Raw genomic sequence first — 72,089 nt, forward strand, 5'->3', positions numbered from 1 at the left:
CGCTCTTGCACCATAGGACGTAATGGCCTACATTTTTTGAGAGCCTCATTTCCCCCGCCTCTCTAGGCTAATCCAACTTGCTTTTACAGTACTTTTGTGTTACAGTGTCCACATGTACCCTGGCGTATCCTTGTGTTATCGGACTACCATTGAGGAGGGTCTCTTCCACCCATTACTTAGCCAGACCCCTAGCCACCATGGTGGGGAACACCCAAGACTGGCATGACAAGCTTGAATGGTGTGCTTTCTGTGATGTCGTCCACAGGGTGACAGATTGAGGCTCCTCTTAGAAGCTCCATGGATGTGCAGCTGCTCTGGGGACCACTAGGGCTCGGCACCAAAGCATTATCTATGATGGCTAACAGCTCATGCATTGCTTGCTCCCTGGCTTGCTGCATAGCTGCTTCTATCTTCGTGTCTATCATCTGTCTCTCCTCCGCAAGTTCTTCTTTTAGCATGGCCATCAATTCTGAAATATTTTCTTTTCTTCGTTTCTTGTAAGTGTCGGCGTTTTGTTTGAATCCGACCTTCCAAGGCCTCAAATCCTTGCCGCATGTGCAACCATTGTGCTCCTTATTTCCTAGTGCCAATGTTAGCTCGTCGTTCTCCCTGTTTGCCTGGAAAGAGCCCTAGGAACAATGGGCGTGGGCATCTCTAATCTTCTACGTGACTTCCAGTTCTCATTCACTTTTGAAGCATAAGGTTCTATCAGGCACAAGAGTCACCCCTCTCCCATACAGGTAGTTCTTCACTTGTGGAACCAACTCAGCCATCACAGGTGTGACACCGCTTTTAGTTATGTCTTCTTCCATCTTCTTCCACTGGTCAAGTTTCCTAACATCCCCGCGTGAGCCGGTTCTGTGGGGGTATATGTTCTTCTGGGAGTTAGTCTTGTTTTCTTCACTTATCTTTTTTGCTTCCTCTGAATCCCTATACTCCACAAAATCATTCCAAAAATCTTTCACTATCGAATAATCATCCCAGTCCTACGTTCGACCCTTCACGTGATAATCTCTGTACAATTTATCCTTAAAATTCTTAAAAATTCTGCCCATTATGACTAGGGCCTGATGCTTCTCTATGGCCATCCTTCAGGGTACTCGAACTTTTGCATCAACATGCCCCACATAAAATCCTTGATGGTATCAGAAACCACCCACTTGTCACCTTGTTTGCCTCTCCAAGTTCTGTAAGTGATTGCGATGTGGTCTCTTACGAGACACCTGCATGTTGTCTTGAATGGCCCGAGTACGTGTAGAGGTTTTATGGGCTCCCCAGCTAAATCGACCTCGGTGATGCCAAACCAGCCTTCAGGCATCTTGCTAGGACCTCGGCCACACCTTGGTCCTTCGGATGACTGACCATCCGGCGTAGAATCATCGGTCGGACCCTCCGGAGCAGCATCAGTGGTCAAAATCTCTGGAGCATCATCATCAGGTTGATTAAGGTTGAGGTATGCACCTAGGCTTCCCTCCTGAGCATCAGCCATGACTAGATCCTGGTGAAAGGAGGGGCCTTGTATCGGAGAGCACATCCGTGGGTGGTGACTTGATTTTGTACGAGCCATTCCTACATAAAAATTCCATCTATTCAAAATTCTTGCAACATCGACAGTAGCTTAAATGCTTAAATGCGTCAAGTAGACATTTCAGCATACTACTAGGATGACCAAATAAATCACATTGGTTGCGCTAGTAGAATTTAAGGAAACAAAGAATAAAGTGCACAAAACAATGAAGCTATATGATTTGAGAACATTACTTCCTTGTAGTGAAATTGTATGCCTTATGTTCTAAATTATATACCTATGAGTTAGTTCAGTCATCTATTGCCAAAGCATATGCATCAGTTAATGCCGGTTGCTAATTTCTTTTTAAATAATTACAAACTTTTTTTTTTGTACATCTGCCAATACAGATGTTATCTGGACATATATGCAAGTACATGTTGTAACTAGCAGGCGCTCCGTGCATTGCCGCGGGAGCGATGAACATCAATTGTTGGCATGTATAATACAGTCAAATACAGTCATCCATTTCTCAATATCAAGGATATATCTTACAAAATTGGGAATAATATGAACCTCCACACCAACACATCATAATGTAGCAAAAAAAATATTTGGCCTTTACCGGAGAATCCTATATGAACTTCAACAGCACATACATATCATAAAACAATGAGTCAGCTTGTCTATAACACCATCGCCAACAACCTCAAAGGTTGCCATAAGGGGAACAAAAACTCCATAGCCTGTACCACCCAGAAGGCTCGCAACAATAGCAAGTACTGGCAATAGGAGCAGTGGTAATGGCAACAATATTCCGATAAGGATCTTCAACAATTAAAAAAAAAACCCTTAGAAATGACGTCATCATGCATACCAGAAATGTTTAATTCAAAACTCCACTATTTTCACATTTGGTTTATCAGAATATTCATCTTCTGCAAGAATTTATGCAAATTTGCCAATGCAAAAGAAGTTACCATACTTGAGCATGCATACCAGAAATGTTTAATTCATACTCCACTATTTTCACATTTGGTTTATCAGAATATTCATCTTTTGCAAGAATTTATGCAAATTTGCCAATGCAAAAGAAGTTACCGTACTTGAGCACACAGTAGTATGTCCAGATGAAATGTGCAGGCCATAGACCAATAATAACAGCAGTGTTTCCAAAGAAAACAATGGCAACCGCAACTGGGCCAATTAGGACTGCTGCAGAAGGAGAGTAATTTAGTAGCATCAATTGAAAAAAACATCATGGTTAAATTCATCTAAATTTATTGCATTGGTGCTATTACACATTGCTTGCATTCGATTCTGCTAATTTTTGCAACATAATTAGCCTTACAAACATCATCAGAACAACATAATTAGCCTTACAAACAACATAATCACCCAAGATAGCATAAAACTACATAATACTTGTTCAATATTTCCAATGCAAGAAGTGAGACAGTAAACCCTACAGTTTTAATCAAGCAACACATCGAACCCTTCGTTCAAATTACTCATCAAATTCACTCGGCAACCACCAGTACTCATCGCTATCATTGCTTGTCGTCAAACTCTCAGAACTGTTGTAGTCATAAGGAACAACATCGTTCAGCTCCACGCTAGAATGTGCATCATCACTCTCAAGGTGGCCAACATCTTGACGGTCCAGCAACTCAGCCGATTGAATGGCCAAGTTCTGAAGGTTGCTCACTACCTCCTCAAGTTAGAGTACAAGTCGGTTCGCATCTATGGAGCACTTGCATGAACATGGATCGAAGGTTTCGTTAGCTATCTTTCTTAGGTCTACAACTATATCATCGATCTTTTCTATGGTCCATGCCGATCCATCATTCATTGTTCTACAATCATCCAAAAGAAGAATAAATTTTGTGCACAACCACTTTTCACATCTAACATGATGTACAGAACCCATGCTACATTAATTACCATCAGCTATGCAAATAAGTATCCAATGTCATGTGTCAATAGCAAAATATGTACAGAGATTACTTCAGGCTAAAGTGAGATCCATTTCACTTATTAGGATAATGTATAGTACTAAAGTAGTATAAGAATATTGCGACTGATAAGATGTCGACGAAATCCACTACCATCACCTAAGGTTCACTTGTTGACTGCAGTTTCCAACATATATTCAAGTACCTAAAGTATCATAACCAAACACTTCTGCAACTAAACAAGATAGGAGAAAACTTGCATTGCTTACAAAAACAAGTGTACATGAACTAGTTGGTAACCCCTTTTTTACTTACGAATTATGGCCCAACAGAATCAAAGTCACGACCCACAATATTGACAAGCATCAGTCATCCTGCAGCACTAAGTTTGGTAGTACTCTACAGCTTCTCATTGCGATGAAACATGATAAAACACACATACGCTTAAGGAATTGCTCTTCAACACTCCCAGTGAACTACACACGAATTCCAGACTCTGACAGATTACACCAATTTAACTAATAGCTACTTTGATAGAACCATATTTCATAATCTTGTTAGCTCAGAACAGATGAAGCCGATACCTTCAAAGTAATTTCCACAGGTCAACGAAAAACATAGTAGGGAGGAAATTCACTCCGTACAATGACCAAACCAATCTCAACCTCTCACACTGACACGAACTCAAACATCGAAAGCTAACAATTTCAGTAGATTCAGGAAGACGAAGCCACTACCCTGGCCAACACGATCTCCCATGACCGTCCAGCAAAAACACACGCGAGAACAAATCTGCACATCAGATGCATTGACACGCAGAAATACTACAGATCAGCAACTGCGAAGCTACCTTGGGTCGGCGTTGACGGGGAGGCGGTGTCGGCGATGAGGACGGGCACGACGGGGACAAGGCGTCAGCTCCAGGGACAGGGACAACGGGGAGGTGGTGTCGACTCTGGGGATGGGGATGACTGGAAAGCGTCCACAACGACAGGGAGGCGGCGTCGGCGATGAGGACGGGCATGGTGGGGAGGCGACAACAGCTCCTGGGACGGGAACAGCAGGGAGGGAGCGTCGGCTCTGGAGACAGGCACGGTAGGGAGGTGGCGTCAGCGACGGGGACGGCAGGAAGCGACGGAGATGGAGGCGGGGAGGCGATGTCGACTATGGGGACGCCGGGGAGCCGGCGTTGGTGATGGGGATGGGAGCGGCTTGGCTCCAGGAACGGTGGTGTATGGGAGATAGCGGGAATCAGGGCACATGCATAGAAGGAATAGAGAGGCTACGGCTAAGTCCGGCTTATATAGGGATAAACTATCAATACCGGTTTTATACCATAGCCGACACTGATAGTAGAAGTATCAGTGCTGGTTTGTTGATCCAACCGGCACTGATAATTGGAATATCAGTGCCGGTTGTAAAACTAGACAGCACTGACAGTAGAAGTATCAGTGCCGGTTCCTGCATACAACCGGCACTAATAATTATTTATCCCCTTGAATTACAATAAATATTTTTTAGCTGATACAAATTACAGTTTTCAGCTCCTTACTTTAATAGTCAAAGCATACACTTTGAATATTTAGATACAATATTTAATTTTCTTTCTAACGATGTTTGAGGCAGTCGTTGACTGTAGATTGATTTCGAGTGAAAAAACACAAAACATCAACTTGTTTGATCAAAGCCCCAACATCGGCCTCACTTTTTTACATGCCCCTGGTACAAATTAAAGCGAATCCTAAATTAACTATTACATCAAAGCTTCTTTCATTTAATTATTATAGTTTTGTTATGATCACAGCGTATGTATGTAGGTTCCTTAGTGTCATCAATGAGAGGTAGGTTGACATTCTCTCCGAAAGGAGGCAGGTCGTCAAATTGATTATATTCTTCCTCATCGACGACATCCTCAACACCACAATCTTTCTTTTTCCTTGTAGAACCATATGGCGTTCCTCCCTGTTAACTGGGTCCGTGTCCTTTACATAGAAGACTTGAGTAACATCTTTGGCAAGCACGAATGGTTGTTCTCTGTATCTGACGAGTTTGAGGTTGATAGTAGTCATACTGTACTTGTCGATATTCACTCCACCTGAGAGACTGACCCATTGGCACCGGAACATCGGGACCTTCAACTGTTCTCCATATTGAAGCTCTCAAATCTCCACTATGAATCCATAGTAGGTCTCCATGTTGCCACCGTGGTCGTACGCATCAATACGGACACCGCTATTTTGGTTAGTGCTCTTGTTGTCTTGTGCTCTCATATAAAATGTATAGATGTTAATATCTTATGCTTTGTATGTATGAATCATAGTTGACGGCCCATTAGCCAGCATTTCCAACAGTGCATCATCTGTATCTTTATCCATCATATGTCTATATAACCAATTTCTGAAATTATCTCTGTGCGCTCTTGCAATCCAATCGTCTGACTTTGTTGGATTTGTGGACCGTAGCATTTGCACGTGCTTATTGACATACGGTCTACTACAGTTGCTTGTTGCAAAACTGCAAAATGTGCTTAGGTGAATGAAACATAATCGTTGGAATAGACTGTATTATGACCTGCCGTCCCTTTCCCCTTAAGCCTTCCCTCATGGCAAGATACAGGCTTACCAATTGCTTTCAGATACATGTAGTTGACAGCGAACTCAATGACCACCTCCGTTCGCCAGCCTTGGGCCATGCAACCTTCCAGTCGACCTTAATTACGAACATATTTCTTTAGAACTAACATGAACCTTTCAAAAGGATACATCTGATGCAAAAACACAAGGCCACAGTACTTTATCTCATGCACGATGTGAACAATGAGATGGGGTGTTATGTCAAAAAATGATGGAGTGAAAATACTCTCAAGCTGGCATATAGTATGGACCACGTCTTCCTACAGCTCTGTTAATTTGCTCGGATCAATGACCTTCTGTGAAATTGCGTTGAAAAATGAACACAAATTTATGGTTGCGTCTCAGACCTTATCCAACAGAATACCTCTAATTGCAACAGCAAGCAACTGTATCATCGTCATGTGACAATCATGGGACTTCATGCCAACTAACTTTAAAGTTTTCATGTTCACTAATCTCTTTAAGTTGGAGGAGTAACCGGTCGGAACTTTGGTTCCATGCAAGCAACTGCACAGGCTCATCTCCTCTTCCTTGCTCAAGATGTAGCAAGCCGTGTGAAGTTCGTTTGACCCGTTGCCTAGGATTTTAGGATGCAGAATTTTCCTTAACTTCAAATCTTCCAGGTCCAATCGTGCATTGAGTGTATCTTTTGGTTTGCCAAGTATGTCCAATAAGGTACCAATCAAGCTGTCAAACACATTCTTCTCCACATCGATTGTGTGTCGGATCATCAAGTGCTTCCAATAAAGTAGGTTCCAAAAAACTGATCTCTTCTTAAACATAGGAGCGAGTTCTCCAGCTGGGAATTTTGTACTACCTTTCCCCATTCCAAGGATAACTCTAAGATTCTTTACCATCTTATATACATGCTCCCCAGTGTGAACCTTCAGAGCTCAACAAGTCTCCACTATCCCATCAAAAGCTCTTTTATTCTTGCGGTACGGGTGATCCAGGCACAGAAACCTACAATGACCTATGTAGACCATTTTCTTACAGTTGTTTAGCCATATCCCCCGTGTTTTATCCAACCACCATACACATCCATTGTAGCCTTTTAAAGTCTTTCCCAATATGTTAGCATGAGCAGGCTAATCTTGGATCATTACGAATAGCATTGCGTATAGGTTAAAATGCTCGCGTTTGTATTCATCCCACACAACGTACGCCATCTGTCCAAAGTACAAGGAGATCTTCGAGCAATGGTTGGAGATACACATCGATGTCGTTGCCAGGATGATTTGGGCCACTGATCAACAAAGGCATCATAAGGAATGTCCACTTCATACACAACCAAGATGGAAGGTTGTAGATACAGAGAGTCATGGGCCAACTGTTATGACTATTGCTCATATTGCTGAAAGGATTCATCCCATCTGTACTCAACCTAAACCTTATATTCCTCACTTCAACTTTGAATTTCTTGTATTTTGTATCGAAGTTCCTCCATTACATTCCATCAGCAGGGTGTCTAAGCATTATGTCTTTCTTGCGCCCTTCGGCGTGCCATCGCATCAACTCGGCATTCGCTTTACTGGCAAACAATCGTTTCAGATGGGAGATTATAGGGAAATACCAAACCATCTTAGCGAGGGGTCTTTCATCCTTACTCTTCTCATCTACATCATTGCTATCGATATCATCAACGTTGCACTTGTACCGTGATGCACCGCAAACGTGACACGCTTCCAAGTCTACATCCCTGTTGTGAAACAACATGCAGTCGTTTTGACATGCATGTATTTTCTCTACTTCCAACCCCAATAGAGAGATAATCTGCTTGGCGTGGTACGTGTTTTTAGGCAACTCGTTGCCCTTTGGATAATCATAACAACTCATTGAAGCCCTTATCAGACAAACCATTGCTAGACTTCATTTGTTGTGCTCTTCCTTACAGCCTGGGAACACTGATGTTTTAATGTCCTCCATCATGCGTTGGAACTTTTCTTGTTGCCTATCACTGGTGAAGTCTCCCTCCGCATTGCGCAACATTTCGTGAAGACCATCATCATCGTTGCTGACAAAAAAGTATCTTCGAACTGTGACATATCGGTATCTTCGTCCGCCGTCATATTGTTGCCTCTGTCTTCCTCGACTGTAGGCTTCTCTTCATGCACAACCTCCTCATGTTCATCGTGCACGGTCCAGCGGATATAGCCAGGCTTGAAAGCCATGCGAAGCAAGTGTGCACGGATCTGCTCTATGCCCAAGAACTGCTTGTCATTCTTGCAATCAACGCACAGATAGCATATATAGTGATCATCACTCTTGTTTTTTGGTTTTTGTACACCGCGGTAGCCCTCAAAAAAGCATCCATGCCATGAAAGAACTCTTGGCTGCGATGATCAGACTTATACATCCATGTTCGGTCCATCTACAAATTTATGATTATCATTAAGTTCTAGCAATCAATAAAAAACCAATGAAATGATAACCATGCAATATTTCAAAATGCACATCTAATTTATTGAATTACCTCGCATCTTCATTGCTCCATGTTTGATGGCCCATCACCTTCCAGCATTTGTTCTGGGTCAGAGGACCCACCTTCTAAATATTGCCGCATCTTGCTTGCGACTAGCGGGTGGATTTGCCATCCCTACAGCACAATATTCATATTCAATATGTTGATCTTATTAGAGGTGATTTTAATCTTTTTTTTTTCCTAATTCACAATATTCATATTCAATATGTCAAAGCACACATGCTCTAAGACACATGCAGCTGAGAGCATGAGAGACTTCGAGTTCAAAGGTTGGAAAACAAAACAATATTAATCCTCTCTTTTTGAAAAAAAAAAATATTAATCCTCATTATTGAGGCAATGAAGTTAAGCCAAGTCGGACCTAAATCGAATCACCACAATAGACTTTCATTGTACCTACTTAAAGAAGTTTACAAGGTAACCTAAATTTGCATAAACTGAAAAGGAATGTGGCGGAATTTCTGACAAAAATGAGCAAAGTTACTAAAGCTTGTTCTATTCCTTCTTCCAGCCATCTTTCACAAAGTCACAAATAAGTAGCTCAACACTTGTATCTCTTCCACACAAATTCCTCCACACAGATGGTGCTTTCAAGGCATAGATTTCCAAGATCAGATGGGCTGCAGCCTACCTCTTCTCCATCTCCTTGCCAACCTTGCCAGCCCATCCATTCATTAATGCTAGCCGAGCTCGCTGACAATGACAGTGTCACCGTTCAGTGGGTGTTAGCGACAGAGCATCAGCGCAACCATGTGGGTCCGTTGGAAGCACACGTGGCCGATGATGATAACCGGAGCATGGTCGGCGGTGTGCAATGTGGCACAGCAGCGCACAACGCCAAGGGTGGCCGCGCCAGCTTCGGGTCGAGGAGAAAAAGAGGCACACGAAAGAAAGAGGATGACCCCATGAAGCTCACCGTGTGCTCAGTTGGCGCGAAGAGACGACGGTGAGGCGGCTCGACGAAGAGGGGCGCAAAAGGTTAGCGCGAAGAGCTCCAGGAAGAGTTGGCGCGAAGAGCTTAGGGAAGAGGAAGATGCCTTTAATAGATAATCGACTTATTAGTGCCGGCTCATAATATGAATCGACATTGATACTAATTATCAGTGCCGGCTCATAGTTATCAGCCAGCACTGAAGTATCAGTGCCAGTTTGTTCCAAGAGTCGGCATTGATACTGAGTATCAGTGCCGGTTCAACCCGGCTCAATCGTTGATTGAGCATGAGAAGTTTTGAACCGGCACTGATACTTCATCAGTGCCAGTTCTATCATAAGCAGCACTGATGGGGCAACATGGAAGAATAATTCTGTTGTAGTGATCCATCATCTACAACAAGAGTGACATCAAGAAGATGACTCTAAGTCAAGTAATTGGCAAGGTCACCACCCATGAAATGACAATGAACATAGGGGTGGGAGCTTCTTCCTCATCCGACGTCAAGAATCTTGCCCTCACAAGCAAGCAAACTCCATGTCCACATATGAAGGAGAAGATGAGGAGGCAAGAGCAAGAGTCAAGTTCAAGTGATGTAGATGATAGAGATGTGTAACACCCAGTTTTAAAGGAACAAAACCGAGCACAATACATGTACGCTAGGATCAAGTTTCCATACATGTGCTACATCATCAATGTATCATCACAGTGCTATTATTACAATGTTATTACACATATTACAAAAGGGACCCAAGGGTCTGAAGAAAACACAGCGGAACAAAAAGAAATCTTCAGTGCCAGTGAAACTTCCATCAGCCACAGGCGTCGACCGGGGACACACCAGCCTAGAACAGCAACTCTAGGTCTAAGTCATCCTCTTCGAAGGTAGCAGCTTCATTGATAGCTTTTGATCAGCAAAGGGGATGCAAAAGAGGGACAACGGGTGTGAGTACAAAAATGTACTCTGCAGGTGTAGGGAAAACATGATATGGGGCTCAAGTCAAAGAAAGGATAGTCACATGTTAATTGCAATAAGCAACTATGACTTCAATAACAGGCAACCTATTCACTAGGTATGAATACTCAACTGAAACAAAAGGATTGACTCATCGGATTCCATTCGACTACCAAGACTCACCAGGTAATTCCATTACCCAGGTACCCAATCAACGATACCAAACCCTGATCCCATCTAATCCTAAAGAAGTCCAAGTTCGCTCTTGTCCATTAGCATGGCTGATCAACCAGATAGGTACTCTACAGAGTCTGCACAACTTTCCTCACGAATTGTGATTCCCATGTTGCCTCACACTTCCGGGTTCCGGGGTCTGGAGTCGGGGTCTCACTACAAGGCCTTTACAAAGCTCCCACCAACTTGTAGGCAACCACTGAGGTTTCACCGCTAACAGACGATTACATCGCTGCAAAAGCCCCCTCTTGTGCCACTTAACCGTCCAACGGTGCCCACAAAGTTAGAGGGGTGGCTAATTAGTTGGCCAGGCCATACCCATATAGGTCTCGTGGTTGTGCGGATTCACTTGGTTACATGTTCAAAAACCGGTCCTTAGGACCCCACACAGGAACAATCGCACACGTGCTCTAAAGCACCTCCTCAAAACAATCATCATGTAGGATCCCTATACCATGTTGCTACAAGATTACCATTACCCAATTTCTTGTTGCACAGTTCATTAGTCAATATTAATATCTCCCAAACTTATGATTGCACTAGCAAAATCTACCCATTTTACCCCATGATCCACCAACAGCGACAAGGAAATGTCATACAAAACTAGTAAACCCTAAACTGGGATTCCATTTAGACAAGCATGCAATTGAAGGATAAAATTACACATGAAATCCTAAAACAGCGGCAAAATGTTTAAGAACACTTGCCTTCAATGGAGGGTTGGTCAAAGTCCTCGAAAGCTTGCTCTTGAAGATTCCCAAACTACGCACCTCCTGAACGACATACCAAAAAAGCACACAAAAGAAACCTCTAAGTACAATACACCAAACAGAACTAAATTTAGATAAAACCCCTATAAAAATATTTTACACGTCGCTACGAACATTTGAGCGCAAAAATCACCTAAATCAGAGCTACGAGCAAAAAAATATTGAGCCTTTGAAGTTCTAGGGGCTTTTCTATAAATTTTACTTGATTTCTGAGAATAAACTAAATTGATTTTATACTGAAAACTCTATTTATGACATCATAAATCAAAACAAAATTATTTTTATATTGAAAAACTCATGGAATAGGTTTATGGGCCCATGGACCACTGCCTGGAGGCCGGTCCATGGGTCCATGATGGACCGAGCCGAAGGGCTATGCGCCACTCTGATCTGGGCTGTCCATCCGAGATCGGTAGTCGGGGTTCAAAGGGAGCTCGGACCGGCTGTGCGAAAACAGGGAGGCGTCGGCCAACAGCAGCGGATCACCGGCGCACCACCGGAGATGCACGAAATCATGCTACCAACCACGGAATGCGATGGGAAGCGGCACAAAAGAGAGAAGAGGCGGAGGGGAAGCTCACAGTGGGCTTCACGACGGCAGAGGAGGTCCGAAGGTGGCCGGCAAGGGAGAGGGGCGGCCGGTGGGCTTGGAGCTCGATGTGGGCGGCATTCCGGTGATAGAGAGAAGTCATGGAGCGGCGGGAAGCTTCACTGGCGACTCTATGACAACAGAGAAGCAAGCATTGAGGTTAAAAGGGGCTCGGCCATGGAGAATTATTGCGCGGTGGAGCTCTCACTACACACGAATAAGAAGCAGGCGCCGAGGTCGATTTCTGAACGAAAAGAGAAAACAGGGGAAAAGGTGTGGAACGTTGCAAGGAAGAAGATGGCCGGCTTATATACTCGAGAGAGGGAGAGGATCGGATGGATTTAAGGGGATTTGGCCGGTGGCCTAAATGGAATAAACACGGTGGTTTCCATCGATGAGGGGGGAAATGAAGGGGAAATGGTTGGGCACTTGATTTGAGAGGCGAGGATCATGGCCACGAGATTTAATGGCAATTTAAGGCATGGGGCGACTCGGATTTCAAACGACGCATGGAATTTGGGTGCGTTTCGGCCAGCGACATGAGGTGTAAGAAGGGGAGTCGCGGCTCGGGCGGGGCAGCTCGGGTTGGGCCACTCGGCTTGGGTGGGACCCACATGGCGGCGAGGCAAGGCGGGGAGGGGAGCGGCTCAGGGCTGAGGTAGGCTGACTCTGCCTAGCGGGCCGGTACGGGGGAGAAAGAGGGCAGCCTGCTCGGGGGTGTGGCCCGGCGCAGGGAGAAAAGGGACAGCCCGCTGGGGAGGAAGAAGTGGGCCGGGAAGGAGATTCGGCCCAAGAACATTTTCCAATTTCAAAATTGCTTTTCTTTTTAGGTTTTGAAAATTTTCAAAAGGAGTTTTAAACGAGCGACTTCTAGCGAATTTTTGCAAACTTTTTTCCACACATAAAAACCTATTGCAACTATGATGGCATGAATGCATCAAACTTAGAAATTAATTTCTCTCTATTGAACAAAATTGCAACTCCTATTTAAATTCTAGCAAAATTTTAAATTATCTCAAAATTTTGAAATTTTTGGTGTTATAAACCTACCCCCTTAGGCTGAATCTCGCCCTCGAGATTAGGAAGAATCGGAGAAGAGATGGGGAAATTCTGCTTTCAGATCATCTTCTATTTCCTAGGTTGCTTCCTCTTCTGAATGATGCTTCCACTGCACCTTGTACATTCGAACTCGCCTATTCTGGGTAACCCGTTCTGATATGTCAAAAACCTTGACAGGATATTCAGAGTCCGAGAGATCTTCTCGCACATCCAATTCTTCTACTGGTAGTTGCTCTTCGGGAACTCTCAGACACTTTTTCAGCCGTGACACACGGAAAACATCGTGTACTCCTCAGAGTTGAGGTGGTAACTCAAGCTGGTAAGCTACTTCTCCTCATCTTCTCAATACTTGTACGGACCAATAAACCAAGGTGAAAGCTTTACTATGACATTGAATCTATGTAAACCTATGATCGGTGATACCTTGAGATACACGAAGACTCCTACTTCAAATGTCAATTCTCGACGTCCATTATCTGCATAACTCTTTTGCCTTGATTGGGCAGTCTTCAGATTATCTCTGATCTCTTGCACTTGTCTTTCTGCTTCTCTCAGAACTTCTCGACCGAAAACTTGGCTTTCCCCGTCTAGTTCCAGAACAATGGGGTTCTACACATTCTTCCATATAAGGCTTCAAAAGGAGATATCTTGAGGCTAGCTTGATAACTATTATTATACGAGAATTCCGCATACGACAGATTCTTGTTCCAACTATTACCATTCCTTAATGCACATGCTCTCAACATGTCTTCAAGGATTTGATTTACTCTTTATGTCTGTCCATCAGTTTGCGGGTGATATGCTAAGGTAAAATTCAACCTTGTATCCATAGATTGATGTAGGCGTTGCCAAAACCGTGAGGTAAACTGACTACCACAATCAGATATAATTATCTTGGGTACTCCATGCAGACACACAATCTTGGACATATATAACTCAGCAAGTTTCAGACCTCGATAGGATTCTTTGACTGGAATGAAGTGAGCTACTTTTGTCAATGATCAACTATGACCCGTATGGAATCATATCCTGACTGAGTTCGAGGTAGACCCACTATGAAGTCCATACTGATTTCTTCCCACTTCCATTCAGGTACTTTCAATGGCCATAGCAGACCTGCTGGTCTCTGTTGTTTGGCTTTGACTCGCTAACAGATATCACACAAAGCCACATACTCTGCTAATGCATGTTTCATTCCGTACCACCAATACTGATCTTTATGATCCTGATACATCTTGATACTCCTAGGTGAATGAAATATGATAAATCATGAGTTTCTTTTAAAATTGTATCCCGAATGGATTTTATGTCCGGAACACATATCATGTGCTTGTACCACAATATACCTTGCTCATCTTCAGTGAAATCTAGGGCTTTGCCAACTTTGATGAGCTACTTGATTTCCAAGATCTTTTCATCCTCAAGCTAATCCTTCCTTATATCTTGTTTGAGTGTTGAGTCAATTTCCATTGCAACTATCTTTGTGTTACACACCATTCCCAGATTCAACTTCTCGAACTCCTTGCATAGCTCAGGACTCACTTCTTGAAGAGTTATAGCGTTCACATGAAATTTTCTGCTCAAGGTATCAGCCACTACATTTGCCTTCCTTAGTTGATTCCCAAGTTGTAATCCTTGATGAGCTCTAACCACCTGCGTTGTTAGAGATTAAGATCCGGTTGAGTGAAGATATACTTCAAGCTCTTATGATCTAAATAGATCTCACATCTTTGACCTATCAGATAATGTCTCCAGATCTTGAGGGCATGGACACCGCAGCTAGCTTCAAGTCATGCGTCAGGTAATTCTCTTCATGCTTCCTTAACTGCCTAGAGGCGTATGCTACAACATGACCCTCGTGCATGAACACACAACCCAAACCATGACGAGATGCATCACAATACATAGAAAATGGCTTCTGAGTATCTAGCATGATCAAAACTGGAGCTGAGGTCAACCTTTTCTTTAACTCAGTAAAACTAACTTCTCGAGCGGCCATCCACTTGAAATCTGCTCTTTTCTCTAGCAGTTCTATCATTGGCTTTGCTATCTTGGAGAAACCTTCTATAAACCAACGATAGTATCCTGCTAGACCCAAGAAACTGCGGATCTTCGAAACATTCTGTGGTGGTTTCCAGTTCAAAACATCCTTTACTTTGGATGGCTCTATAGACACACCTCTTGCTAAAATAATGTGACCAAGAAAGGGAACTTCCTTCAACCAAAACTCATATTTGCTTAGTTTTGCATACATTTGATTTTCTCTGAGCTTCTGCAATATCATTCTTAGATGTTCCTCGTGCTCTTCCTCACCCTTGGAGTACACCAGGATGTCGTCAATAAATACCACGAAAAACTTGTCCAAGTACTCCATGAAGACTTTGTTCATCAAATACATGAAATAAGCTGGGGCATTGGTCAACCCAAATGACATTACTGTGTACTCATATAGACCATACCGAGTAATGAATGTTGTCTTTGGAATATCCGAGGCGTGAATCTTCAGTTGATGATACCCAGACCAAAGGTCGACCTTGGAGAACACACATGCTCCTTTCAACTGATCAAACAGATCTTCAATGCGGGGTAGAACAGAACACACATGCTCCTTTCAACTGATCAAACAGATCTTCAATGCGGGGTAGAGGATACTTGTTCTTCATTATTACTTCATTCAGAGCTCAATAATCTATACACATCCTTTGGGTTCCATCCTTCCTCGGTACGAAGATTACTGGGGCTCCCTAGGGCAAAGAACTAGGGCGGATAAACACTTTGTCTAGTAACTCTTGGATTTGCTCCTTGAGCTCAGCCAACTGATTGGCATCCATTCTATATGGCCTCTTGTATATAGGAGCTGTTCTAGGTACTAATTCAATGATGAACTCAATTTCACAATTAGGTGGCATACCTGGCAAATCCTCCGGGAAGACATCTGGAAATTCACCGACCACTCTGCTATCTTCCAATGCATTGGCCTTGTTGAGACTGGCATTGATAGTTGACTCTGTCGTGGCTTGGAATTCCACCCTGGTTTCATCTGTGTGTGTCAATTGTACTGACTTTGTGGCTCATCCAATGACTCCATTGTACTTGGTCAACCAGTCCATTCCTAGGATGATATCAATTCCCTTGGGTTCCAGAATGATGAGGTTGGCAAGAAAGTCTACCCCTTTATGCATATACTTATTTTAAGGCATACATGCCTTAATTCCATTTCTCCTCCAGGACAACTAACTAGCACCCAATTTTTCATTATTGCCCTTGGCAATTTCTATGCATTCATGAACTGAGATGATATGAAAGAATGAGTAGCACCAAAATCAAACAATAATGTAGCAGGATGAGAGTTGGCAAAAAACATACCCAGTACTACATCAGGACCATCCTGGGCATTCTCCACTACAACATGGTTAACGCAACCATGCATCACATTCTACCGAGGCTACTGCTGCTGATTGTTGCCCTGGGCCTATGCTTGGCCCTATTGCTTCTTGGGACACTTGTTGGCAAGGTGCCCAACATTGCCACAACTGAAACACAGCCTAATGTTGCTCGATCCTTGACTGGTGCGATTTTGCTGCTGGGGCTCGTTGTTGTTCAGTCGCTGCTACTGGTAGTTGTAGCGAGACTGCTGCTGTTGCTACGGCGCTGGCGGCTTGTACGACCCTGCAACCTGATTAGGCATCTTCTATGGTGGCCTCTGTTGCTGATTCTGCCCTCCATGGTGGAACATAGGATCGGTGGCAGGAGGGACGAAACGGGGACGGGTGTTGCTACCAGAAGACTGACCCTGCAGACTGCGCTTATGATCTTCTCCTAGGTTCTGACATTTTCTTCTCCATGATGAACGCTCTGTCCACCAGCTTCTAGAAACTAGGATACTCGTTGGCTCAGAGGGCATACTGTAAGCCAGCGTTGAGACCCTTCAAGAAGCAATCTTGTTTCATTTCATCAGTATCCACATCATTGTGGGCGTAGCGGGAGAGCTGGGTGAACTTGGTTAGGTATTCCCTTACTGACATGGGTCCTTGCTTTAGACTGAGGAACTCCCTCCTCTTCAACTTCACTTCATCGAAGGGGACATGGTGTGCACGGAAGTTTTTCTGGAACTCTGCCCAAGTGACTTCCTAGGGATCCTCATGAGCGGCAGTGTAAGCTGTCCACCACTCTTGAGCTGGTCTGATGAGTTGATGGGATGCGAAGAGAACTTTCTCCTTTCCATTATACTGAGCTATCTGCAGCTTGCTTTCTATGGTCTTCAGCCAGTCATCTGCCTCCATGGGCTCAACTGCCTAAGAGAAGGTGGGTGGCTGAGTGCTCAAGAACATTCTGAGCCTGGACTGTGGTTGCTGCGGCGGTTCTTACTGGTCTTGGGGTCGCTGGTTGATAGCCTGAACCAAACCTTAGAGAATGGTCATTACTTGATTGGCATCCATCAGAGGTGGCGGGGGTGGAGTATCGCGCTGGTTGGCGGTGTTGTCATTGGCGTTGTAATTGACATTGTTGTTGACGTTGTTGTTCATGTTGTCACTGATGTTGTTGTTGATGTTGTCATTGACGTTGTTGCTGCGCCTGGTGTTCACCATCTATTAGTAGCCAAGGTTCAAGCGGGGAACATAAGGGAAAAGCAAGGGCGCAAACCAAGACAAGAACAGAAAAGAACAGATTGGAATGATACAGCACAAAAGAAAGAAAGGGACTCTTAACTATTATTATATTATTAACGGATGCAATGTAGAGGGGAAACCTCCACACTACACCAATACTCAAGCAAAGATCTAACTCATTACAAGGTTCACGCTACAGACTCAAGCACAAGCACACACAAATGACACAAAACAACATGGACCCACGAGAATAAATTATTTATTCAGCTAGGGGCATCCTCCTAGCTCGACTCTACTCCTCGCTTGTTGTGTCTGAAGGACCTGCTGCATCTGCCAGATGAAGCTTCTTGGCGGAGGGGAATGGGGTGGTGCAGCCACGAGTACCACGGGAGCCTCCTTGGAGAATTGGTCAGGGTCCTCCAATAGAATCTGCAGCTCGCAGATGCTCTGCTCCTGCTCTGGGTGACACTGATGCATATCCACTAGCTCATCAAGGGCTCTGTCAAGCTCGGTGTACAGGGCGGTGGTGAGGCGGACCTGCTCTCACAGAAGGAGATCTGGCTCATTGTTGACGGGCGCAAAGATGAACTCCAAGCTGCCGGACGGGCGTTGCGGGAACTTCCCAAACTGAGTGTGGCGGAGGTCCTGTCTGTTCTCCCTACAAAGAATAGCCAGAGCCTGGTGAGTGGCATCCTCGATCCTAGCCTCGAAGGTAGCTCTAGAGGCAATGGCGGTGTGGACTCGACAAACTTGGCGAAGACCATCGTCAGTGGGCTTCTCGAACATGGTCACCTCCACTGACCAGGAGTAACCACAGCCTCCAAGCGGAACTCTAACTCCCTTGTAAAGTGGAGCGTCGTGGTAGCCCAAACCCTAAAGTAGATACCATAATGTGCGAGCGAAGTAGCCAGCGAGCTGTCCATCTGAATAGAACTCGGCAGGGGGTTGGTGCGCCCAGACACCACCAGCAGGGACCTCCAGCTCAGGAACTAATAGCACTTGCACAGGGTGATCTTCATGCGGGCATCTTAAATTTTGAAAAAAAGACATAGAATTAGTAACAATTTTATAAAGAGCAATAGACAGAGAAAGGGAAAACTGAAAGGGAAACAACTTTACAAAAGTAGTTTGTACAAACATAGGTCCTTAGCACGTCCTTTCTATGTAGGCTGCATCTTACGATCAACACGGCTCTAATACCACTTCTCTAACACCCAGTTTTAAAGGAACAAAACCGAGCACAACACATGTATGCCAGGATCAAGTTTCCATACATATGCTACATTATCAATGTATCATCACAGTGCCATTATTACATCATTATTTAACTTATTACAAAAGGGACCTGAGGGTCTAAAGAAAACACACTGGAACAAAAAGAGATCTTCAGCCAGGGGAACTTCCATCAGCCACAAGCGTTGGGGGCACACCCGCCTAGAACAGCAACTTCAGGTCGAAGTCGTCCTCTTCGAAGGTAGTAGCTTTGTTGATAGCTTCTGATCAGCAAAGGGGATGCAAAAGAAGGGACAATGGGTGTGAGTACACAAATGTACTCCGCAACTGTAGGGAAAGCATGCTATGGGCCTCACTACAAGGCCTTTACAAAGCTCCCGCCAACTTGCAGGCACCCACTGAGGTTTCACCTGTAAAGCACCACCTCAAACCAACCATCCTATAGGATCCCTATACCATGTTGCTACAAGATTACCATTACCCGATTTCTTGTTGCATAGTTCATTAGTCAATATTAACATCTCCCCAACTTATGACTACACTAGCAAAAACTACCCATTTTACCCCATGATCCATCAACGGCAATAAGGAAATGTCATACAAAACTAGTAAACCCTAAAGTGGGATTCCATTTAGATAAGCATGCAATTGAAGAATAAAACTACACATGAAATCCTAAAAACAGGGGCAAAATGTTCAAGGACACTTGCCTTCAATGGAGGGTTGGTCAAAGTCCTCGAAATCTTGCTCTTGAAGATTGTCGAACTGCGCACCTCCTGAACGACAGACTGAAAAAACACACAAAAGAAACCTCTAAGGATATTACACCAAACAGAACTAAATCTAGGTAAAGAAAACCCTATAAAAAGATTCTACACATGGCTACAAACATTTGAGCGCAAAATTACCTAAATGGGAGCTACGAGAAAAAAGTATTGAGCTTTTGAAGTTCCAGGGGCTTTTTTATACATTTTACTTGATTTTCGAGAATAAACCGAATTGATTTTTTACTGAAAACTCTATTTATGATGAAACAGAATTATTTTTCTATTGAAAACTCATGGAATAGGTTTATGGGCCCATGGACCACTGCCTGGAAGCCGGTCCATGGGTCCACGGTGGACCGGGCCAAAGGGGTATGCACCCCTCTGATCTGGGCCGTCCATCTGAGATCAATGGCCAAGGTTCAAAGGGGGCTCGGACCGGTGGCGCGAACACGGGGAGGTGTTGGCCGATAGCGGTGGACGCTGGCACATCGCTGGAGATGCGCAAAATCATGGTACCAACCATGGAATATGACGAGAAGCGGCACAAAAGAGAGAGGAGGAGGAGGTCCGAAGGTGGCCGGCCAAGGAGAGGGGCGGCCAGCAAGCTTGGAGCCCGGTGTGGGCGACGTTCCGGCAACAGAGAGAAGTCGTGGAGCGGCAGGAAGCTTCACCGGCGACTCTACGACAACAGAGAAGCAAGCATTGAGGTTAAAAGGGGCTCGGCCATGGAGAATTATGGCACGGTGGAGCTCTCACCGGACGCGAAGAAGAAGCCAGCGCTAAGGTCAATTTCTGAGCGAAAAAGAGAGGGGAAAATAGGGGAAAAGTTGTGGAATGTTGCAAGGAAGAAGATGACCGGCTTATATACTCGAGAGAGGGAGAGGATCGGACGAATTTTAGGGGATTGACTGGTGGCCTAAATGGAATAAACGCGGTAGTTTCCATCGATGAGGGGAGAAATTGAAGGGGAAAATAGCCGGGCACTTGATTGGGGAGGTGAGGATCGCGGCCATGGGATTTAATTGGCGATTTAAGGCATGGGGCGGCTCGAATTTCAAACGGTGCGCGGGATTTGGGGGTGTTTTGGTTGGTGGCGCGAGGTGGAAGAAGGGGAGCCGCGGCTTGAGCACGGTGACTCAGCTTGGGCGGGACCCACATGGCGGTGAGGTAGGGCTGGGAGGGGAGCGGTTCAGGGCTGAGGTAGGCCCACTCGGCCTAGCGGGCCAATGCGGGGGAGAAAGGGGCGACCTACTTGGGGGCGTGGCCCATCGCAGGGAGAAAGGGGGTGGCCCGCTCAGGAGGAAAAGAAAGAGAGGGGGGGGGAGGAAGAAGTGGGCTGGGAAGGAGATTCGGCCCAAGAACATTTTCCAATTTCGAAATTGCTTTTGTTTTTAGGTTTTGAACAAATTTCAAAAGGAGTTTTAAATGAGCGACTTCTAGCGAATGTTTGCAAACTTTTTTCCACGCATACAAACCTATTGCAACTATGACGGCATGAATGCATCAAACTTATATAACCTGAGGGCTTCCTTCTCCTCTTTGAGGGCTACCTTCAAGCCACCAACCTCTTTGAGTCCTTGCTTCTTCTCCTTGTCAAGGGCGGCCTTCAAGCTGCAGACCTCTTTGAGGGCAGCCCGTAGGTTTGCCACCATCTCCTTAGCCTACTGACACTTCAATAGTGCCTCCTCCAAGTAGGAACTTGCTTGGTCATGGGCCTTATGGACATAGTGTGACAAAAGAAGGTCCAATGCACAATGAAGCAATTAGCAAGGTGAAGACAGAACTTTATCCCAAGCTAAAATGGGTTCTGAAATGGTCCCTTTACTTGGTTAGCGACAAGGTGCTAAACGAGCACCGAGGGGAATAGGTTGGCAGCCAGGTTTTCAGCGTCCATTGGGGGAACTATTACCCCAAGGGAAAGAAGGACCACTCATGACTCAGGCCACCCGACCAGATCGGAGCAGTCAAAGTCTTCAGATGCTGAAGTGCTACCATCCAACTAAGGGGTAGACGCATCGAGAAGAAAAGTCATTTCCCCTTCCCTGGATGGGGTGAAGGGACCTCTCTAAAAGATGTGCTCTCTATTGCCAAGAAATAAAACATGTTAGTAGGAGCAAAACCTAAAGACCTATACAGACAGAATTAATAGACCTTCATACCCAAAGTCTCACACTCACTTGAGATCTCATGGTAAGCCATTGGAACAGACACTTCATCCTCGGAGTCATCGTCGAAGGTGCATAAGATGTTGGTCATGTTGAAGCTTGGCCCTTCAAGGGTTAGGATAGAGGAGAGGGGTACCACAGAAATTGGGGCTACATCAGTGGACAGACGGGGAGCCGGAGCCTCTGGTTCTGAAGGGGACCCTCCAGTGCATTTTTGCCTCAGTGGCCCGAGCAGCCATAGAAGGGCTTTCTCCATAGCTTTCAGTGGTCTCATAGAACCTTGACCTTTGGGGGGATGGGGTCTACGTAGACTAGGTGTTCCTACAATTCGGCTTCAAAATGGAGACAAAGGGGGCACTCGCTCCTATGACTATGGTTTTCTTCCACCTAACGACCTAAGGAGGCAGTGAGTCAGGCCCGTACTAAATCTTGGGAAGATCCATAATGTGGTTCAACCACGGGCACTTCACCTTCTCTGTCATCTCATCATGTTCAGCCTTTGTATATGGGCTAATCAGAGACTCCTGCTATTGCCTCCACTTCATCGGCACTACATGTTGACAAAGCAAAAAAGTAAAGCAAGTTATCGAAGATAGATGGATAATTGCACTTACCAAGCACATCCCTGCAATCAATAACGGGACGGTGAAGACCATCCTCGATCAAAGGGGGCACCAAATCATTAAATGGCCACTAAGTACTAAGGGGCCAAACTCCGGTGATGCAGAGTTCTTCGACAAGGTCATGGATTCCTAATTGAAGGAAAATGGTTGCTAGGACCTTGCGATGTGGGTTTTCCCGATCTTCTAAAGGTAATATGATAAGTTAATTTGTTGGAGTTTTGACATTGATGATCCAAAGGCTCTGACTAGAACAGATTAAAAACCCTCGCAACCACAACTCTGGGGTTATCAACCATGCCAAGACATGATTGACCTATCCAAGAAAGCTTTTCCTCCAAGCGAATCAAGAACACAAGCAAAAACAAGTAGATGCAATCTGAATATTGTTGATTACCAATGAAGTGCTTGAATTTGGAGTTCTACAAACCGATATACAGTGAAACTATCTAAAATAGAATAATCTAAGCAAAACTCTGAGTCTAAACTACAACGGCTACTATGTGTATATAGGGGGAAGTGAAGAGGTCTCCCTAGGGTTGTGTGGACCTGAGAAGATGTGTACACAACCTAGACTCCGACCCTAACATGATTACATGACCCGACAAGGTCCAAAACAGTGGTGCATCACTTTCCTTTGACTGACTAAAATATAAAGAATATTTGGTCGATCCCAAATCCATTGGAAAGGGCTAGTCATAAGCTTTCCAGCAGGTCCAAGATTGCCTCAATTGGGCTCCGTATGTGAGAGTTATGCTCGTTTTATAGATGTGCTATCCTGAGATTCCGAACTGAATTTGGAGTCTGACTTGAGCTTGACTTGTTGTTCGAGTAGACTTGGCACTCAAGTGATTATATCCAGGTGACCTTGTGATGCCTCTCCCATATTCTTAAGAAACAAAACATCACAAGAATTTAGTAGTAATCTATCCAAGAAGATATGAACAGCGGAGGAATGAGTTCACCTAGTGGTTTAATTGTCGCACACGTGCTCTTGTAATTGGCCCTTGTACAAGTTGAGGATTATTAGCAATGTTGCTCATATGTCCTTATCACCTTGACCTTCTCAGTCATGGCCGATGTCAGCGAAACCTAGGGCCTCCACAAATATAGGATCTCTTCGGCCTGATACCTCAGCCAACCCAAATAGGAATTGGATGTGCTAACACAACAGCGATGTAGTCTCTGAAGTTGTCTTGTAGGTGTGTACCCGAAGGGATAGCCAATGCGAAGCGAGGGGCACGAAGGCCAAATCTTCGGTCTCAAAGGGCTAGAGTCGCCAAAGGTATCGATGAGGTCTGAAGAGCAACTCAACTAAGAGAAGAAGGGCCCAAAGGGCTAACATCTTGGACGGATGACTCGTTTTGTAGTAGTGCCTAGGCCCTCACTCACATGAACGTGACTCTGCCCAAGATTGTGGGCGCTCTTTGAGCCATGAATATCGGTAGTGAGAAAGAAGCAACCCAGAAGGCTCATCATGCATGATGGTTGTTTGTTTATCACCATCAGAACATGATATTTTCCCTAAGGACTTATTTCCATAAAATTATTTTGGAAAGCCATAGGTACCCTGTCTGCAGACATTCATTTTGTCATAATATATTTGGATTTCGTTAAGCATCATCATGGCTCTATTTTCATAATTATTTTGTTCTTCTTCTTTCCAGTTTAAGGCTGTGCAAAACTTAAGCAACATAAAAACCTTGAGATTCCTAACTGGCATGATCTGCGGATCTAACTAAATACTGCTGCCATAATTTTTTAAAATCAAAGACACAGAAATGCCAGAGCCATATCAATTCATGTTATACAGTAACACAACATATAGCTAATGAGGTTTTGAGTTGCATGTCCCATATATTCCCATATTAATATTTCAACCCTTGTTTGTTTTTGTAGATTCACTATGTCATAGATGTTGGAATGTACCGAAAACCTATTGGGTTGTAAAAAACAAAAGGAGTTGTTTTCATCAAAAGTTATGTCAAGACATAGAACCAAAGAATGGAGCACACAACTGCAGTCTTTCTGCAAGGTAATTATTTCCACCGCATACTACCTGAAAAAAGTCATTAGTGACGGGTCATAACCGGCATTAGTGATGGGTCCTGTACTCATCACTCTTATCGTGTCACTAATGATATGTTATTAGTTATGGGTGATGACCTGTCACTAATGAGGTCATTAGTAACGAGTCATAACCGTGATCCGTCACTATTAACTGAACATTAGTGACGGGTTGTAATCTTGACCCATCACTTAGGACCGATGAACATTTTTTGTATTTTTTTGACACAAAAAAGTTTAAAAAAATTATTTTTTCATCCGAGCCATCCCAGCGTAGGTCTATCCCATATGCCTCACAAGCCACGCTTTTTTTATATTTTTTTCAGGTTTGCGTTCTATGGAAATCGAACCCACGACCTCCTCCTCACGCGCGTAACCATCTTACCACCTCTGTATCAGATAGTTGTGATAGAAACTGGATATTTTATCCTTTTAACCTTTTTGCAAAAGGTAATTAGTAACGCGTCATAACCATGACCCAACACTAGTAACTAATTTTGCCAAATTTTATCGAGATATAATTTAATAGGTGACCCGGAGTGCATTCGGTAAAATAGATATAACTTTTACATACGGACTTCAAATTTGATTTTTTTGACTCTACAGATATCTACAGAAAAAGTTACATTCATTCCTCTCCCACTTTATCGGGTTCATAGAACTTTTTGAGGACAAAAATGGCTTGGAAGATTGAGTTTCATCCCTAGAAGTTTCTGCACCATTTTTGGAACCCACGTTTGTATCCATAGCCGCCACACCTTACATCAAACTTGACCAAAAATGTACAATGATTCCTGTTATAGTGCTACTGAGGTGAGAAAAAATAAGAGAAAATAAAATATAAATATAAAATATTTGCAAATACCATCATTAGTGACTGAAGTTGGTCATTAGTGATGGATTAAAAGTTGACATGTCACTAATGACTAGCATAAGACAACCCGTCACTAATGAGTGGATCATTAATGACAGGTCAAATAGTGACCCGTCACTAATGACTAAGTCATTAGTGACGGGTCACAACTTGACTTACCACTAATTATTGGCCTAGGATAACACGTCACTGATGACCTTATCATTAGTCAGATCACAACTTGACCCATCACTAATGACTGGCCTAGGATGATTCGTCACTGATGATAATAGTGACGGGTTATGTTATGACTAGTCCTAATTACCACTCATTAGTGACGGGTCTATATCTGATCCTGATCAGAAGGCACATTAATAACACGTCCTTATTGGACCCATCACTAATAGGACATTAGTGAGCATGTTGAGCAGCCGTCACTAATGTGGTGTCTTCTTTGCTGGTTTCTTATGTAGTTGGCAGTAATTGTTCTTTTCCTTTTGCACATTATTTCCTTATGCTATTTTGTTACAGAATATGTTTGCACCGAAGAAGATATATAGTACCATTGTTGAACCCATCAGATCCTCACTTGAGCAAAAAATACTTGTGCATACTAATGATGCATTCGTAAACATATTCCATTTGGAATGTCTATTACATCATAACAAGTTCTAGAATGGTTATGTAAGAACATCTATATAAACACATATATACAAACAAGACCCTATAATCTATATATAATTTTAACTTGTAACTACATGTAATAAGTGCACCATCCACTTAACAGGGCTAAAAATATCTATAGTATACGACTGATGCAAAGGTCTTTTTGGAAAATACATACATTTATAACATTCTAAAGCATGACAGCAAGCTTGAGATGGACAAAATAAATCCTAAGCATGACACCATCAAAAAAAGGGTGGATAATTATCTGAACATGACATGGTAGCAACTGACTTCTTTTTTATGAATTTTATATTAATATATATGTGTCTAATGCTTAAAATCAATGCATTAGATATTCATTCTGATTAACATCAAATAATGCCACTGGTACGTAGGAGTCGTCAACATCAAAAAAAGTGTGAGATATATTTTGCTAGACTCGTTAGGGGATACCATGGGCCGCAATGATCTCACTACTATTATAAGTATTGATTACTTCAGTATTTCTTTTTTATTATAAAGTTTGTTTTGTTGGACCTCTGATGCCAATATTTTTTATTTCACAATGCAAGTTGGTAAGATTTCTTCTGTTGTCCATCGGTGTCGTATTTTATGTTTTTCTAATGACTACTGTAAGCAAATTCTATTGTTGTCATCTTTCCATGATCACTTCATTCTATACGCATATGACGTGGAGGCTCAAAGTGTCCCTACAATATACCCAAGTCCTATACCGGTTTGGTTTAAAGGAGATGATTCAGCCATGTACCATGTCTTCAAAAATTTAAAGATTGCTAATAGCCTAAAGCTAGCCCTGGAAGTGACAAATCTCACGTTGAATTATGATACTTTTGCAAGTCATCATAAATTACCAAATTATGTTCAAAAACAGAAGACTCGTAACTTGCTTAGAACATTAATACAATAAATTTGTTTATCTATATATATATATAACAATTTATTCTTCTGTAGTGACATGACGGATATTTTGTTCTCAACTTCATGTGCACGTGGACTAGTGTAGAACCATCGATTTGCACTATGAGTATTCTCCACTGCACATTGGTTTATAGTATACACTGGGTCATATGGTTGTACAATTATTTTTCTTGAAAATAATGTAAAAGTGAGGTAGAAAATTAGTTGTGTACGCCTATTGAAGTATGAAGTGTGTGAAGAAGTTTTTGGTAGATTTATTGAAGTATCATGGAAATGAATCTAAAGATAATATCTCAAGAGCTGAGAAATCCTTAAATTTATCGGGGATTAGATGGTCTAGAAACATAAATTAGTTGAGTTGTTTTTTTTTCCACGTGACTATGTATTTAATGATATATTACTTAGTTTTGTTTAACGATATATTATTTAACGATATATTACTATGTATTTAACGATATTAGTTGTGTAACTAATATATATTACTTACTATATCATTAATTTTTCTTCTTGAAATCATAGAATGATATATATATATATATATATATATTGGATTTTAACTGTGTTGGTTGTATAACTGCACTATATGCTATTATTCTCTACTATATAAAGCACGAGTTGGTTCGTGCACCTCTCCCTTCTCCTCTTCCTACCCACCTAATAAAAAACTGGAAAAAACAAGAAAAACCCCGCAAAACTAAAAACAAAAAAAACGGACTTCCCGTTCTTCCTACTTCCCTTCCCCACCCACCCCACCGCTCCCCTTAGCCGCCTCCTGATCCCTTTCGCCACCACCAACCACACATGTCGTCGATGGAGACCTTGGCAGCGGCCTCTACGCCGCCCACCCCAACCTTCTCGCCCTACTCGCGTGTCACCTCCATGCCATCCTTCAGCCTCTCCTCCATGCCATCGCACCCCACCCCCACCATCGCCAGCCTCCACACCACCCACCCTTGCCTCCACACCCTACTCGCGTCTCGCCCTCTACACTGTTCTCCGGCCTCTCCGCCACACCACCGCACCCAACCCTGCCACTACCGCTTCCCACACTGGCGACTTGCCAGAACCACAACTCTAAATCCATTGCCACTGATTAGCACACGGCTACTTCCCCCAATCCACCAGTCTCCATAGCTCGAGCACAACCACATCCTTCACAGTATCACCGATTCTAGTACCATGCGATGAGGAGAGTGGGGGATGGTGTGGGAGTGGCAGAGCTTAGGCAATCTACCTCTGATGTTCATATGGTCCCAACTCAACAATCTCTCATCTGTTGTCCAGGTACCTACTCCACTTGAGTTCCTCATTTTTAAATTTTGAAACATATCAGTTTCTTTTATGCTTGTCCATCTTGAATACTAGATGAATGATGTATATATTGATCTTCAATGTGTAATAGGCTTAATTTCGATGGATACCCAATCCAATCCGAGTACTGGTGGGAAACGTCACCCAGATGTATAAGTCGTACTGCCACAACAGTCCCACACCTCTCAAAACATGCCAAGCAATGTCAATGTCGGTACCCGGGGTATAACTCCCCTCGGATTGTTATTCAAGGTTCCAACCATGTCAGGACTTCCAAACTGGATTGTGCAGCTCATTCCTTTTTCGTAACCAAGTTTCCATTGTTGATTTTATATTGCTTGGTTATTTTAAATGTCAGCCCATCAATCACCTGTGAGCATCGACCGTGGATTAGCTGTGAAAAAGAAAAATCATCGGACGCAAAAAAGAGGTGTCAAAGGAATAGATACTGCACAATGGAAACTGAGCAAAAGGATGCTTACATGCATAAGAAACATGAATACAACAAAATAAAACGATGTGGTGTTGAGACTTGAGGCAAATGAAATATTTGAGCCGGTGGATCCACATGCTGTCTTGGATGGTAAATTTTCATTTTTCTCTTGGACTGTTTTTTCTAGTGATCCATATATATATATCACTAATATACGATCACCTTATACCCCTGATTTGCAGTTATTCCTCATACTGCGTGTTCCATGCCATAGATCACGTCGGGACAGTCCCAGGAGATGTACTCGCTGAATATGAGATGGTGAAGAGTGTAGGATCTTCAGTGGACAAGGTAGAATAGTGTCTGTCACCTTCTTATTTGAATATTGGAGTTTCTGATCTATGAAATATTCATCTGCCACACCTCTTTGAATATTTTAATACCTTTTATTTGTAAGCATGCTTTCTAACAAACCTCATTGTACTTTACTGTTAAATTGTATCATTAATCTAAGTAAATCAAGAGAGTATTCCGACTATATGGCTGTGTCGTGACTTGAAGAGACATGGTCTCACACAAGGATCTTTCTGCTTTTCTTAATATAGTTATGTTCAAGTCTTCTCTATACACATTTTTCATCCTGTTTGTTTTTTATCTGATTAGACAATTACCTCATTAGTAGTTCCATAGCTTTTCAATGGCCTTATTAGAAAATTTAATTTGGTGATGCAGGCCGACTATTATGCTCATCCAGAACACTCCAACCCTGTTTTCCATGAAAGGATTGCTCCATATGCATCTTTCATTGGTACGGTCGTGGCTAAGTGCTTTAATATGATACTCTTCACAAGAACCAACTAAAACATGTTTATCCATCTCCATCGCCCTGTGGTATACAATTAGCTTATGACCCTGAAGTGTACAATTACTCTTCTTGATACTGATTTATAATGCATATGCAGGATGGTTATGAACTGAGCAAGCGGTTTTTATGGATCTATTTAAGTATAACGAGAATAAATCTGAAGACGATTTCACTCAAGTTATACGAGAGGAGACAATGGTTTATGAAAATAAAATTTGTTATTTTGTTGTAACTAATTATATATGATCAAGTTACAATGATATATGGTGTTATTTTACATATGTGTCGGTGCTATTGACTGATATTATTGCTGTTTCGATGATATTAAAATAATAGACAAAAATCTAAAATTACACAATATATATGAGCGTATTTATCGAAATAGACAATATGTAGTCGTATTTATTAATTTAGCAGCATCCGTATTTAGCACACGATTTACCGAAATGAATTTTCGATTCACCGTGTGCCGAAAATAGACTGTATTCGGCACACCGTGTGCACAAAATACTTTTTCGATACCACATGACTATGTACCGAAAAGTAGACGTGACATGACCGTGTATCGAAAAAGTATTTTTGGCACACGGTGTGCCAAATACGGGCAACAGTGTCGTATTCAGTTGCCGTATTTGGCACACCGTGTGCTGAATACCGTTCATTTTCGGCACACGGTATACCAAATACGGCACTGTTGCCCATATTCGACACACCGTGTGTTGAAAATGAGTTTTTTACATAGTGTATCGAAAATTTATTTTTGATACATAGTGTACCGAATACGAAAACTAAATTAATAAATACAATTACATATTATCTATTTCGGTAAATACATTAAGGTATGTTATTTCAATCTACTATTTATCTCATACCAAATTTCGGCTCTTGCTGCAGATATTATTGATTTGGATGCATACCCTCGGCACGATATTATCAAATTTATTTTTTTCTATTCACGTGAATTTCACTGCACGCGTATCCGAAGAAACAGTGGGGAATGAGCGATCTTTCGCATGGGCCCGACAGTGTGGACGCGGCGCAAGCGCACGGCCAATGGTTGCCCACGAGGAGATAAACGGCGACCCACCTGGCCTCTTCCGATAGGCTCCTCTGCCACTTCTCCCAATCCAAACAAAGCCACCCCACGCGCGTGCCAGCCATCTCCACCCTTTCCTCATCCCACGGCACCAATGCCCACCACCTGTTCGACCACCTGACGCCTGCGCCCCATGGCTCCCGCGCTCACCTCCAACCCCCCTTCCTTCCGCCCCCTCTCCACCCCACTCCGCCGCCGCGCCGCCACCATTCTCTGCCGCGTCGGCAAGCCCAGCAAGGACTCCGGGGCGGATGACGACGCCGCCAAGAAGCCGTCCGTCCTCTTCGCGGACTTCCGCAAGCTGACGGACGCCAAGGCGCTGATACCGGCGTTCCCCTCGCCAGCGGCGGGGTCGCTGTTCGCCGGAGGGAGGGGGAGGAAGGACCCGCAGACGGTGTTCGTTGCGGGCGCCACGGGGCAGGCTGGGGTCCGTATCGCTCAGACGCTGCTGCGACAGGGGTTCGCCGTGCGCGCTGGCGTCCCGGACCTGGCGTCCGCGCAGGAGCTGGCGCGGCTCGCTGCCGCGTACCGTCTCATATCCCCTGCGGAGGCGCGCCGGCTGAACGCGGTTGAGTCAGACTTTGACGATCCTGAGGCGATCGCCAAGTCCATCGGACCCGCTGCCAAGGTGGTAGTGACCGTCGGCTCGGCCGAGAAGGGGCCAGAAGGCGGGGGCTTCACCACGGACGACGCGCTCCGGGTGGTGCAGGCTGCGGACCTCGCCAGCGTGGCTCACGTCGTGGTCGTGTACGACGAGAGCGTCAGCGGCCTCGGCGGCGGTGGGTCCACGTACAATGTGCTCGACGGCTTCACGTCCTTCTTCTCGAACCTCTTCTCGCGTGTGCAGACGCTGACGCTGAGCGAGTTCTTGGCCAAGGTGGTGGAGACGGATGTCAGGTATACACTCGTCAAGGCTTCACTCACTGACGACTACAGCCCTGAGAGCTCCTACGCCTTGGTCCTGGCCAAGGAGGGCGCATCGCATAGCACGACTTCCCCTACTGATACCGGCAAGGTATATAACTCATAGCCTTGACTTTCCAATGGACACTATGTGAAGGTCTGTGTTGTTGCTTACATGCATAGATGAGTGCATTTGTGTGTTCTCGTAGGTGTCAAAGTTGCAGATTGCTGCCCTTGTGGCTGATGTCTTCTCCAATGTGGCAGTCGCCGAGAACAAGGTACGGAAACTATACTGGTATGTACCTATATGTGGTATAGTCTTGCATTTCATCACATTAGACAATCTAATCTGAAACTTTTGCCACAGCCCTAAGGGGAGCATTAGTAGAATGGTTTGTGTAGCACAACAGGAAGCTTTCACAAATTGTGACAATTAGATTGCTGGCATTGAGAATTCGTTTATAGTATTCAGGGCATTGATATCGAGAAGCAATCCTCTGTTCTGATTTATTTTGCTCCAGAAGATTCAGTAATATTGCAAGTTAAAGTTAGAATGGATTATGACCCCCCTTTTAATGGATGAATCAATAGTAGGATGATGCTCAAAATCGTGAAACCATCTTAACACACTTAGAATAGAGCATGTTAAAAGGAATGCAAATTTTGATCTGCTGCCCATTGGCGTACTGCGTACAACATCATAATCTAACAGAACAAAAAAAATTACAGGTTTTAGATATTTTCTGCTCTTTTCTTTCAGAATGGTGCTTTGTTAAGTCGCTGACTTTCCTTTTTAAAGAAACTAAATCACATTGTAAGCCCCAAATCTGTCCTAACTTATGTCATGGGCCATGATATATATGCTTCTCTTTCATCACTGGATCTCTTTTCCTATTCTATGATTTTTATACCCAACACTTCCGTTTATAGTGACGAGAGAAAATTGACCCCCCCCCCCATCTAGTCTTTTTATATCCTGGGTGCTTATTTACTCATTTTCCACTTATATTGATAATACTTTTTTAAATTTCTAGGTTGTTGAAGTTTCAACTAGCTCATCAGCAACATCCAAGCCCATAGCAGAGGCTTTCACGTGAGTAGCACTCACCAATTTTACTCACTGATTTGTTGCTTGATTCTTTTTTTTTAAACAGCTTCCTATGTTTATTTTTTAAAAAAAGGCTTAAACGGGAAGATGAAAACTGTTTTATTTTGTGAATCTTAATACAGAAATGATATCTACCATGCTGAGGAAGACCAGACAGCATAGTTTAATGAGGCTTAGGGTATTGAAGGGGGAGTTAGAACATAGATTGGGATGAGAGAATATTAGATTATTAGGGAGAGAATAGTCTAATTCTTCTTCACTTGAATCATAATGGATATCATTTATAAGGAATTATTCAAGTGAACTCCAAAAACACAATCTTTAAACAATGAAAAAGCTATTCTGCACCCAGTATCAGTACTGCTCATTCCGCTTTGAGATGCACACGAGTTTATGTATTTTTCAGATGTATATTTCACTCTTGGTGCTCTATTCCTCTGTATTTCATTGTTGTGTGCCCATATGCTGACGAAATTGTACCAACTCTGATACAAAATTTTGACTTTTGGGGAAATGCTTACGTACAACTATTTGAGTACAACTATGCATTTAAACCATCCGATGCATTTATCAGCCTCCCATCCAACTGATTTCAACCATTGGACTCAAATAGTTGTACGTGTAGCAGTGTTCATACTCGTTTTGTTCATACGCACAACTAATGCATGAACTATACGAACATGCGCATATGTTCTCTAGGTATTTGAAATTCATGATTATGTGAAACTTCAAGATTTTCTTAATTACTTACTCTTTGTGCTACAATGCTGTTTGCTTTTCAGAGCTATCCCTGAAGACAGAAGAAGAAAGGAGTACCAAGAAGCTGCAGCAAAAGCACAGGCAGAAGAGGAGGCCCTAGCCTCACAACGAGCTAGCAAAGCAGAAGAGGCTGCCAGTAAGCTCGAAGCCGAGGGGAAGAAAGCACCCTCAGACGAGACTGCTGCAAACGTGGTGAACGAGGCCCAAGCCTCTCTCGAAAACCTCCTGAGCAGAGCCAAAGGGCTTAGCACGGACTTCTCCTTGGAGAAGTTCAGCACGCAGCTTGCAGAAGCGACGGCTACTTGGAACTCTGTGGAGAAGGAACCAAAGGCACAGATCGCCACGGTGCAAGGCCAGGCGAAGGCAAAGAAGCTGGCACCACAGAGGGCCGTCGTGAAGCCAGCGGCGCAGAAGGTGAAGCCACAACCAAAGCAGCCGGATACCAAGCCAGAAGTGAGGCCAGTGTTCGGCGGCCTCTTCAAGCAAGAAACAGTATACGTGGACGATGACTGAGCGAAGGAACCAGCTAATCCTCTTGTACGTGATTTTTGTCCAAGGCTTTGGTATGTTCTTGGAATGTGAATGAGTAAGGTTGTACAAAATTGGCTGTAACAACGCTTGTCTCTGTGGAGTGTCGATGAATGATTTACCCCCATTTCATTGTGCAGAACTTGTTCCCTGACCTCATAGTTTTCCGGAAAGGCCAAATCTTATAATGCTTCTTGTAACACTATATTATTACCTCCGATTTTTTCATGGCGTTCATGCACGTCACAATTAGAACCTTGTATATATTTTTACCAACACTATGGTGTCTGTTTACTTCACCCGACAAGATGACAATCGCAAATTTTGTGAGAGATCATGAACCTTATGGGTACTTAGGGATGCAAGGGTATGTTATCGAACCACTGCGACTGATACATACCACTACGATCCATTGGTATTGCTCATCTCATATTCGAAAGACTGCTACTGCTCATCTCATATGCACTAGTACAGTGTCCGTATGTTGCAACAGCATCCAAATGTTTCTAATGCACTTCCTACTATTACAATAGCATCACTCAAAAAAAAATGTAATATGTAAATATACCTTAGTCAAAATACCAGCATAGCAATATTCTCAATTGTTTTCTCATAAATATAATTACAAACAAAATATTAAATTGTGTTGTGTTGAATATTATAACATGAATACAAACAACAAAATGACATAGCACATTATTACAGAACTCATCTACGAGATGAGGACTTTTTGGAAATGCAATTTACTTTGTGTTGGTGATTTTTAAGCTTTCGATTGGCCCCGTGACAGTCGATGTCTGATTAAACGATGTAATGTAACATTTTCGTTTTGCACGTTCGGTTTTTGCGCACGATATTTTAAGCTGGTTTGGTCGATCGGCCATACAACTGGAACTGTAGGTTTGTTCAAACTTGAGTGGGGATGATACTGCAAACCTTTCTGAACTTTAGTTTCTCAGGAGTTAGAAATCCCGTACTGTCCCAGCGTGCATCGTGTATTTCTAGAAGTCCAATGTTCGATTGATTCCAAGCACACAAGAATATGTACTTAAAGACGTCTAACCTTTCTAATGATACGACAAACGTGAAGATGATATACTTCTATAAAATAGGCATCAATACAGTTCGGTGGCACAAGACTAAATCCGAAACATGGAGCATAATCACGCAATGTGATATATGCACAATATTATGAGGTTTATACTTAACAGAAAATTTGGAAAGTACCAACCAAAAGAATATTGAAATGCTGCAGACTGAATAAACCTACCTATTCACCAACAGGAGCAACACACCCTTTGAATGACTGTCTTGTGGTCCACTTCAGTCCCAAGTCAGCAAGTCTTTTGTCATCTGATAAAGAGGCCTCAGCCCATCCTTGTTGTAGTCAACTCCTCGAGTTTGTGATCATTAAGCATTCTTCTTTTAAACCAGTATTGGAGTTCAATTACTCGAATTTGTGATTATCAAAAAAGGGATCTGACCTTGGAGAACTTGCTGAACAAGCTTTTCAGACTTAGGAGTGATCTGATAAAATTCTGGATACTCATGAACTCGCGGCAGATCTTTGAACCAGGTATCTTCCCAAACCAAACATGAAATGGTAGTACTGCTGAATTGCTGATAAACAAGCCATGCCTTGTTGTACAGTAAATAAATTAACCGCCATCATTAGTCAGGGTCCTATACTCTCATTGCCTACTGAAATGGTAGTACTGTCAGTCTCACTGCAGTGATCATCCCTAGGTTTCTTGAAGACCGTGGCTATTTACAAATCAGTCCACTAAATAGACCATACTAACATTTCGTTGTAATAAAGAGGCTGAAAAATGTACCTGTTACATTCGATTATATGATATATCGGCTCAGCATAAATTAATAATAAAAACATCATAGCTAGATCCATATACTTAAGGTTCTATCTGTCCACTTTTCTGCCCCTTCATGCCTACTTTTGCACAGCTGCTTCTTTTACACTGAGAACTGTGGCTAGTACCAATCTAGTAATTACTTGCATAAATTTATTCACCTAGAGTTAGCCCTCATGCCCACTATGGCCAACCACCGGAAGCACAGAGCCTCGCTCGCCTCAAGCGAGTCGGGACTGCTGATTTGGCACACCTGTCAAGCCAACAAACCAGAGTTTCACAGCATGTAGAGCGAGCTTGAGGACTACTATCGCGGTCTCTGTCTCTTATCCTTCGATTCCTTGAAACAAGCAAAGCAAACTGCACGTTTGGGATAAGAAGAAATCAGTAAATAGCCAAGATCATGAGAAAAATCATAAACCGTTTTACCAATGCCAACAATCGAAACGAGACACGACATTGGGGAGATAAAATAAGAAGCTGAAACATGCATCAGACATGATGTGCTGCACAGGTACCAGTTAAACCACGTGTTCCCGTTCCACATCACATAGAGATGACTGTCATTGTAGTAGCCAAAAGTATTGACAACGGGTCTGTATACAGAAGACAAAAGCTGGTTTGTATAATTGAAAGCAGATTAAACACTAAATTTCAGATGTGTAGATTCAAGAGATAAAGCTAACACGTCTTCCATTTTTTCCTTTTTGGTACAAATGAATAATCTGTTACCTAATTTCTGATAAAGTGAGAAGAGTCCTTGAAAACTTGCAGACGTCAAGTTGAACTTTTGCATTCTTTTGGTTAGATGCCTTATTGGAAAAAAAAAAAGGTGAATGATGTTAACATGTGAACAGAAAAAAGATAACAAAGGTGATGCTACTTATGCTAAAAGTTATAACATAGAATTATAGAAATCTCTGTATAGAAAACGTGGTGGATCCAAAGAAGGTCCCAAATGTGGTAATCATATTCCTTAAAAAATGTGATAATCTAATAAGGTATTTTGCAGAGATATAAATGAGTGTCACTACTTAATTGAACCATGTCATAACCAATGGTCACATCTATAAGGCAAATTTGAAGTGTTTCATTAGGAATTGTGGCAATAAGAACAGTATCATTAGCAGAGATGTATAATATAGAAAATGGCAAACATTACAGTGTCCAGGCATATAACACTATTTTAAGGCAACATGTAATCAGGATGGAAAAAATGTGCTGCCATTCTTTCGCTTTCACTGGTTACTTACACCCCAACCAAGCGACCAAGACGACTTGCATGTTCAAATAGCAGAGATCAGGACATTAGTGACGCTGAAGAGCGCACCAGCGGTGTGATGGCACCCTGCTCTAAACACTATAGGGACCTACCGCCGCTGGGTGTACAGCAGCGGGTGTGCTGCACGTGACACCTCAGGTACCTCCAGCCTCGGCCACGTTGAGGACACCAAGGAGGCAGGTGTACTGCCCCCCCCCCCCCCCCATGAGGTACAGTTAATGTCAAATGGTAAACTTCAATTATATTATCTATGATGTGCAACACAAATAACATATCATCAACACTGAAGTGATGATTGTGAAACCACCTTTGAGAATCAGGTTTCATACCAAACACATCACAAAATAAACACCACAATATTAAACTTTGGTACCAACATGCTACAAGGGAAGAAATGTCACTCACTTTCTTGAAATTGATCGCCTGTCCCCGATAACACCAGGATTCCGAGTTCAACTAATGCTTCGGTTCAACTGACGGTAAAACATGTGATTTTCTCAGTGGATGTCAAATAACAGAAAGCAAGCACAAAAGTAAGGCTAAAACAAAGCCATCATTAAAACATAAATCCATGTGGAAGCGATACAACATTATCCTTAGAAAAACAATAACATCCTAGTTGATCATTACAAGACATGTTCAATAGCCACAACCTAGGCATTTGGGAGCAACTGGGTCTTAGGTGGGGCCAAAGCCTTGGAAATTGTAAAACATGTCATTGCCATGCCAAAAGAAGATAAAATCAGCAACACTCTGCTAATGTGTGTTGAAGCTATGTCATTATCCAGCCCATGCTAGGGGGCACAGTCACACTGGTATGCAACCTAGTAAAAGTGTCACATCTCAAAACACTAATTACATGATTAAACATGCATAATCATCATAGCGTTATTTTTTGTGTGATTAATTATTATTTTAGATATTTTTGAGAGTGAAAATGGTTTAGGAAGAGATAGGAAGACCCTAAATACCTTGGAGAAAAGACAAAAAAGAAGAAAGAAAAGAGGGGGGAATTAGGAAAATTCAGCAAAAAATCCTTCTCGCAGTCTGACCGCTAGGAGACAGCCACGTAGGCTTGCCACGTGGATTTCCCGTGGTCTGACCGACCCTTTCCGTGGTCTGACCACCAGCGCACAGAGGCTCCCTTAAGTGGTTGATCGCCTCTCTCCCTCACTCTCTCTTCTCCCATTGTCTCTCAAACTCTCTTGCCTTGCCAAAACCCTAGGGAAAGGGTGTGATCCATTCATCGTGTTTGAAGGCTGGAGATCGAAGGTAGGGGCTCCCACAAGCTTCCCGAAGGACTTCCCCAAGCTTCTTCCCCCTTTCCTCCCCGCTGGAGGGGTTCCTTTGCCGTTTCTTCCTCTATAAGCTCATTCACCCTCTGGAAGTCCAATCCTTGGATCGAAGCTTCCCCGAAGGATTCCGATCCAATACAAAGTTCCTCTACACCGAGGTAAACATTCTCCTACCGTTTTCTCATTGATTCCTAGCTCTAGCTGGCTGCTGTTTTGATTTGGACCGGAAAATTCTACGTAAGTTAGGTCTATATCTCATTTTAAGGGTTTTACATGTTCGGACCGTGCATATCTTCCAAAGCACAACTTAAAATATTCCCCTGGTCTTGTGGAGTACTTTGGTGCCCTTCATCGCCGAAGGTTTAGCTGGAGTCCTCACCGGCGACCCCGCAAAAGTGCTGCCAGCAGAGTCTCGCAGTCTGACCGCCACTAGGGTAGGTCTGACCACTAAACGACGATCTAACCGCCGACATATCGTCAGTCTGACCGCCATACGCCAAAACTCTCTGCAGGCCGACGGTCAGACCACCACTTCCATATCGGTCTAACCACCAGCCATTCAAGACTATATCTAATTAGGTTTACCTTGTCTAGGAGTTTCAAACTTTGAAACCCTAATCTTTTAACGATTTTCTGCAAATGTTTTCGAAACACGACGCTCTATTATTATCCAAGCATGCGTCATTGCACATTTTTTCATCGTTCATTTGTTTATGCAATATAATTCTTGATTCGTTTAGAGAGCGTTGTGCCGGCGGTCCAAACGAGTGAAGGCGACACCAATCTACCGGAGTTCTGTGAGTGCTACGTAAGCAGTATCAGTCAAACCCCGGAGCAGCAAAGCAATCATCTAAGCATATTGCACCCTTTTTGTTGAATTGAATAAAGTCTAAATTGATAAATCTTTGCTTAGGTATGTTTGCATGTTTAGTGAGTCGTTGTCGGGCTTATATAAGTATAACCTATGTTGATTGCATTACCATTATCTTGAGTTGTTGATTATCCATATCCTTGTAGTCTTAATAATGTTATTGATGTCTAACTTAAGAGCTATTTGAAATGCTTAGCAATGCATAGGTCCTCAATAGAAGTTGAGCAATAGCGTAACCATTGTTCATGAGCTTAGAGCTTACTTATTGTTTACAAACACAATGATAATGATGCGGGTTATATAAGATGTGAGGATGAGACAAGATGTGGGTGGTGCTAGGGGTATCTTCACCAGAGGATTTTCTCGGTGTAGTTCGTGAGAGGAGTCAGAACGCCATAAACTGCTTGCATCATTTAAGCACCATCCGTTGGTGTCGTTAGCTTTAGCACCTTCCATACAACCACATATTCGAATAATGGACGAATGAGCTGAGTATCATACGCCATGCTAACGCTTGCCTTACGACCCTATGACACGTAAGAAAAATAAAAGAGAAGCAAGGTGACGGGGAGCCGAGTGTGTCCAAGACACAAACCTTGGTGCCATAAGGGCATGTGCAAGTGGGTAGTTCTAAGTATGAAAAAGGTTATCTCGAGGGTTTAGAGGATGAATCCGAATCGTGTAGGTAAAGATGTACCCCTGCAAAGTGTAAAAACAATTCAAATTGTCGCGCTCTCGGTCATAAGCAGCTTCTGTCCACCGCATCGGTCGTAGAGTTTCCGAATTTGGGGATATGGCATGGTATGTTGGGTTTGATTGTTGAGGATTATTGATTACTTAAGATGGTTCCTTTTACATTTATGTGCATGTTGATATTGTAGGATAGATATGCCTTGAGTTAAGTATAGATACTTACACATAGATGTTAGGTTGCTTAATCCTTAAAGTCGGGTTATCTATATGTACCTATTATGAATTAAGTCTTGCGAGTACCTTCGTACTCACGCTGCTCTTTCAGGTTCTACCGATGAGAAGGAGCTCGTGTTTGTCTACTTCACGCCCGCCGATGTATGTGGCAGGAATGAATAGTGCAAACTACTCGTGTGACGTGCTTTTGAGTGGAGCCTAAAAGTATATGCCTTCATCTAACTTTTGATGTGAACAAACGTTACCTTTCCGCTACGTAGTTTCTCTAATCTTTTGTTATAAATTGTTGTAAATGATGATTCTTTAATGCTTGTAATATAATCTAATTACTCGCTCTTTCTTAAGTTTTGTTGTGATGTTATATATTGGAAAGGCATGTGTTCAGATCTTAGACACAAAATACATGCCGGTACTACTGGAGTGATATTCTGATTAATCATTATAGTCATAATTATATAAATAATCGACTTAATGATTAATTAGAATATTATTTGGAACTCCAAACCATTCATTCCACACATCAAGGTAAAACCATTGCCTATAACCAAGCACAAATTTTCCACTACAATCACTCAAGTGTCCAATATCTCCAACACTACTGATGTGAACAATTCCACTAAACTTTGCCCTTGAGGCCCACAGGAATTTATTCCAGATTCCTCCCAGCACTAATCCTCCACTATCAGCTGGGGCCATGCAAAATTGACATGCTACAAAGAAAGAGATAAAGCATACATGGGAACCAAACAAACGAAGAACGAGAGGCACACAATTTATAACAAAATATGGCTGCAAAGTGGATATGATGGATCCCGAATCCGCACCTCTTCTCCAACAGACGAGCCAATATAGCCCCTCTTCTGGCCCACTGAATCCACCGCTATTGCCATCGCCGCCGCCATCCTCCAAGCAATAGATGTAGAGCCCCTCAGTGAGTCCTTTCCGAAGAAGGCATTTTGCCTAACATCAAAATTCTCTGCAACAAGAAACGCCAAATCGTCCCTAGCATCGTTAAGGAATAACTTTCCTAACCCAAATTCGAGCAATAACCATGAACAAACGCAAGAAAAACACGAAAGAAATCCAGCAAACAAACTACATTTTTTCTTAAGCTTCTCGAATCCAAGAAGCCTAACTGGAATAATTCTCCATCAGTACCAAAAGATTCGCATCAGAAACACAACAACAAAGGCGCCGACCTGAGCACCCACCAAATCGGCCTGAACAGCTCCATTAACCAACACCAAACAACAACCAGACCGGCGCGACTAGATCAAACACAGCGAGAAACCCAACAAACGCGCAGAAAATTTAGTGGCCAGGAGCCTCACCTACGGCGGCGGAGGAGGACACGCCGCCACTGCCGCCGTCGGGCTCGACACCCGACATCCCCTTAGAACCCTAGTAGCAGTAGTTTTGACTGCCACATAACTCATTGAGAACTCACATCATGTACAATGCATTCCACTCCCTAGAGGTCATGGCGTCGAGCTCCTCGTCCTCCACCACGCCCGCACGCGCCTCCTCGAGGAAGCGCGCCGCCGCCAAGTCCGCCAGGGACGACGAGATCCAGGGGGAGGGGGAGGCGCGGGAGGAGAGGTCGCGGCCTCCACCAAGCACCGGTAGAGGATGACATGCGCACGGAGGAGCATGACAAGGAAGAGATGGCCATGGGCGAGGAGGCAAGGGAGGAGGAGGCAGTCGCGGCACATTGCAGGAGAAGGCGAGGAGGAAGGGAATTAATGGGTGATCAGAGGGGTACTCGGCGATCAGGACAAGGGCCTAAGTCCGCATTGGCCGATTCAGGATTTAGGTAGGTGTGGTCTAATTTAACATAAATTTTTTTAATATCATAAATATAACGTGTCAATATATATGTATAGAATTTTAAAAAATATAGTACAACTCTGAAATTTTGCCAACATACGAGTCTGAAATTTACGTTAAAAAAACTATCCCTCATCTAAAAACTATAAAAAAAACACAGTACAAGTCTCAAAGAAGATTACAATACTAATTCTTGTTGGTCTTACGCTTTCTAATGGTTATAAAAGTCTCGATTATATCATCTTCATTCATTTTGAAGAAAATATCTCGCTCAATGAATATAACTAGACAATCATCTAAAAGACTATCTACCCATCCTATTTCTCAACTTACTCTTGACTAAACTCATTGCAGAAAATACCCTTTCATCACTTGTCGTCGCCACCGGTAGAAGCAATACTAATTTGAGAAGCAAATACACCAAATCATAAACTCTATGTTTCTTTGTTTCAACGAGCTTAATTGAGAGGTCCAGAAGGTTGTCTATGCCTTTAAAGCTATCATCTCTCCTTATGTCATCAATATAGTTATCAAGTTGCATATTAATATAGTTATCAAGTCAGTGCTTGAAATATCATTAGGATAAAACTCAGCAAGTCTATGTACCTTGTCTGTATCAAAAGAGGCAAATGAGTCGGCAGGATTCAAGGCCGACATACAAGAAAGCAACTACATATTAACCTCATCAAACCGATTATCAAGCTCTTGATTAATTTGATCAATGACTCTAATATATACTTCTCTTCTAAAGTGGTCATTATTTGTTTGGTTTCGTGCAAACCGTGTTGATCTTCCATAAGGCACATAATTACCCTCCATTGCAGGAACTTCGATGCCATGCTTGTTGCAAAACAAAGTGACCCTTTGAATGAATGCATCCCACCCATCAAACCTCAATTGTTGCATTATACTCTTTGCCAAACTAACAAGTGACATTGCATTAAGAATATCTTAATCTCTTCTTTGCAAACACTAGAACAAATCATTTGTGTATCCAAGAATGGCAAACATCAAGTGTGCACTGAAAATAAAGTCAAATGACTCAAACACTCCAACCATAGTATGTATTTTTGGCCAATCACCCCTTTGTGAAGTATCTTCTCCAAGAGTTATGAGTACTTCACAGATTATGTGATATATAGTAATAATGTTAATAACAGTTTTGTAATGAGAGCCCCATCGAGTCTCACTGGGCCTAGCTAACCCCATCTCTTAATTTAATCCACTCCCAGTTTCTAGTTCACCACATTCATGTGCTTTCAAGATATTCTGAAGTCTAACATTTCAAAGCATGCCATGACGCTTACAAGAAACTCTAATAGTACTCAGCAAGAGAGATACTTGATAAAAAAAACTACACATAATCATCATTTCCCTTGGCAACAACAACAAGAATTAGTTGGAGTTGATGTGTAAAATAATGGACATAATAAGCAGAAGATGACTCTTTCATGATCAATGTTTTTAGCCCTTTAATCTCTCCTTTCATATTGCTAGCTCCATCATACCCTTGACCACGGATTTGAGTTATAGTCAAATGGTGAGTAACAAGTAAAGCTTGAATTGCTTCCTTAAGTGATAAAGAAGTAGTATTATCTACACGAATAACTCCAAAAAAGTGCTCACATGGCCTTCCCAGTCTATCAACATAACGTAAGTAAAGAGCTAGTTGTTCTTTATGTGTTACATCACTAGACTCATCATCTAGAATAGCCTAATGCTCATCACCAATTTCTTCAATAATTTGCTTTCTAGTTTCTATGGCACAACATTGAATAATTTGCTTTTGTATCTCTGGACAAGTTAAGGTGCAATTACCTAGAGCATTCCTCAAAACATACTTATTCACCTCTTCACTATTTGCTACAAGCCAATTCAAAAGTTCAAGGAAGTTTCCTCTATTGCTAGACTCTTCATTTTCATCATGTCCACGGAATGCTAGTCCTTGATGCATAAGAAACTTCAAGCATCTAAGTGAATAAGTCAACTTGATCTTGTAAAGACGTAGATCCTCATTATTCAGCTTCACAATTTGATTACCAATTGCCGCATGGATGGTCTTTGCCTTGAGCTTGGTGGAGAGCGCCTCTAGCTGGTCCAGGTTCCTCTGCGTGAGCCACAAACAAACAAACAAATCGGTGGTGGCGGTAAGGGAGAGACTCGGCGCCTCGGTGGGGAAGTAAACGGCAACGGAGCACGCACCTCGATGGGGACCTGGAAGGTAGTCGGTAGGCATAGGCAGACGCCGGAGTCTGGACAGCAACGGCTAGCCGCGAGCACCGAGCGGTGGACTGGCGGAGGCGTAGAGCGGACTACGGTCTGCGAACGTCGGACGGGACTCGGGAGCCAAGCCAATGGCGCTGCAGCGGATGGCCGGACGGCGGGATAGGACTCACCGACTGAGGACTCGGGAGCCAACAGCCAAGTCGGCGGCGCTGCAGAGTCGGTAGGCACGGGCGAACGACAACAGCGAGCGCCGAGCGGCGGAGGCGCGGAGTGGACTGCGGACGGCCAGTGGCGCTGCAGTCTGGAGACAGATGAATGGCCGAACGAACGAGGCCGAACAACAAATGGGCGGATCCGTCGATGGGCCTTGGGCCACAGCAAAATATTAGGGTGGTCCATGGCCCACCCATGCCACCCTTTGGATCCGCCCCTGACCCATCACCAAGCCCAACGCTGCCGCACCATCGTCGGACAAACCTTCCACGGCACCCATGACAAATGACCATGAGCGGACTTGGGAATTGTTGACATGATCCATGCGTCACCAACCTCCGCTAGGTGTCCCTTCAATCGGATCCAAGCCAACCGGGCTCGATCTGGGCCACGTAGGGAAGGATCAGCTTGGGGTGAGGGCGGGCGACACAAGGAGCGCAGGAGCAGCGGCAAAGGAAGGGGTGGCGCAAAGGATGTGGCCCTGTGAGAGGATGAGAGGCGCTGGGGAGGCATGGAGGTTGTGGTGGGTGCAGGTTAGGGTTGGGTAGGGAGGGATAAAGTGTGAGATGGTTTTCTCTGGTTTTTATTAGATGGGAGTGAGTGGAGCTTTTGGGCTGGTGTGGTTTTTGGGCGGGTTTTATTAGGTGGGTTTTTTTTTGAGTGAGGAATGGGAGGGGATGGTGACGCAGGAACCACTACGATCTATTGGTATTTCCCATCTCATATTTGAAAGACTGCTACTGCTTATTTCATATGTATTAGGTTTGTCCACTATAATTTGGAGAACTAATGAGGGGTCAACACTTGAAAACACTTATGTACAATTTTTATTGCATTAATTGGTTAATAAAAAAAATTTACAAAAGGAAAAGGGGATCACCTAGGAGAACCAATTTAGCACCCTATTCTACGACTAAAGCATAATTTAGTCAAAAATTTAATTTTTTGACAACATCTTCTTTATTATTTGAGGTATAACTGACTATAACATTACAGATAAGACATAATAAGATATAAACAATATATAAAACTCTTCACGATGAAACTACACCATACAACTCTTTACAACATGTACAAGATTAATTCTCCTTCAAACAAAACTTAATACAACACAAACATCGTACTACCAAAAACATAGTTTTATAACATGAGTTGGATTATTAACATTGTGGCAAAGTGGTGCGTGCAGCTACTAAGTCTCAAATCCATCATACACGTCAAAACGGACTAAGCATACCTGTAAAAGAATTAATGGTGTGAGATAAGCTCAACAAGTAACGGCTATGAATATAAACATATCTCACCTAGTTAAAAGGATAGAATCTAGAAAATAACAATTTACTCACAAATATAGGTCAAGGCATAGGAATTTAAAAGGTATTCTTTCACACAATATAATATCTATCAACACAATCTCTCATATAGCATGACATCAAATTCTCTAAGATTTTGTATTCTCCACATATTATATAAATGTATGAATGTCATAATGCAACTCCATTTGAGAGTTTTGTACTAGACGATGCTAACCTCTTATGCAACTTCATGTACCGGTATTAGTCATGGCATGACGGGCCTTTAACTCCATATGAAGTGCACAAGTGCATATGTATGTATGTGAATTGACGTCAATTCTCAAATTTTCCTTTTGATAACTCCTCATAATGGTTAATACCATTACCAATCTATGACGCAAATGACATAGTCAAAATTATTAAAATAGCATAGATCAAGTCGTCAAATGCAATATAGTATACACCATGCACCATTAAGCAATGCCATCTATGATTTGAATATATTAGGAAAAAGCAAGCATCATAGTACCAATTTATAAGCACAGGAGCACAATTCACTCGTATAGTTCATTGACCAATAATCATATCATAGTTAAATATAAAGATAAAAAATATTGTTATTCTTGATGCTATAGAGTTCATTTCATTCACAAAGAGGTAATATATGAATATAAACATAGTGCTAACCACACTCCTATGTTACTTGCTTTTTACCAAAGGTGGTGGAGGAACTTCGTCTAGGCACAGTCAGAAGTACTACCACCTACACAAGTATATTTTTATGTGAGGAATCATCCAAATTATATTCGAATTAATCAAATCAGTAATTATCCATTAAGATGAGAGCTAGCACACACCCCTCTCTTTGGCAGGCTACGTGGTAACCCACATCTCAAAGCAACAATCGCAGCAACGAATGATTAAGATGAATCCAATCCCAGCAATCCTGGTATGTGTTTTTGTAGGATCGAGAACAACAACTAGAGGGGATTAATAGACATCTAAACAATTTTTTACGAAATTAATGGTCTTCTCCTATTTTTTTAACCCAACGCACCTAAAAACCACATCTGAAAGCAAGAGATAAGAACAAATTACAAGACTTCTAAAACTAATGCTCCTTTTTGATAGATGAGAACTCTATGTTCCATTTAAGACCATATCAAGATTCATAGCGCAAGAAAGCAGTCAACTAGAATAAAAGCTTCTAACACAAGAGAACTAGCCACCGAAAAAAGCGATTATTTAAGTTGATGGATCCAAAAGGTTAGGATGGTTCGAGACCAATTCATATGAGAAGATTAACCTAACCTTCTACAATAGGAAGAACACCTCTTATAGACCCAAAAGGAGCATCTCTCAAGACAAACGAAAATCAAGAAAACACCAAAACACGAGAGCCAAAAGCAGGAGACTAGATGGAGATGAACTCAAGCATATGTAAAAACACTCTCTTTGTTGCTCAGAGGAATTCCCTTTTTTGACATATTACAAAGTGTTTTTCTCACAAAAATTCTCACCTAAACATAGGCTAAACACTCCTCTCTCTCCCACTCTACACAACAAAAGTGGAAGGCTCTAAAAACTCTCCAAAAACTCTCTAAGGCTCACTCCTCAACCACCAGCCATACCTATCTATTTATAGCCTAAGAGGGTTTGCTTAACTCTTAAACAGTCCTGTCCTTAAACTGTCTTTCCCTAACAATGCACTCCCACCTACTACCAGGGGTAGTTTCGTCCAATTTTTTCTCTGTCCATCGAATGGTTATGGCACCTTCATAACTTAGCTTCACCTTGATGCCACGGACACTCCATCCTTCCACGGTTTTGAGGCCAAACCGCGAAACCGTCTTGCACGCTTCTCAAAGCGTGACTCATTGCCGCTTGCTCTGACCCCAAGCAAACATCCTGATGTCAACGCGTGTAATTCCTCTTGCGATCTTAACCACCGATAAGTCTCTCCCGCTCCCGACCCCTTCAGGCCGCCTTGTCACTTGCACCAGCACCCTTTATCTTAATTTTCTCAACACACTGTCTTAATCCTTTCTTCCATACTTTGCTTGACCTCCATGTGCATACTAGAATCACCATTGACTCCACCTAGCCTCCTTGATTGTCCGGCACCAAGCACCCTACTTGACCCTGATCATCTCGCTATTGGCCACCAAGTTGCATCCAACATCTACACAACATAAGACAAGCAAACACATATCTCCAAACCATCTCCAATTAGTTCCAAATCAAAACCCTCAGCTTAAAACAAATCCTAGAAAAATCGTGAACGTTGAATGATCTGGCATCCATAACTCCTGAGCGCTGACCCATCCGGCGTTTTTAACTCTCCAGATTGGCTGTCTAAAATCCTCTCTGCAAGAAATAGTCTAGCGTACATAATTTCTCATCGCCAGACCAGTCAGCATGTTCATTTCCACTAGACAACATTTTGCAGTCTCTTTGCAACAAATGGTCCAGTGTATTCTTCAGCATTCACATCTTCCATCGTCGGACCATCTGACGCATGTAAGTCCACCAAAGCTAATTTGCAGCCACTCTGTAAGAAATGCTTTGATGTTCATAGTGCCCTCGTCGGACTATCCGGCGTGTATTTCAACTTTTTCTTCTGAGTTGAAATGCTTCGGCATGTACACCATCTGAACACTGGACCATCCAATGTGTTTATTTTTCTCAGTGCCGGATCATCCGACATGTACAATTTTTCTGAACTCAGAAATAAACACGTTAACTCCATTTCCTCTGCAACTTTGGTTAGTCATGATCATAATTGCAATATATATACATGCTTATGCAATACAAAAATCATAAAAAAAAATCAACATTCTTATCAATCACTTATCACAAATAAACCAAGACACATTTCAACTTGGTTTCTTAGTTTTTATGCCCAAAATCAGAACACACACCTTTACAACAAGCTCCATCATATCAAGATGTAATAAAACATGAGTAATGTAAATATATTATAAGTCTTTAAGTCACTACAAATTCAACAATTTGAAGTTCTACTTGCTAAAATTAATGGATGAGAGCCATTTAATAAGTTTAGGCTCTCAACATATTATAAGTCTTTAAGGCATGACAAATTCAACAATTTTAAGTACTACTTGTTGAAATTAAAGGATGAGAGTCGTTTAATAAGTTCGGCCTCAACATAACATTAACAAATGCTAGAAAAATAGAATACAACAAGTTCATATCCTAGCATGTTAATATTACTATGCAGCAAAACAACATCTATAAAAAAAAAAAAGTGGTACCATTTTCCCTAAGGCACCACCAAGTCACCACAAGTAGCCCACCACTACTCTTGCCTATCACCGACATCAGCGGGCATGAAGTAGCCATACATAGATCATTCTCACCTGCAAAAACTCAACGATAGTAACATGAGTACGAAGATACTCGAAAGACTTATCCATAGTGGGTATATATAATAACCTGACTTCAAGCATTATGCATGTCACGTCCTGAAATCCGTAATTATGTGTTTTAATCTAGGTAAATGGGGCCCACTTGGGTGGAAAATATCTCTCTATAGGTGGGCAACAACACTCTCTCTCTCCCTAAAAAGCTTGCCCATACGTACTATTCACCCACTCCACCAGATAAGGCTTTTTGAGGAAGCAAGTTGGAGTTGGCTGTCTCTCACTCTCTCTCTTAGGCTCCCTTTTTCCCCTTTGGATCCCTACCTCTGGGAGCAAGATCAAGGTACGTATGTGGTACTCACGTGACCACCAGCTCAAGGACTACTCGTCCATCTAATTCATTTTCAATTTCCCCGAAGGAATTCGAGCTGGTTCTGAACTTGTTTGGTGTTCTTTGGGAGAAGCAAGGAAGCAGCAGTTTTTCCTCTGTTCTCCAAGCCATTTTCCGTCGTTTCCTCCTTCAATTGGCGGTCACCAATCTCAGCAAAGGACCTTGGGTGAGTCTGCTAGGCTCCCATGGCACGTATGCTCATTTTTGGTTGGATAGATCTTTAATCTGGAACTAGGGTTGCAAAGTTCTTAAAGTTCTTTAGTCTGGGAACAAATGAAGATTTATGTGGATTTGAGTTAGGAATCATGTTGCTAGGCGGTTGAGCAAAGTCTAGACCCTGTACACCCTTCTAGGCATTTTTACTTTTGATTTAGAGAGACTCCCAGGTTAGTTTAGCCCAGTTTTTTCCTTCGTAATAGCTGCTGTTCTGAAGTTGCACGAGCCTGATTTTACTGTAGCGCCCGAGAACTGTTTACCCGAGCACTACGAATACTGTTCACACCCGATCCCGCCGAGCACTCCGAGTACTGTTCACCCGAGCCCGGGTACTGCTCACCCGAGCACTTCGGGTACTGTTCACCCGGGGGGGTACTGTTCACCGAGCACCACCGAGCACTCCCCAGGTACTGTTCACCGAGCACCGAGCACTCCGGATACTGTTCACCCCGAGCACCAAGCACTCTCGGGTACTGTTCACCAAGCACCTGAGCACTTCGGGTACTGTTCACCCCGGCACGACGGGGTACTGTTCACCCCGAGCACCCGAGCACGGTTCATCCTGAGTACTCCCGGTACTGTTCATCCCAAGTACCTCTAGCATTTTTCATCCCGGGTACCCTGAGCACTGGTCACCCGGGTACCCCCGAGCACTGTAGCAGTGGTCGCAGGACGGTTATCAGGTTTTTCTGGAAGCTGGTAGCTTGTAAAATTCATAGTTAATTCGTACGAACTTCAAATTTCATGAGACCAGTTGCGTTGGCTTCGTATGAACATGAACTACATGTTAAAAATGTTGAAACTCATTAAATACGTTCTGAGAATTTATTTATTAATTAAATGTATTTCAGCTTAGTTAAAGCACAAATAGTCAATGCCATGTTCGAAAGTTGTGAGACCACTTGAAAAACTCTTGTTTTGGACAGTGCGATCTAGGAAAAATCTTGTCATGTATTGTGGAGCATATTTTTCTTATATGGTCGCATTTCATACATGCTCATTACATTGCACGCGTTGCTCTCTATAGTGAACGCCGATCCGTCGATCCCGGAGGCCGTGGGCGATCGTGAGGCGCCCCACCTTTCTGATCCAGGGCAGCAAGGCAAGCATCGTTCATATTGCACCGGGTCTACTTGAAAATTTAATATGTTATCTACGCTTATGTATACATTGCATGTGTCGGGTACCGAGTTGGGTAGAACCTATGCCGATACATTATCCTATTTCGGTCACGTGTCATGTGTTGTTCCTAGGAGCCTAGTGGTGTCGTCGAGGTCTAATTATAGTTCGCTATGCTTAGTGGTACTTAGGCTTTTCGGTAGAAGTCGACGACGGCGTCCACCGTTGTCGCGAGCCTAGGGCTTATTACTTGTTCACACTTGTGGTTATGTTGATGATGTGTCGGTTTGGTGAGTGGTGAGTTGAGACGAGGTGTGGGCGGTGTTAGGGGTGTCATCTGCTCACGAGGAGTCCTCAGGCAGTTCGGGGAGGGAACCCGGATACCGTAGACCGCTTGTACCGGTTAATCACCGACCGTCGGTGTAGTCGGCTTTAGCACATACCTTACTCACCACATGCTGATATAATGGTAGGCGAGCTGATTACCTTCGCAGACATGGTCATGTGGGCCTCGTCATAGACGGTGTGAGTCCGGTTTGAGTCCGGGCTTTTAGCGGTATTAGTTTGCTCGGGGAGTAGTTCTAATACCGCCATGCCGAGCTATGGTTGATCCACATGGTTGGGCCTGGTTGGGAAAGGTTGTCACGGGTACCCCCTTGTGTGCATCTTAGCGGGTGGCACAAGCCGTATGGTCCCTGTGTCATGTGGGTCCAGGAGTATCCCCCTGCAGGGTGTATAATCAGTTCGAACTGCCGCGCTCTCGGTCATGAGCATCGCTATCGCTTATCTCCACCGAGCGACCATGTTTTGGTCGTAGAGTTTCGATGTGGGTTGTGGCATGGTTGGATTGGGGTGGTTTGGTCGGTATGTGGTTGGTGGTTTGGTGGGAATGGTTTGCTTTTATACACTTGATGTTCATATATCTGTTCTGATCAGTTGGTTGGCAGGGTTTGAGTCGGTGGTTGGTTAAGTCAGTTGCTTACACCTAGAGTCTAGGTTGCTTACCGCTTAATGAACTTAAACATGTCTTAATCCTTGCTACAGCTTCAAATGCATGATCCTTGGAGTCGAGAATATATATACTCATACTGTGTAAGACTTGCTAGTACCTTCGTACTAAGGGGTGCTGCCCTTAAGTTGCTTTCAGGTTCGCAGGTTGGCGAGGAAGAGGTAGTGTTCGGCTACTTTGTGCCTGCCGATCAGGGTGGCGGGCAGGAGTAGCACCTTCTACTCCGAACTCCGGTGCTTTTGGTATGGAGCCTAAGGGCATACGGCTCCATACTCTTTTGTTGTATAGGTTTTTCTTCCGCTGCATAGTTGTTGTTGTTGTTCCTCTTTTGTTGTAAATTGTGGAAGCAGTTGCATGTTTAATAATGGTAATCCAGTTTAATTATTTGCTCTCTATTAAACTGTGTTGTGATATTTGAGTTGGAAGGTATGTGTTCCGATCCTGGGCACAAAACACGTGCTGGGACTACCGGAATGGTATTCTGGTTAATCGTCGAAGTTGTGATTATGAATAATGATCCTCCTGATGATTAATTAGAATACTATTTGGACGGTTCCTCACAATGCATTTGGAATAAGTAGCAAGGAGTCAACCACAAGGTTAAATAAATTTATTTGCAAAAGTAGTTTATTGACTCGAGTGAGGGCACCTATCAATCTCAAAACTTATGGTATCCTATCATAAGAACATAAGTACGGACTGACAAATATAAGAACCTACTCATCTCATCATAGACATGCACGAGTCACTTCCCAACATACCACCATAACCCAACTTAGGAAACTATACGATTAATGAGGATGGACATAAGCATGCTCATAACTGAGAGCACGATAATTCGGATTGATTTTAGACCCTGCAGGGGGTATATCTTTACCTACATCCACTAGGCCTCCGAGACAACCTTTCTCATACGCGGAATTACCCACTTGCACTTGCCCCTATGTCACCGGAGTTACTGTGAGCGTGTCCCAGACACCTCCGGCTCCCCGCCATCTTGCTTCTCCACATCATTTTTCTCTTACGCGTTATAGGATGACAATTCAAGTGTTAGCACGATGTATAATAATCAGCTTATTCGTACATTTGTTGAATATCTGAAAGTACGGAAAGTGTTTAAACAAACGACAAACAATGGTTGGCGCTTAATCGATGCAAGCAGCCTATGGCACCCGGGTTCCACTCCCGACCTGTCTCATCCTCACAAACTCCTCATCCTAACATCATTTTTATTGTGAAAAATAATTAAGTCCTATAGCTCGCAAACGGTGGAACGTTCCACCGCTCGACTTCTACCGACAACCTAAACTTGCTAAGCACAATGCATTAATTTTTAAGTTGGACTATTACATAATAACACCTCAGGTTACAATGGATCAAGATATACACAATACCAAGGTAGGGAAATACAACATTTAGGATCTATCCACAAAACCCCGATATCGACTCGCTAAACATGCATGACATACATATATCGATAATTTATCAAAATTATACAACACATGGATTCAAAGTAGAGGTGAAATATGCATAGATGCTTGCATCAATGCTCAACTTCACAATAAAAATCAACCACAAGTTCCACCTCAAGAGATACCCGCCACTCTCCGGTTTGTTGATCGCTAAAAGAATGAATATGCATCGCAATAAGCATGATAAAATGCTATGTTATATGCACCAAAAGGCATAAAAACTTGCATGGAGGTAGGGTACTGTGTAATGGACATTATGCAATACGAATTACTGGAATTAAAGTTCATTAGATCATGATATAACTAATTTATTGAGGTGCTGTTCAAAAGGGTTACTTATGTTTTAGGTGCTTTAATATCCGTGCAAGTCGATGAACCAAAAATATTCATGGCATGCCTAAGATACTAAAAAAACATTTTTCCTGTGTATAATATCATACAAATAGTTTTGGGAGTTGGTCCCATCTCATTTAGAATTATATTAATTTCTGTGGAAATTATTCAAGTTAACAATGTGTAAACAAATTTATGCTAGAAAAGTGAGTTAAACAACTATTTTATGAAGGAAACTAATTTTATTACAAATTAATCTATTTTAAGACTAAAAAAAATTGGTTTCACCAAGTTTTTACATTCCAAGAATTAATGTTGAATTACACAATTTAAAGAACATTTAATTCACTACAGAAATTGATTCACAATTTTCATGCGTGTTAGCATTTGTATTTTTTAGATCATTATCATACAAAACTAATAAAAGTGGTTTCATAATGTTTGTAGCTATATTCAATTTACTATGCATTTTACAACCGATTAATAGTTGAACAATAATTGTATTTCTACTTTTCTGTTTTAACCGATTTGCTAGTCTCAGTCTTGGATGGGGGAAGAAAGCTAGCTAGCTGTTGTCTATTATGTGTATGTGTGTGTTCATGTTTTTCAGTTAACTCTTGATTTTATCCGGTGGTATAAGAGTCATGCAAAAATTCTAAATATTTTCATAAGAAAACTGGAGCTCACTAGAAACCCATTTTAATTGATTTAACCCTAAAATCCTGAGCTAACATTTAATTAAAATTCTTTACATTTGACTACTTTTATAACCTATAGAAAATTTAATGCCTCAAAATAAATTCCCAAAAATCTAGAAAAATTCACTAATATTCTTCACATATGATGCAATATTTTTTAAAATTATTTTCAGACCTATGTTATATGGTGAAAAAGTGAGTTGCTTTGTAATGCTCCATTTAATTGTATTTTTATCATTTCATGTGATATTATCTTTTTAAGTAAATTTGAATTAAAAAAAAACTTAAACGTACTCCAAATTCATCCAAATGCTAATGAAATACATGTGAACATGAAGGTGCACAATTTGGGGTGTGACAAACCTCCCCCTCCCCCCTTAAAAGAATCTCGTCCTGAGTTTCGGGTGAGCTTAGGGCAGAGTGCAAAGAGATAATCACAAATTGTCTGATTGGAGCAGTGATAACATCGAGTAGATGATATTTAGGTGGTTGGAAAGTTAATCTTCACCGTGTCATCAAGAGTTCGAACTCGGTATCGAGAATTGAAAAAAAACTCCTATGCTCCTTTAATGCCATATTCACCTAGACATGCTAAAAACATTAACAAGGGATCTATAAGATAAAAGGGTGGGGTTGACCAAGCGCTAGCGAGGTTATCTACCTTCTTCTTCTCAGCTCACTAACATGATAAGGAAAATTATCCTTGCTTATATTCATAAGAAGAAAGAGATGGTGAGGTAGGCTCTTTGGTGATTTGATAGTGATTGTGTGCATATATAAAAAACTTAGGAATATGGAATTTGTATTAGAGAAAAGGGTGGTGTGATACAAGTCTATTCGGATGTTTCAACACCGTAGATCGGAACTTTTGGTCCAAAAATAATTTAGACCCGAGAAACCCATGTTTGGAAAACTCAGAGGTTCTAATTGTGATCGAAACTTCTAGCGAAACATCGAAAATTCCGATTAATTAATTCCAACCAACACGAGAACCCTATGTTTCATTTTTTTGGAACTTCCGATGGATCAGAACTTCCAACCAACTCATTGGAATGTCCGGTTAAATAAATCAAACAACCCGAAAACATTATGTTTTGATTTCTCAGAATGTCTGACATATCGGAACTTCTGATAGACCTATTGGATCTTCCGATGTTACTAAGAGGCTTTTGATTCAATGTTCGTGCTGTGAACCGTGTCTCCCTTTAAACTGAGTATAGATCATTTAAGTACTCAAGGCAATACCCACGTGTTGGGGAAGATTTCAGGAAAGTCAGCTCGAAGTCGATATTCATGTTCCCATGTTGCTTCATCTTTGGAGTGGTTACTCCATTGAACCTTAAAAAATTTAACCGATCGACGCTGTGTCTTCCGCTCGGCTTCATTAAGAATGCAAAACAAATGCTCTTGGTAGGATAGATTGGGTTGGAGATCATGGTCCTTGAACTTGGTAATTTCAATTGGGACCCAAGACATTTCTCCAATTGAGAGACATAAAGGACATTGGGAAAAACAACTAGAAATATGAGGAGATCTCAATGATAAGTCTTGGTCTCATGCTTAGCAAGGGTTTGGGAGGGTCCAACAAAATGAGGCGTTAAATTTTCCATAAAAGAGAGACGAAGGGGTAACCACGATCGGAGACTATTAACTTTGGAAACCTCAAGACATCACATAAAGTGTGTGAGATCAACTAAGGAAGGATCCCTAAAAGAAGGAGAGGTCAAGCATTGGGTTCCTAGGTTGGTTCATGTAGGATAAGCATCGTTAGGTTGGACGGTGACCACAATTTGCAAAAGCACGGTGATTACATCTTATGGGGATTACTCTAGCTAGGCAAGTAGGGCCCAACTCACTAAGTCAAAGTAGGATCTTCCTCTTATCCATATAGTAGCCATGGTTCCCTAAGACAATCGGGTTACTACCAATATTTTCCTGCACCTTGGCTCTAAAATTGCATTTGATCCCCACATCCTTACTCAAGATTGTTAATTATTATTTGTGCATTAAGTGCTTGCATGACATAAAGATTAATGATGCAAGTGTGACCACGATGTGATATGATCATCATGAGGCAATGGATAAATGTCATGATGCAATTCATGGTGCATGTCACATCCCTAAATGTTAATTACGTAGTTAAGCAGTCATAATCATCATAACGTTATGTTTATACGTGTTCGTTTGATAATTTGAGTTTTAAATGTGTTCAAAATACTTGGAGTTGGCCTAGAACTCTTTAGGAAGACCCTAAATACTTTAGAGAGAAGGAGAAAAGAAAGAAGAATGAAAAGAGGGGAAAGTTGAAAATTTCAGCCAAAAAACCCTTCTCGCGGTCTGACCGCCAGGGAGCAGCCACGTGAGCTTGCCACGTGGTTATCCCACGGTCTAACCAACACTCCTCATGATCTGACCGCCAGAGTACAACAGAGGCACCCCCTATGTGGTCGACCAGTCTCTCTCTCTCCCTCCCTCCCTCTCTCATTTCACTCTCTCACTCTCCTCCCTAAACCCTAGAGAGAAGGTGAGATCCGCTCTGATGAGGACATGAATCATCCGGATACAACCACGTATGTACTTAAATATAAGGTGCTCCCATTCCATATTAAATATTATTATAATCCATGTGAACTTGATTTACTACATCATGTAGGAATTTTATTGTTCACATATGCAGAATTATTGACTTGGATCAAAGAAGCATGCGCGAGGAGAGTGAAGACACATGGAACAACATTTTCATCACCAAGCCAACCCCACCTCTTACAAGAAATGATTGGGGACCACACCAGGACCTTCCCAACATTCCTACATGCTAATCACGTCATTTATCCATAAACACAAGCAAGAGTTTGAGCTGGCATGTTCTAGATTTGGATTTGGATTCTCCTGACAACATCAGTTTCCAACGGCCATAGATTTTGATATACAAGGAATCATGGAGCCCATGAGTACGTGATGGAAAGTTCTACTTGTCTACTTTCAGATGGATCCAACCTGACCTCTAAATTCCTTCTAAGCTGTTCAAAATTGGCCAAACAAAGCGCGTCACTTTTCTAGTCCGAGTCAACATGGGCTTTTGGGCCTTGTATTAAGTAGATTCTATTGGGGATGCGTCCTAGGGTTGGAGCATGACCCCAACATCCTCCTAGTCATCCTCTACTCTTTTAAATATTCCCCATAGCCATCATGAACAAGGCGGGTTTCATTTAGATCAAAGTTAGCTACTGCTACTTTCTCCTGTAACCGCGTGTGTCGACTAGATCGCATGTATTACTCGTCTTCGGAACCCCACCTTGTTGAGTTTATCAGTTTGAAGCTTCAATTCATAGCCACAATTTTATATTTCCCTTCATCTTGTTCTTGCATTGTTTTCGTCGCATTGCAGGAATTAACCTTCGTGGTTAGGTCAACCATGTCATGGCAAGGTTGATAACACTCGAGGCATGGTGTAACAATTGCTATGGCGCAACATCATGTACGGTTGTAGTTGGATCATCAACATCGCTCCTCACCGGATGTTGTTTATCGAACTCACCAAAAGATCGGGCCAACACACAAACCATAACCGTGGTGTTCATTAATTGGTATCAAAGCTTTCGTTGCTTGGTGAGTTCATCTACCCATAACTAGAAAAAGCCAAAAAAAATTGCATCCTGCATACTTTTACCTAGCTAATTTTGAGCCTTGCATTGCTCTTTTCAGTTTATGCGTTGTTGAGTTTTAGATTGCATCGTCGTTTCTTGTTCTGGTTCTAGTTAATCTTGGTCTTTGCTTGAGTTTATTGGGGTGAGTTAATTGTCATGATCAATGAGTCCATCTTGTGTTATTTGAGATAGGGAGTCAGGGTGATTTTGGCCTATTCCACATTTAGTCCGAAATAGTCAAATATGGTCAAGTTGAGTTAGGTTTGGTTTGAGTTTGTTTTGGACTCCGTCAGACATGCCGGTTTGAAAATGTCATAGAAGTCGCCTATGGAATTCTTTTGGGGTATCTGAGCATTTGCTGGAAAGGTTATTCCCAGTACTTTCCAATGGATCTGGCGCCACCTTAAAATTCATTCTGTACGCGTTGCAATGACCAAAACAATGTCATGTCCAATTCTGTCTAGTTGAGTTGGAGTTGGACTCTTGGCTGGCCTACGTGCCATATAGCCTAGGACCGGCGCCCTTGTAATCAGACTCGATTATTTTCGTGAGTTTTCATCGGTTAGCTCATGTGAGTTGTGCATTGGATTGTTTGAAAAAAAGGCAAAAAGAAAAGGCAGAAAGGTGAAAAAAAAAGAAAAAAGAAAAGAAAATAAAAGAAAAATAGCCGCACCAAAAAAGAAAGAAAGAAGAAAATGCTAATTGAAAAAAAAGAAAGAAAAGAAGAATTTCAGTTTGCGCTATTTTGTTTATCAGAGTTGTGCATTGGTTTGTTTATAGTGTTTAATTTCTTGCTTGAGCTAGGATTGAGTCCAGGCTAGGCCAACATATTGACTAGTACTTTGAACTATTATTGAACTTTGTATTTTTTTGATTTGAGCTTTTGCTATTCCTTGCTACTAAAATTTTCCTATCCAAGCTCCACTTACTACCAGCCGACAAAGTACTAGCACACTTGTAATTTCTTTATCATCTCTTGAGTTGTTAGTCACAAACCTGCCGCTGGTCGCACCACCTGCTTGCTTCGGTAAGAACTTCATAAGATCTTGGTAAGAGCTTGAGTGTGTGTGACTTTTGAGACTCCACCACCCAGTAGTTGATAGGAGCGTGCATATTCTTGTCTATATTTCTTGTTTTTACTAATAATTGCATGTTCAAGTAAGGAGGTTGGAGGTTATCCTAATCATCATCTATCTAGTTCTATACATCAGGATACAGGGTATAATCATCATGCTGCACGTGAGGTATGCGATGATGTTTCAACTAGGCTCATATCTACACTGCCTTCTTTTGATGGAGGATTTGATCATTATGCATATGTTAGTTGGGAGCTTGAGTTAGATAATCAATTTGAAATGTTTGTGTTGACTGAAGGTGCAAATATTAAATCTGCCAGCTGTGTTTTTACTAGCTTTGCAGTAAGTTGGTGGAAGCATATTCGTAGACATAGCAAAGTACCTCATAAATGGAGAACCATGAAAAAGCTTATGAGAGATGAATATGTCCCTGATTATTATGCTGAAAAATTGCTAGATAGGTTACTGTCGGAGGGTGAACTCCTGTTGCAGGGATCCCGAGAGACCCCTTTTTAGAGATTCGGCCGGGGGGATGATCCTGAATAAGTTCATCGGAGAAATAAATGGAAGTGGAAATAAATGCAACGGCCGGTGGTGGGGGATGATTGACCTAGTGCAAAGGGAAGTAAATGCACCGGAGTTTAGACAGGTTCGGGCCGCACGGGGGCGTAATACCCTATTCCTGTATGGATGCAATAACTTTCCCTGGGGGGATCCCTCCAGGAATATGTCTGGTTACAAGAATATATTGTCTAACTAAGAGCTTGAGGCTCCTTGTTCTAGCTCTGCTCAGGCTTGCTTGCAGTGTTCTTCGTCTAAGTGTGGCACGGTTGATTGCTTGGGCTTGTTCTCTCCTCCGATGCTTCGAGTCAATCCTTTTCCGATGTTGTCTGTTTTTTCGATCTCCTCCTCTTTCTGTATGCCCATCCTTTTATGCACTCGCCGGCCACGACATACCCCGAACGGGAAAGAAGGGGCATAAGTTCCCAGACGCCACGACTGAGAAAGGCGTCATCATTTCCTCTGGGCGAAGTGACAGGGGCGGTGGAAAAACACAGCGCGCCTCCGGTCACTCGTCACTGCGGACGCCCTGGCGCCGGGCGCCGTTGAGAGGGCCCACCGAGCAGCCACAGAGGCACCCGGCGCGCCCACCCTGTCTTGATCATCTGCCACGGCAGGGTGGCAGGCGGAACGCCTTGATCCTGGCAATGTTATCCCGAGATACACCGGATGATACGGGACGAGACCCGTGCAATTAATGGCCCCACGCCTCTCTGCCAAAGCATGGCAGGGACTGACACTGCGGCGGGAGCAGTTGGGGATGTCAGGATGTCAGGCCGTGCACGCCCATTAAATGCGGCCTCGGACCTCTGACTGGTTGACACCTCGTCGGCGGGCCCCTCGGGGGCCCTTCTGGGTCGTCGGGGCATCGAGTGCTCGGGGGTACTGTTCACCTCCCCGAGCACTCTCTCCCGGGCACTCTCGCACGAATCTTCGGGGAACCGAGTGCTCGGGGGCTGCCACGTGCAACCCCGGGCACTCTCTCCCGAGCGCTTTTGCTCGAACCTTCGGGGAACCAAGTGCTCGGGGGCTGCCACGTGCAACCCTGGGCACTCTCTCCCGAGCACTTTTGCACTGACCCTCGGGGAACCGAGCGCTCGGGGGCTGCCGCACGCAGCCCCCCGAGCGCTCTCTCTCGGAACTTAGCTCTTCTGATCATCGGGGGACTAGGATGCTCGGGGGCGACCGGGCACCTCCCCGAGCACCTCCTTCCTGGTACTTAGACTCTGCGGGTCACCGGGGAACTGGGGTGCTCGGGGACCAGAGGATGTGGCCCCGAGCACCTTCTTCCGGAACTTAGATTTTCCTCATCCCGCAGGAGGGACCTCACAGGATGGTGACACGTGGCGGCCGGCTGGCCTAGCCTCGGGACTCAGGGATCCCCGATTCCTGATACACCGACAGTAGCCCCCGGGCCCATTGGCAGGTGATGGCACGGAGACTGCGGATGGGCCCTTCGTCGCGGATGAGGCCGAGGCTGGCGTGGACGCCACATGGCAGGCTTTCAAGAGGTGGCCTTTTTGACCCGGGCCTCGGGTACGGCCCAGCGGGGAGACAAGCGGACGCGTAGTCACACAACTCCCGAAGGGCATGACAATGGTACGGGCGGCACGCGCGGCTGCCGCGCAGATCGAGGAAAATACGCCTGGCAGCCGCTGACGCAGCACGATCGGCGGGAGATTCGCCTGGCAGTTGCGTCGACCGAGGAGGCCGTCCCGCCGAGCGAACCGTTGGCCGGCAACGTTTGAACTCTGAAATATAAAAGGGGGAGGGGATCGATCCCCCCCTCTTTACGCCCTCTTGCAATCTTGCTCCTATCTCCTTCCTGCTCCGGAGCCCTTAGAAACCTTTCAGGCGATCGGAGCGCTTTCCCTCCTTTCTCTCCACCACCAGACAACCTCCGCTCCCGTCGAGATGTCGAGAGTCGGAGGAGGCCGTTGTGACAGGACTCCGGACGGCGTGTTGCCGGAGTCTCGTCTGAAGAATGAAGAGGTGGCGGCCAAAATTAGGAAGCTGCTGGTCCCCGAGGGGCAGGAGGGAGCCGTGGTGGTGACACCGGCGAACTTCCCGCCGGCGATGACCGTTCCAGGGCGAATCATTTTGTTCACTTCTTTCGTGGCGGTGGGGTTGGTGCTGCCGTTTTCAACCTTCTTCCTCCAAGTTCTCGATACCTACGGCATCCAGCTGGTGCTCTTGAGCCCCAACTCCGTCGTGGTGCTGGCGGTCTTCGCGCACCTCTGCGAGATGTTCGTGGGGGTGGTGCCTTCGGCGACGCTTCTCCGGCACTTCTTCATCTTGCGGCCGACCGGGAAGAAGAGGGGGTACTCCACGGCGGACGTCGCGGGGTGCTGCAACCTTCGGCTACGAGACGGCTTGGGGGAGCAGTACATCCCCCAGGTGCTGCGCAGTAAGTGGGAGGAATGGCGACGGGACTGGTTCTTCGTCGACGTCGACCCCCATGATCGTCTCGCTCTACCGGAAGCGGCTGCGGAGCCCCGGAGGTCGACGTGGGAGGTGCCGCCGCCGGAGGACGCGAGGATGGAGCCGGTGTTCGAGCGCATCAGACTCCTGCGCGACTCCGGGCTGACCTCGGTCATGGTGGTGGCGGACTTCTTGCGCCGTCGCTTGGCGCCCCTGCGGGAGCGGGCCCGGCCGTGCTGGCTCTACACCGGGCCTGAGGATATCACTTGGACCCAAATTGGCATAAGCTGGGACCTGGGCCCAGCGGAGCTGAGAGGCATGACCCGAGTGGTGACCGGAGTGGAAGACATGAGCCGGGCGGAGCTCCCGTGGCTGGAGATGGCGCTCTGCGCTAACCCCGAGCGTGCAGCGATCATGGCGCAGCTGCCGGAGTTCGATGCCCAGGGGCTCATGGACCGGCGGAGGAGCCGAAGCCCCGAGGCCCCCGAACTCCCTGGGTTGGAGGAGTTGGCCAGCGAGGAGGCCACGAACAGCCCAGCGCGGGCTGGTGGCGGGGCCGCTGCGGGCAGCAGCCGCTGCGCCAGAGAAGAGGGCACCGCCGACAGCGTAGTGGCGGTGGCGCCGGGGGATCAGGGGAAGCGCCCCCAAGTCTACATCTCAGTGCCGGATTCCCCGCTGTCGTCATCGGCAGCGGCGGCGTTCCCGGTCCTGGAACCGCGTCTTGTGAGGATGGGGCCTGACCCGGTGCCTGGGAACCACGCGGCGGCCCCGTCGAGCCCCCGGCGGAAGAGGAGACGGGAGGATTCCGGGCCAGCACCGCCGGACCCAGACTTCAGGCTCCCGGCGGCCAAATGGCAGTACCGGGGGACGACGACCGAGTAAGTTTCATTCTTCGCTCTTTCTTGGGCGCTCTTGGCCCGAACTAGGCTTTGATTTTAACCTTCGTCTACCCCCCATAGGCCGCCCACGGGCGGCGCTGTGATCGAAGGAGCACCGGCGCCGGCGCCAGAGCCAAGCCCGCCGGTCGTGCCGAAGTAGGTGGACGCAGCGATGGCGGGGGCGCCAGCGGACGCGACTGCCGAGGGGCGGACGGCGGAAGCGGCGGCCGAGGGGAGGACGGAGCCGTCGCCCGAACCTACGGCGTCGGTGGAAGGTATCCCGGGCATGCAGAGCCCGGGGCAGATGGTGGCGTAACCAGCGGCCTTGCCGGGGCCGGCGGATGCGGCGGCCGAGGCGGGAACGCGGCCGTCGCCCGAGCGCCCGGCGCCGGTCCAACCTACCCCGGCCGTGCCGAGCCCGGGGCGGATGATTGTGTGGCAACCCTTGGGGACTTCGAACCCCCCGGAGGTGAATCACGGGGAGACCGGAGTTCCACCGGCGCCCGACCGGCCTGCCGACCCCTTCATGGCCGCGATCGAGGGCGTCCAGGTGACGGTCGGGCAGCTGGGCGCGGCGGTGGACGCGAAGGAGGGGCAGCTCGAAGCAGAGCGCGCCTGGCTGATCTTGGAGAGGGCGCAGCTTGCGAGCGCCCAGGATGATGCCCGCGCGGTGGCTGCGCGGGAGTAGAAACTCCTGGAAGATACCCGCTCAGAGGTCGCGCGGGAACGGGAGATTTTGAAGGCCGCCCGCGCCGAAGCCGCGCGGGAGCGAGAGGACGCCGCCCGCCTGGTTGAGGCGTCGTGGCAGCAGGCTGCCGAGGCCCTTGCCAGGGCGAGGTAGGCGCAGGAGAGGGAGGAAGCGGTCGCGGTCCACGAGAAGGCGGTGGAGGAGCTCCGGGCTGAACTGACCCGCCGAGAGGGCGAGGCCGATTAGACGCGCACCGGCCTCCAACGTTGGGAAAAAGACCTCTGGAAGATTGAAGAAGATATCCGCCGGTGGGAGGAGGACCTCTCCCTCCGGGAGGTCGACAATGAGATCACGATGGCGGATCTGGGCGCCCGGGAGGACTCACTGGAACACCAAGAGGACGTGCTGACCCGTCGGGAGGGGGAGCTGACCCGTCGAGAAGGGGAGGCTACCGCGGCGGCAGCGGCCATTGCCACCAGGGAGGTGGAGAACGCAAAACACGAGGCGGAGCTAACCGCCCGTGAGCGCGCCTTGTCCGAACTGGTGGCGCAGACAAAGCAAGCCGCCAGCTCCACAACCGACGGCGGTTCTTCTGGCCCATCCGGGGGCCAGGGACTCGAGGCGCAGCTGCGGGCCGTGAAGGAGAAGCTCGAAACTGCCTTTGTCTCGCGGGTCAACCTACAGCAAATGTTGGAGGACATACTCCGGCGGATGCGGCGGGCCGTGGAGAAGGCCGGCCTTGGGCGACTCGTCACGGACAAGAAGAGTGATAGCCCCGCACGACAAGTCCTAGGGCTTCAACAAGTCTACGAGCGCCTCGAGGCGCTGCCCTGGGCCGTCCAGGAACTCGCCGCCCGGGAAGGACGCGGCTTGGCCCACGCGGTGGCCGAGCACGTCCTGGCCTGCTACCAGAGCAGAGACCCGAACTTCCCGTTGGAGCTGGCGCGGGAAGGAGTGGTCGAAGCCGAGGGAGAGGCCGCCCGGGAAGCAGTTCGGAGCACCGCTGCCGAGGTGGCGGCTGGCTTCAGGCAGGAAGTACCACCGCCGCCGGCCCCCAGGGATGGCCCAGTTGACTCCGATGCCGACTCTGCCGCCGATTAGGCTTTTTGTAGTAGTTTCCTTTTCTTTTGTTTTTGTCTTGGATGGATGTAAATATGGGAGTGATCCCTCAGAAATGCTTGTATTTTCCTTGTGAATATAATGGCAGCTTTTCTTTGGGCTTGCAACTCCAGTGTTCTTGAGTATTTAGTGTTTCTTCCGATGTTTTGCCTTGAAGCCCCGGGGAGTACTCAGTCGGACCGTTCCCGACCTTTCCGTCCCCGAGAACGAAGTCGTCCCGATCGTCGTTCTTGGCGCGTTCAGCCCCCGAGCCCTCGCGAGTCCGCATCGTCTAAGTCAAAAGACAAAGACACGAACTTCCTTGCTCGGGAGATGGATCGATCCAGCACGGAACATACCATGACCGGTGAATACTTTTTCACCTCGCGACCACTCAGTCAGTAGACCGGAGACGCGCGCGGAAGGAAATGTGACCAAGAGTCCCCATGGTTCGGTGGTGCCCGGGCTTAAGACGGACTGAACCGGGCACTGACAGCCCGCCCCTGAGGCCTAGGCTTCGGACTACTCGAGTGGCTCGAGTGATAGGATTACCTAGGGCACCCAGGGACCCGGTAGTGCTCGGGGTCCTTAAAAGCGGACCGAACACCACGACCACCACGAAGGGCTTCGGTCGGACATTACCGTACGTGCGGTACACCTTTCTATGAACCTTTCTGTCGTTCCAGGAAAAAGTAGACACACGGTAGGGTTTTGTGCGCGAGGAGATCATCTCACCGGGTAGATTAGAATACGAGGGCCCCCGAGGATGACTCGGGAACAGAGTACTATTGAACATAAATTTGTCTGAATTTAACCACTCACCGGACAGATGTCGGCCTTCCGGCCAACCGATCCAGGAGGGGCGTGTGCTTCCGAGCTCAAGGTGCCCGGGGACTTGGTTCCTTCAGCTGGAGCGCCCGAGCGTCCAGGGGCACGCGAGGATCCTGGGGTCGGGTGATCTTGACCACTCATGCCTAAGAGGTAGGACCACCCGAGGACCCTTGGGGCCGACCAGCGGCCTGGGCATCGAGGCCTTAGTGGTCGAGCTGCTCTTGATGGTTGACCTGTGACTTAAGAGAGAATAGGGAATTTCTTTGCTTGGTGCGCTCTGTCAGTGCGGTACTTGTTATAGACTGCTCTCGTTTTCGACCCGAGACCTCTCGAATACCCAGACCGGCGAACAAGAGCAGACAGAGGCATAACTCAGAGGTCCTATGGTCCGGTGGCGCCCGGGTATGACAGACCAGACCAAGCACCGACAGCCCGCCCCTGGGGCCTGGGCTCCGGACTACTCAAGGAGCTCGAGCGATAGGATTACCCAGAGCGCCCAGGAACTCGGTAGTGCCCGGGAGCCTGTCACGACACCGAACACCACAGCCTACCACATCGGACGTAAGTCAGCAGCAACTGCCCGCGTGCATACCGATTGGGATTCTTTTATCAGCGGGGAAAATGAGAGAGCGAACTTTTTTCTCGCACAATCGAGCATCTCACCAGACAGATTAAACATATGGAATCCAGAAAAATGAATTTGACATAACGACTGCACATTAAGATTTACATTGAATTGACAAATTTTACAAGGTTGGGCGACTTACCCAATGAGTGGTAACTTGGGCGGGGGGAAGCCCCCGGCCTGGTTGACCTGAGCCACGAGCATGGCCGTCTACGGGTATAACCTGCGCAGGTGCTCGATGTTCCACGGGTTCGGGAGCGGCTGCCCATCTTCTGCTGCCAACCTGAAAGAACCTTCTCGCGGGACCCCGATCACGGTGAAGGGACCTTCCCACGTGGGGGACAGCTTATTCTTTCCTTCGCGCGACTGGACGCATCGGAGAACTAGGTCCCCCACCTCGAGAGACCGAGCCCGGACATGGCGCAGATGGTATCGCCGCAGACTCTGCTGGTACCAAGCCGCCCGGACGACGGCACGCCGCCGGCGCTCTTCCAGGTAGTCAACGTCGTCACGCCTTTGCTGCTCCTGCTCACCCTCAGAATATGCATGCACCCGAGGGGAGCCTAGAGTGAGCTCGGAGGGGAGGACCGCCTCAGCGCCGTAGACGAGGAAGAATGAAGTCTCCCCGGTGGCGTGGCTTGGCGTGGTCCGATTAGCCCATAGCACGGCGGGCAGCTCGTCCACCCATCCCTTCCCGTGCTTTGCGAGCACGTCATAGGTCCGGGTCTTGAGGCCTTTTAGTATCTCCGTGTTGGCGCGCTCGACTTGCCAATTACTCCGAGGATGAGCGACGGAGGCGAAGCAGAGCTTGATGCCGAGGTCTTCGCAGTAGTCCCCGAACAGGGCACTCGTGAACTGGGTGCCGTTGTTGGTGATGATCCGGTTCGGGACACCGAAGCGACTAGTGATGCCGCAGATAAACTGGAGCGCCGTGTTCTTGGTTACCTTGGTGACTGGGACCACCTCCGGCCACTTGGTGAACTTGTCGATGGCGACGTAGAGGTATTCATAGCCCCCAACTGCTCGGGGGAATGGACCCAGAATGTCCAACCCCCAGACCGCGAAAGGCCATGACAGGGGGATGGTGTGAAGAGCCTGAGCTGGCTGGTGAATCTGCTTTGCGTGGAACTGGCACGCCCTGCAGTGCCGAACCAGCTCGGAAGCATCCTGGAGAGCTGTAGGCCAGTAGAAACCTTGCCGGAAGGCCTTCCCAACCAGCGTGCGGAATGATGAATGGCCACCGCACTCGCCCTCGTGGATCTCAGCGAGAAGTTCGCCGCCTTCTGCCCGGGAGATGCATTTCAGGAGGACACCTCCTCTGCTACGCCGGTAGAGATCCCCATCTACTATGGCATAGCGTCTGGACTACCGAGCAACTCTTTCGGCAGACGCCTCATCCCCGGGAAGGGACTTTTCCTTCAAGTACCCTCGGATGTCGGACATCCACGAGGTATCTTGAGAACATTCAGCGAGTGCAGCACACTCGCCGGACGGCGGCACCCTGACGGGGCTTCCCACTGAGGGCATCGCCGGGGTCCCCTGAATTGAGTTCGAGGTTTCCCCTTCGTCATGTTCGGCAGGCAGGATGGAAGGCCGTGCGAGCCTTTCTTCAAAGACTCCGGCAGGGACGCGCGCACGGGTGGAGGCCAGGCGGGAGAGCTCGTCGGCCAGAGTGTTGTCGCGGCGAGGGATGTACCGCAACTCTGGGCCATCGAAACGCCTCTCCAGCTTCCTGACCGCTGCCACGTACGCCGCCATTTGAGGATCCGTGCACTGGTACTCCTTGGATACCTGGTTGACCACCAGTTGGGAGTCCCCTTTGACCAGGAGGCGACAAATCCCGAGCCCCACCGCAGCTCAGATGCCGGCGATGAGACCTTCATATTCCGCCATGTTGTTGGATGCGCGGAACTGCAACTGCACGACGTACCGGAGCTCTTCACCCGTTGGGGAGGTGAGAACCACTCCGGCCCCCGTGCCTTTCAGCGAGAGGGAGCCATCGAAGTGCATGACCCAGTACCTGGGCGCGTCGTGCCCGGGATACGCAGAGATCTCTTCTGGGACGACCTCAGGGACGGGTGTCCATTCTGCTACGAAGTCGGAGAGCGCCTGGCTTTTGATCGCCTGGCGACTGACAAAGTGCAGGTCGAATTCCGCCAGCTCCACCACCCACTTGACAATACACCCGGTGCCTTCTTGGTTCCGGATAATGGGTCCCAGTGGATACGTGGTAACCACCGAGACCTTGAGCTCCTGAAAGTAGTGGCGCAGCTTCCGGGAAGTGATGAGCACGGTGTAGAGCAGCTTCTGAGCCTGGGGATACCTTGCTTTGGCCTCCCGGAGGACTTCACTGATGAAGTACACCGGTCGCTGTACCCGACGGGCCCGGACGGCGGCTTTTCCCGAGGGGCTGCTGCAGCCCCCAGGCTCGGCTGCGTGGTCGGGGCTGGCCGGGTGCTCGGGCTCGACTCCCTGGTCGGGAGGAGTAGAGTGCTCGGACTCGACCCCTTGCTCGGGGGGAGCCGCGAGGATGGGTGAGTGTTTGGGGGCCACTGGGAGCTGGGACCCAGCACCTGGCCCCGCGCACTCATCACGCTCCACCACCAGCACCATGCTCACGACCTGAGGAGTGCCCGAGACGTAGAGCAGTAGGGGCTCACCTTCGGAGGGAGCCACCAGCACGGGTGGCGAGGTGAGGTACTTCTTCAGATCGCGGAAGGCCTGCTCGGCCTCCGGCGTCCAGTCGAAATGATCGGTCTTCTTCAGAAGCTTGAAGAGGGGGAGCCCTCGCTCCCCGAGCTTGCAGATGAAGCGCCCGAGGGCCACCATGCAGCCGGCGAGATGCTGGACCTCTTTGAGTTGGGCCGGGGGTTGCATCTGCTCGATGGCCCGGATCTTCTCTGGATTGGCCTCGATTCCTCGGCCGGAAACCAAGAAACCGAGGAGCTTGCTCGCCGGCACCCCGAAGACACACTTCTCGGGGTTGAGCTTGAGGCGGGTGGTGCGGAGACTATTGAAAGTCTCGGCAAGGTCCTCAAGCAGGGTGGCGCGGTCTCGGGACTTGACCACGAGATCGTCGATGTAGGCCTCGACGTTGCGGCCAACCTGTGAATCAAGGGTAATGCGAATGGCGCGCTGGAAAGAAGACCCAGCATTGCGCAAACCAAAAGGCATTGACATATAACAGTAAGTCCCCATCGGAGTGGTAAAAGCAGTTTTTTCTTCGTCCTCTACGGCCATGCGGATCTGGTGATACCCAGAGTTTGCATCTAAAAAACATAAAAGATCGCATCCCGCGGTTGCATCTACAATTTGATCAATGCGAGGCAAGGGAAAAGGATCTTTAGGGCAAGCCTTATTTAGGTCGGTGTAGTCCACACACATGCGGAGCTTGCTGTTGGCCTTCGGGACGATGACTGGATTTGCCAGCCAGTCGGGGTGGAGGACCTCTCGGATAAATTCGGTGTCAAGGAGCTTGCTGACCTGCTCCCGGATGAACTCCTGACGCTTAGGCGCCTGCCGCCGGACCTTCTGCTTCACCGGATGGGCGTCCGGATGCACCGCCAAGTGATGCTCGATCACCTCCCTAGGGATCCCGGGCATGTCGGACAGTTGCCATGCAAACACGTCTGCATTGGCCCGGAGGAAGGTGACGAGCGTGCTTTCCTATTTGCTGCCTAGGTCACCGCCGATCTGGACGACCTGGATAGCGCCTTCGCCCACCACGACCTCCTTCGTAGGAACAGAGGCGTCGACGCCGAGTCGGGGTTTGGATGAAGAGGGTCCTGGACCCCATGTGCAGCCTTCGACTTCGGCCCGTGCTGAAACCAGAGCCATGTACGACTGCTCGGCGCAGGAGATGGCGCCGCCGGAGTCGGCGATCACGGAGATGGGGCCCGCTAGGCCCGGCATCTTAACCGTGAGATACGCATAATGCGCGGCCATCATGAACTTCGCGAGCGCCGGACGCCCGAGGATGGCATTGTAGGGGAGGGGGAGCTCCGCGACGTCGAAGAGGACGTTCTCCGTTCGGAAGTTGTCCCAATTCCCAAAGGTCACGGGTAGCTCGACCTGCCCAAGGGGCAGGGAATGCCCGGGTGTCACTCCGCAGAATGGGAGCGATGGCCTTAGGCGCCTGGAGGACACCTGGAGCTTTTCGAAGGCCTCCTTGGGTAGGAGGTTGAGGCCCGCACCCCCATCGATCAACACTCTGCCGACCTTGACATTGCAGACGGTGGGGGACACCACCAGGGGTAGTCGCCCTACGGCTGCAGTACTTGCGGGGTGATCGGCCATGCTGAATGTGATCGGGGCGTCCGACCACCTTAGCGGCCTGGCGGCCTCCTCGCTCGGGGTTGCCGAGCACACCTCGCGCCGCATGACCTTGATGCCACGGCGCGAGGAAGGCGTGTAGGCGCCTTCGTCGATGAATGCGATGGCATGCTCGAGCTCCTGGAAGCCGAGCTCGGCGTTGTCGGGGGCGGCCTCAACATCGCCTCCCCCGCGGGACTCGTCGCGCTCCCTCTGGCGCTGCTCGACGAGGCCTTTGACCATACGACACTCTGTGAGATCGTCCCATCTGGTCTGGTGTATGGGGCACCATTTGCCTAGCTCGGGCCCTGCGGGAGCGGGGACCCTCGCTGGAGCAGGAGCCCGGCCGGGTGCCGGGGCTCTTGCGGGAGCCGGTGCCCTGGCTGGTGCCGGGGTCCTCGCGGGCGCCGGGGCCCGAGGAGGGGCCCTGGTAGGGGCCCTTGTGGGCGCGGGCCCTCTGTCGGCGGCCGCCTGACGTTCTTGCCGGCGGTCGGGCTCTTGGACCGACCCATGGGCGGGGCCCTAGGCCGGTTCAACAGGAGCGGCTTCGCGCTTTCTTCTCTTCTTCTTTTCCCGCCTATCGGAACGGGAAGAACTTGGCTGGTCGGCGGTGGGGCGCGGAGCATGCCACGCCCGGGCCTCCGCTGCCTTGGCGCACTTATTGGCCAGTGCGAAGAGCTCCGCAGTGGTCTCAATTTCGTGCGTACCTAGTTTTTCGAGCATCCGCTCGTCGCGGACGCCCTGCCGGAAGGCGACGATGACAGCGTGGGGAGCTACCCGTGGAATGGTGTTGCGGACCTGGCTGAAGCGCTGAATAAAGCGCCGCAGCGTCTCCCCCTCCTATTGCTTGACGGCGTGGAGGTCGCACTCCAAACCGGGGAGTGTGAATATGCCCTGAAAATTAGCCACAAACTGGTGGCAGAGGTCATCCCAGGAGCTAATAGACCCTGGGGGTAAGTTCATGAGCCAAGAACAGGCAGAGCCCCTCAAGGCAACATGAAAATAATTTTCCATCACCTTTTCGCTGCCTCCGACCGCTTGAACGGCCGTAGTGTAGATCTGGAGGAACTCGACGGGGTCGATGGACCCACCGTACTTCTCCGGCAGCTCAGGGCGGAACTTGGAGGGCCACCTGACCCGACGGAGCTCAGTGGTAAAGGCACGGCAACCGGTGTCGTACCCCGTGGCGCGGGCGGGAGTCCTTGGTGGCGAATGCCGGTGAGCCGGGGACTCCCGGTGATCGTGGGCTGGGAAAGAGGAAGCCTGATCCTCTGCCTCAGCCTCCTACCGGGTTTCCCGTTGGCGCTCGAGAGTGACGCGCGCATCCTCATGGCCCCTCCGCTCATTGAGACGCAAGCGGAGGTCCCGGGCTTCGGACACGGCCAGGGGGGTGGCGCTCTGCCTGGAGGCCCCCCGGCCCGTGCGAACGTTGCTTGTTGATGAGCCGGTTCTGGCAGCGCCACGCTGGGTGGTGGCGTGAGAACTCC

At 45.9% G+C, this 72,089-nt stretch overlaps 1 protein-coding gene and 1 long non-coding RNA gene across 3 annotated transcripts; one reads left to right on the top strand and one right to left on the bottom strand.

Annotated features, from left to right (window-relative positions):
* Positions 1-30,768: 30,768 nt before the first annotated feature.
* LOC133884394 (protein PLASTID TRANSCRIPTIONALLY ACTIVE 16, chloroplastic-like) lies at positions 30,769-34,246 on the top strand. The gene is made up of 4 exons (XM_062323790.1): positions 30,769-31,758; positions 31,856-31,924; positions 32,681-32,739; positions 33,537-34,246. Exons 1-4 carry the CDS (start codon positions 30,877-30,879, stop codon positions 34,024-34,026), a joined length of 1,500 nt encoding a protein of 499 aa, XP_062179774.1. The 5' UTR covers positions 30,769-30,876; the 3' UTR covers positions 34,027-34,246.
* Positions 34,247-35,136: 890 nt separating this feature from the next.
* Positions 35,137-42,051, bottom strand: LOC133885553 (uncharacterized). 2 transcript variants are annotated; one of them, XR_009903236.1, is made up of 6 exons: positions 41,616-42,051; positions 41,109-41,260; positions 37,597-37,664; positions 36,642-36,721; positions 36,428-36,505; positions 35,137-36,269 (listed from the first exon to the last, which is right to left on the bottom strand). It is a non-coding gene; the product is annotated as an uncharacterized LOC133885553 (long non-coding RNA). The 2 variants fall into 2 exon arrangements; XR_009903235.1 differs by having other exon boundaries at positions 35,137-36,505; positions 41,616-42,050.
* Positions 42,052-72,089: the final 30,038 nt, after the last annotated feature.

This window comes from Phragmites australis, chromosome 11, assembly GCF_958298935.1.
Source record: "Phragmites australis chromosome 11, lpPhrAust1.1, whole genome shotgun sequence".
Taxonomy (NCBI): Eukaryota; Viridiplantae; Streptophyta; class Magnoliopsida; order Poales; family Poaceae; genus Phragmites; species Phragmites australis.

Coding starts and splice junctions, on each gene's coding strand:
- LOC133884394 (XM_062323790.1), top strand. CDS start 30,877: ATGGCTCCCGCGCTCACCTCCAACCCCCCTTCCTTCCGCCCCCTCTCC. Junction 31,759..31,855: donor CCCCTACTGATACCGGCAAG/GTATATAACTCA, acceptor GTGTTCTCGTAG/GTGTCAAAGTTGCAGATTGC. Junction 32,740..33,536: donor CCCATAGCAGAGGCTTTCAC/GTGAGTAGCACT, acceptor TTTGCTTTTCAG/AGCTATCCCTGAAGACAGAA.